Source organism: Bidens hawaiensis, unplaced genomic scaffold (genome assembly GCF_021521415.1).
Source record: "Bidens hawaiensis isolate Kalapana, Puna unplaced genomic scaffold, B.hawaiensis_p1.1 tig00010199_1, whole genome shotgun sequence".
Taxonomy (NCBI): Eukaryota; Viridiplantae; Streptophyta; class Magnoliopsida; order Asterales; family Asteraceae; genus Bidens; species Bidens hawaiensis.
In genome coordinates this window covers 39,157-111,245 of record NW_027491774.1, presented here as the reverse complement: position 1 = coordinate 111,245, position 72,089 = coordinate 39,157, and the positions used below count along the sequence as shown (strand labels likewise).

The following is a 72,089-nucleotide window of genomic DNA, read 5'->3' as shown; positions in this document are numbered from 1 at the left end:
CACCCTAATTTATGAAATCTTTTACACTTATTAAGTCTGGCCAGTTCAAGAGTTTTTGTCCAAACTTCGCCACTGAAATACCGATGATAGGTAATTATTCGATGGACATATTATCGGAATTATGGTTTCCCTTTGGTGTATAAGATATAGCATCTCACCTAAGTGAAGCTCAGGCCCGGGCTCGTTTAAGCTCGGCTCGATCGATCGATCGAGCTTTTTCACAAGCCGATCTCGAGTAGCTCGGCTCGTTTGCACCCCTAATTGCCAGAACTTTCCGCCTAGACCGAGTATTTGGGCAGTCTCCGAAAATCGTGAAAAGTTTTGGGGTGTCGGGCTAGGGATACTCTTGACTAGACTGAGTACTCGCAACTTCGTAGTCGTCTGACTTGATAAATTATGTCTTATTTCATTACTGCGTTCTCAAGACTAACATGTACACACGATTTAATATTCTTTTTTTTGTTATCTTATTACAGGATTGATCAACACCCATCTCCGTCGTCGGTTAATCACGCCGAAGAGGAGGTGGAGCTTGTACGGACAGCGATGAGGAAGAATAAATATAGAAACGATAATATTAATATTAATAATAATGATGATAATGTAAATAGTGAGAAATGGGTTTATTATTCGGAAGTGGTGGAGAGGAAGAATGAGATCAAAGGGATGTCGTCGTCATCGTTGTCGACGACAAGATCATCGAATTATCCTAGTCATCATCATCGGAGTAAGTTGGTGTTGAAGCTAGACTATGAGAAGATTATGAAGTCGTGGGTTAACAAGGGTCCGCTTTATGTTCGTGATGGTGATTCGGGTCTGGATACTCCACAAACCGTACCCGATCTTCAAGATGATGACTTCTTTTTCCCGTCTTCTGTTAATGTATGATCATTTCTTCCTTTGCGTGGTTTACATGTTGAATAACATGATATGAGGCGTGTGGTCTGGGTAAACGGTTTTCCTTATAGAGAGATTATGAGTTCGAATCTCTAGAACGTTAAACTAATAATATGGTGATTAGTAGGCCTAGTGACTTACCGGAGTCAAAACGCTGTTAAAAGAAAAGGTAAATGACTATAATTTTAAAATTAAGAGAATAACCATTTTGATCATTTTCTTTTTGGAAATATATTATTTTAGCCGTTATAAATTATTTTATTGACGGTTTAATCAGTTTTATACCCTTGGACATTTGTGTAAAATTAGTCATTTTTGCACAATTTAAGATTAGATATATGTACGAATTAAAAAACTAAAGTAATGATAATAATTAATAAATGTTTTCAGTGTGTTTTACACTTATAGATCTCTCTTTTTATGGGCATCACCATAGAGATATGGATAATGCGGTACAATAAATTATAGCTATCAAAATCTATAAAGTTTCTTAACTAACGTAGTAATAAGATAACTATTTTAACTAAGTTATAGGAGTTTTTAAACTAAAAAAAAGGAGCAATAACGCCCTCTTGATAAAACAAGAGGGAGATACGAATATAAATATAGTACATATATATTTCTAAACTTTATTGTAAAATACTTTGCGTCACAAGTTGCAAAATACTATCGTTTTGTAATGGTCAAAAACGTGTTAGTACTTTATGGTCGTGACACAAATGTGGAGGTGCATCATTAGCATATGCATGTAACATTTATATTGGTAAGTTTAAACGAGTCAGTAACTTTTTAATGAACACATTAGATCAAATGTTTACCATGGAATATTTAATTTACTGATTTTTTAATAGTTAAATATGTAAAAAAAATATATTAGAAATCTCTTGTATGGGTATTGTCACAAGGGTAATCGCTATTACACACTTTAATGGATGGGCCTACTCTCTGGGGTGATATGGTTGTCGGTGGTATTTTGTAGACTTCTATTTTTCACTTTTTTAGTTTGTACAATTATGGACCACCAACATTTGTATTTAATACATTAAAAATGGAAAGTCACAATTATATAAAAATCAAAACCCAATCACAATTAGTCGGCGACTAGTTGGTTTGGGATGTGGTGATGTGGAATAGCGATTAGTCGGGAATTCATATAGGCGGGATTTTTACTATCATGATATTTTAAAAGGCAATTGTGTAGCACACGAGATAATTTTTTTGAATTGTTAGTTAGCAGAGTATTGATGTGTTATCGTAAATATTTCGATAAAAAGTTTTTATCATGTTTTCATTATTCACGAGTTGAAGCATATTATACAAGTCCAAGGTGAAATGTTGACATATTGTCCTCTTGTGCTGGCTCTAAAAATGTGAGCTACAAAAGGGGCCAAATTCAACAGTTATGGGCCTGTTACTATGACCTGCTGATGACCTTTTGAGTCTGACACAATAATATTTGCACTTTAATGCTTAATAAACTTGTACAGTACAAGCAAAAATAAACAATTGAGTTGTTCAAATTGACACCATCAATTTTTCACTCTTGGCAATATTGCACCCCACAAGTTTGGAAAGTTGAATTGTTATTCTATTTAGGGGTATGTGCGGTGCGATTTGTTACGGTTTTGGCTAAAGCCAAACCGAAAACCAAAACTTTGGTTTTTGGAATTTTTTGAAACCGTTCGGTTCGATTTTCGGTTTTCGTTTTGGTTTCGGTTCGGTTTTTGTCATTTAAGCTTGAAAATTGCAAAATATTAAAAAAAACAAATTAAATTTAGGTATAAATAATTACCAAAACATGCTTAAAATTTGAAAACTGAAAATTTTAGGTCGATAAAAAAGTTGGCAAAAGATAATAAATTTTGGTATAAATAATTTTGTTAATTATAAAATAATAGACTAATGTACATTTGATCAAAAATATTTGATTTACATATTTATTAAATTCTTATACATTACTTAATATAAAATATAAAAACAAAAAATTAGGAATTCAGTTTGATTTTTTTGGTTTTTATCACATGCAAAACCAAAACCGAACCGTCAGTTTGATTTTTACAAAATCATAAAACGAAACCGTTGGTTTTTGTTTAAGTTTGGTTTTTTTTCGGTTTGGATCTTTCAGTTTTTTATTGCCCACCCCTAACTCAATTCACCTTTAAGTTACCTAGAAATATTATCAGTTTTTGGTTTCAAAACATTTAAGATGGTGTTTCTCATTATTGTTATCAAATCTATAGGGCATAGGCCGTGACGAGCAAGACAATGGCGGATCATGGACAGTTCTTGAAATGACACATACTGAGAATAATGGCGTAAGCGGAGGAGATGACACATTGCTCACGGGGGAGTTGAGTGCAATGATTCATAATAGAGAAGCAAGTGTACAAAGGTATAAGGAGAAAAGAAGTAACCGCCTATTTGCTAAAACCATTCGTTATGAAGTAAGAAAGCTCAATGCCGAGAAACGCCCTCGTATTAGGGTAATGTGTCATTTTTCACATTATGTTTTCAGATTATTTAACGGGTTTATGTTATTAATGTATTTTTTTTTAACATTTTTTTTTATATTTCTTGTGTTAATTTGCAGGGAAGGTTTGTAAAAAGAAATTGAGTGCATTGGACATATGATATTTTTCATGAATGACTTTAAATTAAGAATTTAGAACCCGTATGTAGAGGTTACCTATTTTAGACAATATACATGTGTATATGTGTATCTTGTTCTTGTCTTGCAAAATTAAGATGATAAAGGTAATATCATTAAATTTAAATCTTTATGAATAAATGCGTAGGAAATGATTTTTGATGAACGTATTTGAGGAATTTCTATATGATAAATGCGTAGCAAACTGCAATTTTCTAAACATCTGTAACGAAAAAGTGTGTTGTAATCTAAAGTGATTTCTAATTGTGTATGTTTTGAAGGTACGGTTTTGATCAATATTCAATCCTTCACGTTTTTAAAACAATGACAATAAACTACAACCTTTTTACTTCTAAAGTCATAAAATTTTCCTTTAGAACAAGAAACCATTTTTTTTTATTTTGAAGAGTATTGCTATCCTTTATACCTTTATATAAGGGCATATGTTATTCCCACGTTATATAGGTTATTTGAACATCAGGTGCGCCTATATGGGCATACGACTTGTTTATGGGCTATACGAGCCTATAGTGTATATTTTGTCATTTTGTGTCGGAAAGTGTCAGGTATTTGAGGCCTATACGGCTCGTATAGGGGCTATACGGCCCCTATAGATTGAAAAAGTTGTCATTGTGTCCCATTACGTACATTAGTCAGTCACGAACCGTATAGATTTGTTAACACATCAGGGGGTGATGTTTGATTATAACGACCCTTATACCATTATAGAAATGATCCAACTTATAAAGTGTTGTAAGAATCGTTACTTTTTAAATTAATTTTTATGTGAGGAGACAGTGGTAGAGGTGCACACGGGTTTTCTCAAATACCCGGCTCCGGATATGACCGGGTATTGGAAAATCGGGTATTGGTAATACCCGGGTCGGGTTCGGGTCCAGGTCCGGGTATTATCTCTAAAAATCATACCCTATACATTGGGTTCTGGTCGGGTATAAAACCGGGTATTTGAATACCCTATTTTCGGGTATTGAAAAACCCCAAATAGTTTTTTTTCGGCTTTTTTCTGGGTATGGATTGGATTTTTTAAAATGTTGCACTTTTTAGGAGTATTTTTCGGATATTTTTAAGGTATATTTCGAGTATATATCATACTAGTTTGAGGCCCGTGTACTACACGAATAATTCTTGAAAATACAATATTTAATAAATAATCAGTATACAAGTAGAGCTGTCCAATGGTTCAGAACCGTGAGAACCGAACCGGACGGAACCTATTATAGTAAACCGGTTCGGTTCTAGAACCTCTAAAGCCGGTTCTCGCTAATCAGTTCTGGCTAGAACTGGTTCGATCATTTATCTATCAAATGAGTTATGCAAACTTTGCAAATTGCAATTTTTTGTTTATACAATTGCATGTCTTCTTTCACGGTAAAACGAATTTAGATTACAACATGAACATCCGTTATGTTTTTTTATTAAAACCTAAGTGTTGAAGTTAAATAAATCATTAGCAACGATAGATTAAAGGAAGATCATATCATTTATATTAAATTACCTTGATAGCTTAAATCAAAATTGATCATGGTTGCTAGTTCTTGAACGTAAAGAAAAAATATTTGAATTAGAAAATGATTGAATGGATGCCGGTTAATAAGCTACTCTATAAAAAATGAGGATTGGTAAATTTATTTAAAACGTTTTGAATATTCCGGTTCTTCGGTTCCAAGTCTAGAACCGCCGGTTTTACCCAGAACCGAACCGAGAACCGTTTAATGCAAATTCTAAGAACTGAGAACCGAACCGGTACACACATTACCAGTTCTGAGGCACCGGTTCGGTTCCGATTCCTCGGTTCTGACGGTTCCGAATCGTTTTTTGCTCACCCCTATATACAAGAAACAATAAACTCGTTAAACACTATTAATACATTCGTTGTACAATAATATTTAAAACAATTTTAAAGTAAAAGATAATTATAAATATCAAATGTTTGAAAAAAAATATGAAGTAAATATTAAATTAACAAATTTTGAAGCATAAATTTTAAGAATTATAACTATTATTTTACTATTATATATTTGTTAAAATTGTTAAAAAGAGTGAGGTTTAATATAGAAGTGACAAGTGGCAAAACTTGTAGCCTTTTATTAGAGAGTATAGATATTTGAAATACCTGGTTTCGAGTATTGGAAAAATTCGGTTCCTGGTATCGAACTAGTTCAGGTTTTGGGTATTACTGAGTACAAATCGGGTTTGGGTTTTAGTATCGAAATGCATACCCTATCCGTACCCTAAGGGTAGGGTCGGGTACGGGTTCAGCTATTAAAAACCCGGGTATAAAAAACCGGTTCCGAGTTTTATTTCGGGTCCGATTCCGGGTCGGGTGTTTTTTTCACCTCTAGACATAGGTGAATAAATGTAGTATCTCTTGAACGTGTGAGCCCATGCACATACAAGGATAAACACAAAGTTCTAAGTTCTAACCGGGCTGATGGGCCTAATAATTATAAACACCGATACAATATTTAATTATTAATTACAATATTTATTACACCAATGCAAATTGAACGACAAACACTCAAACTGTTGCTAAAACTAATACAAAGAGAGAATGACAAAATGAATATCAATATCAATATGCTTAACGTGTTGATACTTGATACTGAATCAGGATATTGGATGGATACAAAACACTGATAAAGTTACAGTTGAACAATAGAGATCGATGTGAGGTGAGTGATAAGAAGTTAATGTCTCAGACATGTTTTGGTAACAACATTAGCAACGCTGTGATATTTAATCACATGACTAAACTCAATCCCATCAGGGCCGTCTCCGAAAATTTAAATACCTCGGCCGAGTTAAAACAAAAAGGCTAGTAGGCCTTAACAAAAACTTTTTAATCGCTAATGTATATAGATAAAACTTTTATCGACCGATTTACCATAGGTATAAACCAATATAAGCATGTAATTATCTCATAAACAATTACAAATAACCTTATTTTTAACACCAAAAAACATATATATGTAATATGTATATAAAAGTTTGTGCCTCCGTGCCCCGGCCGATGGTGCGGCTCGCACACCCTGCGAGCCTCCCATGGATCCCACCCCTCGGATCCCTACGCACGACCATAAACAACCTTTTTTAAAAAATTAGTAACTTACTAGTTACTATTTTTTTTTTTGAACGGCCAACTAAGTAACGCCGGGAGCCCCTAGCGGTCCACCTGTTGAGGGGTACCGGATAAAACCCGACCCCTACGCCCGCCAAACGGCACGACAGCGAGAAAGCCGGTAAAACCGGGTGAGATTAGGACTCGAAGCCAGGGTCATCCCTCATATCTCCCATATAAGTTGATGGTAGTAAGGTTTAATTCCCCTACCTCTCACTTATAAAGTAAGTACTCTACCATTGAGCAATGCCAACTTTACTACTTACTAATTAAGTAGTCCCTTCACAAACTTGAAATTGGTGCCAAGAATTTTTTTTTTCAAATAAAAAAGCCCACAAGTCTATGAAGAAGGTTTTCTCATTTCTGGCTACTACATATATTTAGTTTCAAGCTGTATCACCCTATGTTTAGGGATTTTTGTTGTTTATGTTTTCGGATTATTCGGTTTGAGATCTTATTCGGTTGTAATATATACCCGTTCAAACTCAATTCAGTAAGTCCAAACCGAATACTGGATTCTTAACCCGCAAAGTCTATGAAATTCGTTTACCACCCGAATTTTATATGAACTAAATAAATTATACGTTTATTCAACAAAAAGAAATAACTATTTAAATATTAATAGTGTTTATGAATTTTAATTAGATGTAATAACAATTATAAGTTGATACATAAATAGGCCACTTAAGATTATTTGAAAAAAGTGTGCATACGTTTAATGAAATATAAAAAACTAATTTTAATGTACCTTGACTTATTTTGTTCAACCAAAAAATATAGAAAACAAACAAAACCCATTAGATAATAGAAAACAACATAATACACTTGTACACCATAAAATAAAATATGTACATAGTCTTGGGCTCTTGGCTTTAAGCACCTCAAATCTAGAAAGGTAGCATACAAAGTCTCTAGGATTAATGGCTAAGTAATATGAAACAAAACACTAGTCAATCAATATATACTATCTCAAATCTTTTAGTTAAGCAGCCAAATTAAGACTTTTAAGATGAGTAGTCTACTAGTCTTATCATTCAAGGCCACATAACTATTATTAGTTATACAATAATCGTACGATAAGAAGCTATTATCGTACTCGTGGCAAGTTTCTTCTCCTTAGTGGCCGGATCTTGAAACATTAACACCTTGTCTTTGTCTCTAACCCCGACCATGTGTAGATAATCCTCGTCTTCTCTCTCTTTCCCTTTGAACAATAGTCTTTGCTCTTTTGGCTCCAACCCAGTCACCATTGTTAATATCATTTTCAGTTCACCTGTACAAATGATCAAGGTGATTAAAATTAATGAAGAAAAGACGTACACTATCTTAAATAATCAACTAATAAACCCAGTGTTTTAAAACAGGTTCATATCGGCCGGTTGAACCGTTTAACCGGATTTCGCATAACAGACCGGTATATTGATGCCGTTATTTTTGGCCGGTTTGCTAAAACATCGTACTGCCGTTTTTTTTTTCTAAAAATATCGATTTTTACCGGCAACATGATTTTAATTCCGAGAAATTTTTTATATTTGCGGCCCATAATTTTTCAAAATTACTTTTAACCCAACAATTAGAATTCAAACGTGTAAACTTTATAACTATTTTCTAAAAAATTGAGTGCCTTTGTATTTTTTTTAATACGGATTAACTTTTAGATTATTTTGGTTATCAAATAATTTACTTTTGGTTATTTTTGGATTGAAGTAGTATTTATAGGAAATTATGAGGTATTACTCAACCGGTTGAACCTCCCGGTATAACCCTATTCAACCGGTTGTACTATTTTTTACCCAATCCGGTATAAGTAAAATACCAGTTTTTAAAACATTGAATAAACCTCATGATCGATCACAAGTATTACTTTTTATTCGCACAAATATATAAAATAAAACTCGATATGGTGATTGATGACATACCAAAAGTAGAGGTAGGGTGAATGGATGTGTCATGCCATCGCGAACCAGTTACGACTCTAACTGTCATAACTTCTTCTTTAACGCCTTTCTCTCCAATCTCTCTCTTTTGAACTAGCATTCCACCGGGTCGTAATTCCCATTTGACTTCAACATCCATGGTCATGTCACAACTTTGTGGACTAACTTTGTTGCATTCGCTAACGCTATTCTTCGCCTTGCCGCAACGTAACTTGGAAAAAGTTCTAGACAATTTCGACCTAAACTTCATGATCATCATGTTTGGTTTGTTGTTTTTCTTTTGTTATATGTTTTGTGATAGGGAAAGGTGTGTATGTTGGTAGTTAAATACTAGTCTTGAAGGTTAATGTAATTAAAAAAATAAAAGTTTGGGTACCTAACTTAAATTAAAATATTTAAAGGATGTAAGTTGTCCTTTTGTATATATATATTTTAATGTCAAGGCACATGGGCTGGGCTGTGGAAGGTTTGCTTAATTGGCGGGACCAAACATCCTAATTATAATATTATATATATACTCCACGTAAATAATAGATTTTAAGTTTTTTTATTATATTTACAATGACATCAGGTATAATACAACTTTACCTCAACATATATTCGATTCTAACCAGGTTTTATCGTAGTTGGTCTTCAGATGATGGGTTTTTATGGAACAGATGATTGTGGGTTTAAACAATCTAGCATTGTCTACAATCGCAGGAGTTTGGGTTGCCTTTTGCCATTGGGTTACTCCGAGTAACCAGACTTTATTCGTTGGTCGTTCAAAATATTTATAATACAATATTATGAATGGTGTTGTAAAAGTTGATCAATTCGGTCGAGTAGTGACTACTCGACATCTTTTCGAAACCTTTTCTACAACTTGGTCCATATTCCTTAGACTCGAATCTAGGTAGTTAATGCAGAGCTACTCGACAATTACTTGGATCTAAGTAGTTGTCTGTCAACTCGGAACCACTCAACAACTCGGAGCTACTCGGCGATTACTCGAATTTAGACAATTTTGAACATGTGTTTGTTTGATTAATATTGAATATAATGTATTTTGTTATAAATATTAGTGAGCTTATAATACTTGACACATATATAATTTCCAGAAAATTAATTTCTTTATAATTTACCTTGTCTGTGTACTCCCTCGTCTAGGCTAAGTACTCACAAGTCACAACTCTATAGTTGACCGACCTGACAGCGCCCAACAATTTATGTAACCATCATTATAAACAACTAATTTATCACCATTATTAAAACTATACTCTCTAAATAACCATAGTTATTTGTGTTTATCTTCAGAAAAAAAGCCAAAATAGGAAAACAAAAGTTGGAATATTTATGATTATGGTAAAAAAAACATAATAAGAAATTGTATAGTAAAAGAAAGAAAGAAAATACCTATTGGTCATAGGTGGTAGATGACAGTTTGAAAATGGAAATGGTGAAGCATGTGGAAGAGAATAGCTTGGGTTGACGACAATGATAGTGTAGGTCGATGGATCAATCATTTGAAGAGATTGATGATGACCTTAGGATTAGGTGTTTATAAACAATTAAAACTCTATGAACCGCACAAGCTAAAGCAAGTCGACCGGTTTGACAGTTTATTCAGACGTTCGTTTTAATAGTTTATTGTTTTATCAATGGTTTAGGACTTTGAATCGATAGCCTAAACTGAACCGACATTTTACCTTTATATCTGTTTTATATAATCTTATATTCATAAATCATCTTTATCATTTTAAAATCTTATTACAAATTAGCAGTTTGAACAAAATAAGTAATAGTTTAAGTGTTCAACCCGTCAAACCACAAAAACCAACCCATTAGCCTGCCTAACCGCCCAGCCGATCTAACCAATTTGATTTCTAATTTTACAAAGTTGTTAACTTTTTGGTCCAGAGTTTTGTTAGTGTAAATTGCGGTTTTCGTTTATATGGTTTGTTTAAATATGGAGTTTTAGTCCAATAGTTTCAAATTTGTGTTTTTCGTCCATGTGGTTTCATTCGCTTGCAGTTAAACCCGAACCCACCAAAACCTTTATATCTAGTCGCTAAACCCATCAGCGTGCACCTCACATGAGGGGCGGTTTTGTCATTTTTCTCCCCAAACAAAACCCAACCTTAATTCGCAAGACTCTCACGTGAGGGGCTGGAGTTTATTTGGGGAGAAAAATAACAAAATTGCCCCTTATGTGAGGTGCACGTAGATGAGTTTTACGACCAGACTTAACGATGTTAGTGGGTTCGTGTTTAACTGCAAGTGAAATGAAACCACGGGGACAAAAATCACAAATTTGAAACTATTGGACTACAAGCACATAATTGGACGAACTACATGGACGAAAACCGCAGTTTACTCGTTTCATTAGTTAGGGTGGGTTAATGACTTAACGTATAAACACTAGGGTAGATCAACGAATGACAGTCTCAACAATAACTGTCTATGTACAAACATTAAACGTGAGTTATTTTATTGTTTAGGAAAAAAACAAACATCTCCTTGAAACAATGTTGTTTATCAAATAGGGCATGGTATGGTCCAAAAGACATTTGCATATGGTTTCGTAATTTGAGGTAAAAGTGCCCATATCTTAAGGTCTTGAGACCACCTTTTGTCCGCCTTCAGCATATGTCGGACCATTTTATTATGCAAGTTTATAGGATACATTAACATAAGACTATAACCAAATGATACGCTTAGTGACAAACAGATCATATTTGAAAGAAAATTAACACGTACTACGATGAACCTGCACATCTTTTCATGTAGCTAGTAGTATTTCTATATATAAAGTTACTATAATCCAACGTGGGACTAGCTCATTTGCCTCTTAGACGAGATGTCTGGGTTTAAATCTGAACAAATGCGTAGTTTAGTATTATTGGTGTAAAGTAAGAGTAGGTAAAATATTTGTTGTTTAATAAAAATAAATAAAATAAAGTTACTATAAACAAGGCTAATATGTGTAAGCAACACGGGTAAATATGTTTTACGTTAAACAATCCGATAATATGCTATTGGATTTGAGTCTAGTAATTAGGTAATGTACATGTAAATATAACCTAATAATATGTTTCATTGAGCTATTTGGGGCAGTTGCGTAGCCTTAAAATTTTCCCTCCAGGTTCGAAAAATTTCGAGGGACGGACGACCGACTGTTTATCACTTATATTTGGGCTTTCTACGGGTTCGATATTGAAATTTTAACGGGTGCGATGTCAAAATACACTAATATATAACACTAAGACAAAATTTTGTACGAGTTCGGACGAACCCGTTCCCCTAAGGCTGTCTACGCCCTATTTGAAGGATAAAATAATTATACAATGTCTTTTTAATTACTCGTATTGGGCACTTAAAATTTCAGAGCCAACATAAGGTTTGTTGAGTACTTATATCATAATCTAACAATAACAAATATTAAAATAAAAATGTATTACTTTTTTTTGAACAATTAAGTTGAATCACTGACGTGCTACTAACCCTCCCGCTCATCTCCGTTACCTGAGTACCATAGAGTCACCCTTGCTAGGAAATCCATCATAGATGAAAAACACCTATAACGTAACATGAAGCCTTCTATTTTTTTTATCACCATTGAGACTTGAACTAAATAGTTCTGTTTTTAAATTGCTTGAATAAAATATAATGATAAAATAAAAAGATGCTTAAATGATTAAACAAAAACCAAGATCCATGCTCACACAGCCCACAAAATTTGTCGCTTATTGACTCACATATTTATGCATGTGCCCGAATATTTTTCAACCTAGCTATTTGGATTTAGAGAAGAATAAAATCCATGCTCATAATTCAATAAATTTGGAACATATAGTTTGGTATCTACTTTGAGATCTTATAAATTTATAATCTACACAAAATCATCTCAAATAATTATTTTTTTCATGTTTTTGTGTTTTTGTTTTTTTTTTAATATATATTTTATGTTGACATATGCCAGAAAAAATGATGATTAATACATTACTATACTGATTTAAGTGGAATATTTTTGGTTCATGTATAATTTAAGGTGCGTGATTGTATTTTTATATATTTTCTAAAAGATATTCAAATAACAATACATATTACATTGTACTTTATATTATCTTGATGGTGTTAAATATTATTAGTTATCGTTTTAAATATTTTCTTTCTTTTACGTGGTACAATGCTAATAATAACATAGTCAAGTTCTTGTGGCAAACTAAATGGAATCAAAGTGATTTAAAAAAAAAAGTAAACATCTTTATATGCTTGTTTTTTTCTTAACAGATTATCGACTAGGCTAATCTTTCAAATAAAGGGTTAGTTGTTCTGTGACTGTTATATATGTCTGCTTTATTCAAAAGATATTGAAGCAACTCATCATTTTTTTACATTTTGTGAATGACATTTTTGGCTTGGAAATCGGTTCTACTGGCTTCAATTAGTCGGGCCGAACACAATGGAACCAAAAAAATCTAAACCTATATGGATCAAAATCATTTAACAAAGAAAAAGAAACTATTTGTGGAAGGAATTATCCTTACTACTTGGTGTGTGATTTGGAAGGTTAGAAACGAAACGATTTTTAAAGCCAACGACTTGAAGACGAAGCTAATATTTAATTTTACATTTCTCGTTTCTTTGAATTGTAACTAGAAATAAAGAGGCTAACATATTTTGGACCGGGTAGCTTCAAAAGCCCCCTACTTTCCATGTAATCCTGTTATTTGATTGCTTGGTTAGCTTTTTATAAATTCTAACCACCAACATTTTTAGTTAATACAATTTTGTTGTTAAAAAAAAACTTAGTGACTAACATTTTTAGTTAATACATTTTTGTTTTTAGTTAATACAATTTGTCTAATTTAGTTTGTAGTTAGTAAGATTACCATTGACGAATATCTTGTGTATAATAAATACATCAACATCAAGATAGAGGGTTGTAACACGTAGGCTATAATGTATATCAACATCATGATAGTTTGACACAGTTAAAACAGGCCAGATATGTTGGGTTTCAACGGTGGTTCGGAACAAAATCGGTCAATTTATTTTAACCCGTTTTAGTTAATTATTTTCGTTTCAATAAATATTAATCAATATTAATATTCAAATATATATAAACGAACTTATAAAAACGCAGCGGACGATTAAAAGATTAAACGAATCAAAACCGAAACCCAAGACCCGGATCCGATTACAACTATTATACGAGCACGATAAACAAGAATAAATCAACCATAGATTGGTTTTCAATATACCTCGGTTATCGAAACCGGGAAGACACCGAGGGCTAACGAGATAAGCTAGATTTGACACAATCAAGAAACCCAAACGACCTCCGGTGGTGACAGTTGCTGACGGACGGCGACAACACGGCTGAAATTGCGGTGGCACGGCGTCGGTACAGTAACAACCTTGAACATAAGCAACAGCAGACTCCGGCAGGTGCAACGGCAGCAGCTGAGGCCGCGCGGACCGGAAACTGTTTTGGTGGCCGGAGTTCCGGTGACCGGAAGTTGCAGGGGGCGGAGGTGGTAGTGCCGGCTGGTGTAGGGGTTGTGGTTAAGGTGGTACAGCAACAGTAGCAACCAAACAACACAACAACTACAGCTACCGGAAAAACGGGCTTGCCGGAATTTCCCAAGGTCACCGGAAAACGTTTGACAGCTTGCGGTTGAAGCTTTCTACAACACCGTTGCTTATATGGAACAGTGGTGGTGGTTGCGGTGACCAAGGAACAACCGGTGTGGTAGGTGGGTGGCGGCCGGTGGTCCGGTGGCTGGAGGTGGCGGCTGCCGGAAGTTATGGTGGCTAGGGTTTTTGGTGAATAAGATGGATCATCTAATAATATTATCTTATTATATATATAGTAAATATAATTAGGGTTTAAACATTTTAAACCCAATGGGCTTAAAGCCCAACCACCAAATTAAAGCCTAGTCCATCAACTTATCATATTATGTGATTGTGTCGGGCCCAGTTAGCGTAAACATTTAAGTGGGTTTATATATCGTTACCCCCGGTGTAACTCATACCGGGTCACATTCGGGTCGGTCGCGTTGACTTGACCCGAACCGACCATTAAATCCAACAGTCTCCCACTTGGACGGATTTGGGTCAAGTATCACAACGCCAACAGCTAGAGGCGTTCTAGCTACACATAACTGTCCCCAACCAAATGTGACATTTTTTAATCCATAACCAAAGTATCTTGGAATACCTTATTGCAAGATAACAAATTTATATAGTAATCATTGTCATCTATCCTTTCTGTATAAGACATCAATTGAACAATGAGACATGGATCAAATCAATCTCATATAGTGTTCAATTATTGTAGTTCTTGATATAGAGTCAAAGTGGTCCAATCAAACACACAGTTAGTTTGGGTGAGGCCTCACACTTTACCAGTTTGAATCAACGAGGGCGCCAATATGTCTAACTTTTACATTTTAATGTAAGAGTACATAATCCCATCTTGACTACATACAACTCCCACTGAACTTCAGAACATTCCCAATCAATGCCTTTATGGCTGGCAGTTACACAACAGCGGTTGACATGATCAAAGAATATTCCTCGATAAACGAAAGTTCTAATATGTATCTCAGGTCTTAGGATATTAAATGAGCATACTATTATCAAAACATCTCATGATCAAGATCCATTAAGATGATTTGATGCGAGTTACATCCAACGTCATTCATAATGAGGTCTGTGAGTTTGGAAGTCAACTGCTTGAGTCCAAAGTCAGAATAGTCTTAATTCAGAATCGTTCCCATGAGTCTGACCGACTACGGATAATTTAGAATGCAATATTCATGGATTAAACGTATTAAAATGAACACAGTTGTATCATTCAACGTTTGCATTTAACCATTAAATCAAATGTGAACTGAAAAGTACAACTGTTTAAATGTTCATACATCCAAATACTAAATCAAAATAAATCACTAGCATGTCTAAGCCCGATAGCATCTCTATGCTGATCTTGCTTGTCCTGAGTCATCGGCTTAGTGAACGGGTCAGCTAGATTTTGATATGTGTCTACTTTGCTTATCATGATGTCACATCGTTCCAGTATTACTCGTACATAGTGGAACTAAAAAAGTGCTTGGCTATGTGATAATAATTGGGCTCTTTGGCTTGAGCAATAGCACATGTGTTATCACATATTACGTCGATCATTTTCCTAAACTTGGAATTAGATTGAGGTTGGCTATGAATTTCTTCATCCAAGCAGATTATGAGCGAGAAGGATCTCGGTCATTTTGGAAGTTAGCGTCAGTGTAACATCTTACAATGAGCTCCTCTTCCACTCCTCCAAACACGCTTACGAGACGTCAAGTCTAGTGCATAATATAGCATGCATGACAGAGCCAATCGCTGAAGCATATGGAATTGCTTGCATGTGCATTGTCTCAATGTCCGTTGCCGGAGATTGCGATTTGCTAAAACGGTTCCTTTAGCAATTGAACAGCTACTATCTTGGAGTTGTCCATTGAGAAGCGTGTCATGACCTTGCTTATGTATGTACTTTGACTTAGCCTTATAAGCCACTTAGATCTATCTCGGTAGATCTCGATTCCTAGAATATAAGCAGCTTCTCCAAGATCTTTCATTATAAAACAAGATTCCAAACAGTGCTTAACTCCCTTAAGCATAGGAATGTTGTTTCCAATTATCAGTATATCATACACATACAAGATGAGGAATGATATAGTGCTCCCACTAGCCTTTCTGTAAACACAAGGCTCATCTTCATTGTTGATAAAACCAAACTCTTTGATTTTCTCATCAAGTGAAGATTCCAGCTTCGAGATGCTTGCTTAGAATTCACTTGCTCCCTGTTTCCCGACCTTCGGGGGGTAGCTCAATCAAGTTCTAGACTTGATTATCATTAATAGATTTCATCTCGGCGTTCATGGCATCTCGCCGTTTCTCAGATTCTGGATCCAAGATTGAAGATATGTAGTTAGTAGCTTCGTCACCAGACTCGACTACTAATAAGACTTCTGGACCATCCAGATGCCATAGGTATCTAGGATTGGGTGCGGGAGTCCTACTATTTCTGCGAACGCTCGTGTTCAAGTCTGATGTATCCGCAACAACAACTTGTTGATCAGTCGCTCCAACTTCCTCAGCGGTTGTTTGTGGTTCTTGAATTTCTTCAAGATCGACAAAATAATCTCCAGTTCCACGATCGAGAAATTCTTTCTCGAGGAAGTGGTCTTTCCTCTTGATAGAAATCATATTTGTATCATGATGAATGAAGTGATAACCGCTTTGGTTGTAGTATTTGACGAATGCGGGAGGCGGTCATAAGGGCGAAACTCCAAAAGGAGTGAGGCAAGTTACTTCTACACATCATTGATCGAACCATGTTTAGCAAAGTTCGATTCCTCCTCTCGCTCACGCCATTATGTTGGGGTGTGCCAGGTGGAGTGAGCTGTGAAACAATTCCACGCTCTTTTATATGAGTGATGAACTCTGGGCTGAGATACTTTCCACCTCGATCTGATCGAAGTATCTTATGGTTTTACCAAGTCGGTTTTCCACTTCGTTTTGAAACTCTTTGAACATTTCAAAAGTTTCATGCTTGTGTTTCATATGATACCCATAAGCATATCGACTATAATCGTCGATAAAAGAAACGAAGTATTTTTCATGGTTTCTAGGCGTGGTTCTGAAAGGTCCACATACATCAGTATGTATGAGTCCTAACAGATCTCTTTCTTATTCACTTTTATGAGTGAAGGAGTCTTTGGTGAGTTTGCCAGCTAAGCAAGACTCACAATTGTCAAAAGAGTCCGGTCCTGTGGATTCAAGAATCCCTTCGGATTGGAGTCTTTTAACTCTTGCCTGCTTATGTGTCCAAGTCGGCAATGCCATAGAAAAGTATCATTGATGCTAGTATTGATACGTTTTGAAAGATTATATATACGTTATTATTAGTTTGAACATCAATCTTATATATATCATTTCAAGGTTTAGCCTTGAAATAAAAGATGTCATTTAAGTAAGCAGAAATAGCTATGCCATTAAAACACGTACTTAAAACCTTGTTCAAACAGTAAAGAAACTGAAACGATGTTGCTGGTCCAACCAGGAGCATACAAATAATTATTCAAAGGAAAAACTAGGCTAGATGGACCAGTAAAATGAAATACTCCAGTTGCCAGAACTGGTACTCTCTTCTCATCTCCAACGATGAGTTCCATGCTGCCTTTATTCAGTTTCCTCCACTTCTCAGGCTCCTGCAAGACATTAACGATGTGGAAGCCACATCCGGTATCAAATACCCATGTGTTGCTAGAGACAATGAAAAGTTTAATAACGTATATGAAAATACCTTGAGAAGAGCCTTCACCATTGGCTCTCTTCATCTTGATCTCAGCAAGGTATTCGGGACAGTTTCGCATCCAGTGTCCCATTTGGTTGCATCGGTAGCACTTGCGCTCCTCAGGGGGCGGCGGTGGTATCCTTGGAACCCCTTTGTTAGCATTGGTGGCACGATGGGCAGCAATGGTAACATTCTTCTTGACTTTACCCTTATAACCCCGGTTCTTGGGATTAGGCTTCATGACACCAGCAGATCGGATCATTAGAACTTGATTGGTCCTAGAAGGAATGTTCATCTCAGCCGTCTTGAGCATGTTATGAAGCTCCGGCACTGTCTTCACCCAACCATTCATGTTGAAATTCATTACGAACTGGTCGTATGATTTTGGGAGAGAGTTGAGGATGAAATCAGCTGCCATCTCATCGGGCAGGGGATAATCAAGTTTCTTAAGCTGATCGATGTGCCCCTTCATCTTAAGAACATGTGCACCGACGGGAGACCCCTCTGCCATCTTGCAACTGATGAGTTGTTTCATGGTGTCGAAACGTTCTTGACGGGCTTGTTTCTGGAACATGCCCTTGATTTGCTCAAGCATCTCATAGGCACCAAAGTCTTCCAAGCCTTTAGCAAGCTCAGAAGTCATGGTGGCTAGCATAATACAAGAGACCTCAGCCGAGTCATCCTTATGCTTGTCAAGAACTTTTCGTGCAGCGGCTGTGTTGTTTTCAGGCTCGGTTGGAACTGGTCTATCGAGAACATACAGGCGCTTTGCCATGGTCAGAACAAGTCTCAAGTTGCGGTGCCATTCGATGAAGTTGGTACCGTTCAGTTTATCCTTCTCAAGGATAGTCTTAAGGGCATAGGGTGAGTATTCGTTTGACGACATCTGATTAATTAAGCAAAAGTAAATTTAATTAGTATTTTCGACGTTGTAGTCCTATTATTAATGACCCAATAACATTAATAAAATAGGAGTATGAGAATCTGGCTTCCAGTTATAGAAGGCAGCTGTAGCACACAACATTAATAAGTGGTTAGGCAGACTGACAACAATTGCCAATTGTGAATAGAGTACAACTCTCGGTTATGAGGCCTATAGAGACAACGATTGTCTGTATAGATACGTTTAGCCTCATCTTTGCCCACTTTAAGTCTCCAGACAGCTTTAGCACGTAACATGAGAGTAAAGTAATAGTTGTACTAGTACCGTGACTTGTAAAAGCGCCGGATGTGTCAACGAAACGCTTTCACCTTGATGGGATAGGATAGAAAACAAGTGCGGTGCTGTAGCTCCAAACACTCGAAATTTCGCATTATGCCTCAAGTGTGACTTGTAGTAGGATTGGCATAAACTATTGGTTTTACAATTGGGATTAATTTTAAAATTACCAAATAGAGTAAAAGTCAAATTTTACTGTATTTATTATCGGGACGAATAGATGAACCCTTTCATCTCTCAGGACACTTAGTTTTAGATAACTTATTAAAAACTAAGTTTGTCGCGATATGACTAACCAATTTTAAGTTAATAGAAATCTATTAAGTTATTAGTTTTTGAAATCAAAACGCTTTTAATTTGCAAAACATAATCGGTTAATAAAATGTTTATTTTCAAATTTATTTGATATTAGGTCGGTGATATTATAATCCTATTATAAACAATCCAAGCAACCACAATAGCAAATAATATGTAAATCCTTATGGCCAAAAGGTGATCGGTCTCTCTAGAGCCAATTAGGGAGACCGATCGGATCAAGGGGTTCACAACACAAACAACCACAAGGATGGACTTCTTCGTGCATCTGGTCATCTTGTCCGAACTCACACTAACTCCAAGAAGTCTCGAGCTCGTCCTCGGTTATCTTCGCGTCTTCTTAATTACAAATTTATAAACTAACAATAATATGTCCTATTACAAATTTGAACCATCTTTATGGCCAAAAGAAAACCGAAAATTAAATAATAACCTTTTTACAACTTTTGAACCAACCATATGGCCAAAACAAGCTCAAACACCAAACAAACACATAGGTCGGGGCCGGATTTACATATTCAAAATAAATAAAATTTCGGGTCGTTTTGACTTGGTCAAATAAAATAAACAAAACTTTGACCAACTCAAAATCACCCGAAAACAAATCTAGATCTATAAACTTTAAACGATTTAAAGTTTAAGATGTAGATCCTGTTTAAAGCGAACCGGGATCGATTCGTACGTTGTAACCGCGGCTCTGATACCACAATTGGGTTTCAACGGTGGTTCGGAACGAAAACGGTCAAGTTATTTTAACCCGTTTTAGTTAATTATTTCGTTTCAATAAATATTAATCAATATTAATATTCAAATATATATAAACGAACTTATAAAAACGCAGCGGACGATTAAAAGATTAAACGAACCAAAACCGAAACCCAAGACCCGGATCCGATTACAACTATTATACGAGCACGATAAACAAGAATAAATCAACCAAAGATTGGTTTTCGATATACCTCGGTTATCGAAACCGGGAAGACACCGAGGGCTAACGAGATGAGCTACATTTGACACAATCAAGAAACCCAAACGACCTCCGGTGGTGACAGTTGCTGACGGACGGCGACAACAAGGCTGAAATTGCAGTGGCACGGCGTCGGTACAGTAACAACCTTGAACAGAAGCAACAGCAGACTCCGGCAGGTGCAACGGCAGCAGCTGAGGCCGCGCGGACCGGAAACTGTGTTGGTGGCCGGAGTTCCGGTGACCGGAAGTTGCAGGGGGCGGAGGTGGTAGTGCCGGCTGGTGTAGGGGTTGTTGTTAAGGTGGTACAGCAACAGTAGCAACCAAACAACACAACAACTACGGCTGCCGGAAAAACGGGCTTGCCGGAATTTCCCAAGGTCGCCGGAAAAACGTTTGACAGCTTGCGGTTGAAGCTTTTTTGCCTTATAGGCCAGTTTTAGAGTTATAAAAAAAACCCTTATCCTATCTATCTATTCTATTAAAGATACAAATAGATAAAGAATTTTTTTATAGTTGATTGTTTTTTTATAGTTGATTGTATAGTGTATACACGTAAATATACGACACAAAAAATGGGCGGCTATTCTATTTTCATCATACAATGATTCTTTTTCTTCTTTGTATCTACAACACCGTTTCTTATATGGAACAATGGTGGTGGTTGCGGTGACCAAGGGACAACCGGTGTGGTAGGTGGGTGGCGGCCGGTGGTCCGGTGGCCGGAGGTGGCGGCTGCCGGAAGTTATGGTGGCTAGGGTTTTTGGTGAATAAGATGGATCATCTAATAATATTATCTTATTATATATATAGTAAATATAATTAGGGTTTAAACATTTTAAACCCAATGGGCTTAAAGCCCAACCACCAAATTAAATCCTAGTCCATCAACTTATCCTATTATGTGATTGTGTCGGGCCCAGTTAGCGTAAACTTTTAAGTGGGTTTATATCTCGTTACCCCCGGTGTAACTCATACCGGGTCACATTCGGGTCGGTCGCGTTGACTTGACCCGAACCGACCATTAAATCCAACAAGATAAAGATAAATGGAATCAAGGTAGTTGATAAGAGCACATGGAGCAAATCCGAGGAAATGCGAATAGGGAAAAATGGGAGTTAAGGAGGAGGTGGAAGGAGATGAGGTAGAGGGTGTAAGTGGGAAAACCGGGGCGTATTCGTGGAAGACGGAAGTCACCAAAGTGCAAGAACAAAATGTTGGATCCTGAAAAGAAATTGGGTAAAATAGGAACGCCGCCTTTTAAGAAGGGTTTAATGTAACTAACGGATACCAGACTTATGCAACAACAATAGACGTTTTCATTAATAGATATGTCTTAAAGTACAAAGCTTAAATAGAATTTAGCAGTCTATTTAGTTCTAGTACAGAGAGTAAATAGACTGTCTCATAATAACAATAATAAGTCTTGAAGAATTAATCCTCAAACGATCCTATATCATGATCTTTGTTTCGTAACGATTAACTGAAAGACATGCTTAAAAGAACAAGCCAACTTTCGAGGGTAAATACTATTGTGATCAAACCAATTGATTATGAAAGAGCAAATCATGTTTGGTCAATATATTGGAGTGATTGTCTCCACATAATTAGTTTGCATATAATATGTATTTAATAGTATCCTTAGATATTAGTTATTGTATTGTATTTATATCTCTAATTGTAATTGAGCAATTTGTGGTTTTATGATATATTCAAACTCTAATATGGTATCACAGCTGTGATACCATATTAGAGTTTGAATATATCATAAAACCACACTTTGAATAGGATGTTACAATGGTTATAAATAGAAGATATAAGAGCTTAACTTTAAAAATACAATAAATACAAATATATAAAATGCATAAGTTATGAAGATAATTTCTCCATCTTTAAGTAGCCATGATTCTTGGGATTGGTATGATTATTATCCTTAATAAATACTTAATAAATACAATTAACAAACACATTTAAATAAAAGAGATATAATTATATAAGCTTATATTGACCGTATAGTTTGCAGTAGTTTATGCATTTAATCAACTAGCCAACTATAGCAGTTTATACACAGTATACACACAAATTGTTAGATGTAATTATGTATGCCTATGACTAAGCGTATATATAATAATAATAATAATAACTAGGGTATAGCCCGTGTTACACACGGGTGGAAAAACATGTCAACAAACATAATAAATTTAAACAACAAATTCAAGCAACACAAAACTTCTTCAAACTTTCGGACCAAAACGTTAACCATTTACATGTTCAAGATATTAAAAGTTAAGAGTTACAATATGTTAATGTACATCGAACAACCAAAAAAATCAACAAAAGACATAAACATGCTCTTTCATATTAAACCACCATCAACTTCTTCAAACATTCTACCAAAAGAAACTCATTTTGATTCACCACCTGAAAATATAATAAAACATTAGCATCCAAATTATATATATGTAATAATGAGTAACATTTGAACATTAATAAAGTTGTTTTTATTAAAACAAAATAACATACAACAACAAACAAAGTAAAATGACAACATAAAACATCTTTATAACTTAAACCATTAAACCAAAAAGATATATCAATAAAAACATTTTTTGGCCGTAATTTTATACATAACAAATTTGATACTCTTTTAAAGTAGCCCGTTTTAAAATATTTTCAAAATAGTTACAAAATATAAAAAAATTGGAATTAGTCAACTTCAAAAAATTATGATTTTTTTTTTATTTTTGACCAATCTTGCAACAAACTTTTAAATCAATGACATTAATATTTTGTTAAACTTGCAAAGCATAAAAACGTTTTACAATAAATGAATTTTCAAATAACTTTAGAAAGATTAAAAAAATTTATGTTGACTTTGAAAATATTTAAAAGTGAAAAAATATGATACAAAAATATATATACCATATATACATATATTTTAATAAAAAAAATATTAAAAACGTGGAAATTAATTGTTATATTTAAATGACAATATTATTAAAGATATTACTAACGAACATATATGTATATCCCGTACAAATAGAAAATGTAATAGACACGCATTTAAGATATTGACATTTTATGTTGTATATATATTAGGAAAATTAATTAAATTAGAATATATTAAATGGTTATTTAAGTTATAAATCTGTTTACCAAAATTTCTGGAACTATCAAAACTAATAGTCGGTCAACAATATTAAAGAAAGTAATTAACTTTAAAAATTTTAGAAAACACGACCCACATTATAGTCAATTCCAAAAATAAATAAATAAATTATACTCAACTTATTTATTTGAAATTCGAATTATTAATTTGAATACACGTAAAAAATAATAATTATACATAATGACTTTCAACTTTATTATATGATTTGATTAAATTAGAATATAATAAATTGTTATTTAAGTTATTTTATCTATTACCAAAATTGTTAAACGAAATTTGTTATAATCAAAGATCCTAAATACAAAAAAGATTACAAAAATCATGGCATAATGTAATCTTGAAATTATTATTTTTTTAGTTGATCCATAATTAATATTATTCTATTACAAGTCAATGAAATATGCATTAAATTTTCATTATCATTAATTGTGACATTTATGTCAAATTATAAATTGGTCAAACATATAAGATAGGAAGATTGTGGAGATTGGAAACTAATAAACATAGTAATATTAACAATGGAAACAAAAATTTTCCATAAAAAACTGTAATATATCTTTTTTTAGAATTCAAATTCAAATAATATTTCGTATTATTATAGTGCATTAATTGTTACAGTTTCCATAACCAAATGATGACACACATTAGCATTAATTGTGACATTTATGCCTCATTATACATTGGTCAAACAAAAAAGATGGAAATGTGTAAGTGTTAGAAAATATAATGTATCTTAGAATATAATAACAGAATAATGTTTTAAGTTAAAGATATTGAAATATAAAAATGGTAAGTTGTAAATGTTATTATTTCTGTCAAAATAAAATGTTACAACAAATTAGAAAAGGAAATAAATTAATAATAACAAAATTACTAAACTTATAATAATTATTATAAATTATAAAGATTATCATTAATATATAGATAAATATAAGATGCAAACAATTTTTTTTAATACATCGGTTTTGATTAAAATATAATAAATGGACAAACCAACCACTATATATGATTGATTATATAAAAATCAAATAATTTACATGAATTGTGAAAAATACATAAATACATGAATAATAACAAAAATATACATCAATATTAAACCAAAAAATAAGATATCTTATCAACAAATCTTCAACCTATGAAATTAGCTATATCAAGTTGGGAACATAACCTGAAATGAGAAAATTAAATATTAATATTTGTTTTGCAAATAATAAATTTTAACCGTGGTAATGTTACATGTTATGAAATGTTTGACCAGTAATATATAAAATTCAACGTTAATTTAAATTTGAAAATTTATAAATTTTAAATTACGTCATTTTAGAATAATAAATTTTAGTGATGGTAATTATAGACATTATGAATGTTTGTTTAATCAGTCATTTAAAAAGTTCAACCTAAACTTAAATTCAACTTTAATGTTTGACCAGGAAATTTAAAAATGTTTGATCAACTTAAACGTTTGACCAGCAATTAAAGAAAAAAATCAACTTTAATTTAAATTTGGAAATTTAAACTTTTTAAATCAAATCTTTTTAGAAAATAATAAATGTTAATGATGGTAAGTTTAGACGTTATGTAATATTGACCTACCATTTACAAATTTCAACTTTAACTTAAATTGTAATCAAATTTCAAATCATTATTATTATTATTATTGACCATTAATTATAAATTAATGGTTAATCAATTGGCTGACTTAATTTTGCAAACAAAATCAAAAAAATACTTAAATGATTTGAAATTATAACCGAAAATATTAATGTTTATGCTATGAAACATTTGATATTTAATTTATAACCGAAAAATTTTAATGTCTTACCGGAAAATAACAAATAATGATAATAACCATGGTATCTTCGTTTTTTATTAAGAAACAAAAATCCAATTTTCCGTAAATCAATCGGGTAAATTACCTGAAATAATAAAGTTTTGTTATAACATGGATATTTTAGAATATTAGAATTATAATTTATAACCAAATAATTTAAATGTGTCTTACCGGAAAAACGAAATAATGATACTGAATATGGATGAAGCTGATTTATATTTAGAACCTAGAAGAAAAACATGTATAACAAAAAAAACAGGAAAAATATTAAACTTCAAATAAATAAAACACCCATTGTTATAGGTATAACACATAAACGGAAAACTTACCGGAATAACTTACCGGAATAACGTAAATACGTAGAAATATTAGCTTCATCGCCATTTTTGATTTAGAACCTAAAATGATTTTAAAAAAATCAGTTAACAATGAAAATAAAGATAAAAATGTTAGATCTACAATAACCGGAAGAAAATATGATGTTGCCGGAAAAAGATATTACCTTGCCGGAATATCATATAACATTGTTGGTCATTAAAGTATAATATATAACCTTACCGGAAAACGATTAATCTCGATCTACATCACCGGAATATAGAAGATGGTGGATGGTGGAGTTAGTAAGCCGAGAGAGAGAGAGAGAGAGAGATATTAAAATGATTATGGTGGAAAATTATAAGGTTTAAATGGTGTGTGAGATGACACATGGCAGAATATTAGAGCACATGAGAATGGAAACATGCTGACTGGATTGCACATGTGGACAGCCTAGAAAAAGGCCATGTGTCCACATTGTATTGATTTAATAGTATTTAAAGATGTACAAAGTCAGAATACGTTACATGTGTGTACATATAGCATGAATGTATTTATAATTTAATGTAAACATGATGTATGCATCAAGTAGTTTTGTTTCATAAATGTTTTAAAACATGTACACCTCTATTGAGTTTTGGAGTTTCGTATCTCAATTCCACGCTAGCCGATTTCATGTTTCTTAGTTCCCTAAATCCTTAAAAAAATAACCTTTCATGTTCTTAGGTTCAGAAAAATTTCGCTTAAGCTTTCATTTCCTTACGAAAGAAAAACATTTTTAAGGGTAAAATAATGATGAGCAAATGGTATTGGCCCAACCTGGTGTAAGGCCCCGTTACCGGTAGCCCTACTTTCATGTTGGATTTACTCATAAACGCAGTTCTAAATATCAGAGTTAATTAAAAATTTCACGGAACATTAAAAACTTTCATAAAACATTTCGTAACAATCCAAAACTTGTCTTAAACAAACTACTTGTCTTTCAAAAAACAAAGTAATTAAAACATATCACGTCTTGAGCCTTCTGATGCCAGCCTCTTATTCAATGCCATGTGTCTCCTCAAGCGAGCTGCCTCATTCTACTCACCTGCGTGCATACTAAAAAGTCAGCTACGCTGAGTGAGTTCTAGTTAATCATACATTATACACTACACACAAACTTATATTCTTTCATTCATACTTTCATACTTTCTTTTGTACTAACTTGCTTTCATATCTTACGTTATAAAGAGCATTACGCCCTACATTCCTCGAGTATTATTAGGGCTTGGTACCCTCCTTCCTCGAGTATTATTAGGGCTCGGTACCCTCCTTCCTCGAGTATTATTAGGGCTCGGTACCCTCCTTCCTCGAGTATTATTAGGGCTCGGTACCCTCCTTCCTCGAGTATTATTAGGGCTCGGTACCCTCCTTCCTCGAGTATTATTAGGGCTCGGTACCCTCCTTCCTCGATTATTATTAGGGCTCGGTACCCTTTTTCCTCGAATATTAGTAGGGTTCGGTTCCCTAGTTCTCGAATATTAGTAGGGTTCGATTCCCTCTTCATTACCATACAACCATACATCATACCTCGAGTATTATTAGGGCTCAGTACCCTTTTCGTAACCATACAACCATACAACCATCCTTTCCTTCTTTTATTAACTTTATCACGTTCATACACATAAGCATACGTATCATACTTACCTTATACATAGCGTTACAACCTGACAGTACGTGCAATATCCGAAGATCGTTCACGTACCATCAAGCAATCATTCATACATTTCACATTATTCACATAAGGCATACACTTATCTCTTAGGATAAGCGTATTAACATATTGAGTATGCACACAACCCCGAAAACATAACACATAAATGGGGCTAGAAACTCACCTGAATGCGGTTACGTTCACCGTTAATCGTAATCCCTTTCTTCAGTTGTGCACGGCTGACTGTATAATAAGTACACGTATCAATTAACTATCACTACTCATATCATCTTTCTAGTCTTAGCTACTACCCACAACGAACGGGGGTCCGGGGGCAGCGCCCCTGGCAGCGGGGTCTAGGGGCGGCAGCCCCTAGCAGGGTCCAAGGGGCAGAGCCCCTGGCTGGGATCGAGCTGCCAGGTCAGCTTGAAAAAATTTTATTTTCATTAACTGTCTTAACGCATCTCCTATTAGGATTTTAAGTTACTATTTTATTCACCTACTCATTCGTTAGCCCGATTCGTTACCTTAAAATGCATGTTAAGCGAACTTAACTTAAGCGAACTTAAGGTTCGGCGAACTTAAGACTCGGCGAACTTAGAGTCCAGCGAACATATGGTTCAGCGAAGTTGATAAGGTAGGCGAACTTGCTTGTAGCGAACTTAACATCAAGCGAAGTTAGGTTTGGCGAAGTTAACCTTAAGCGAACATATGCCAGGCGAAGTTGTTGCTAAGCGAAGTTATAACCACAACATAGTATCTGGCGAACTTAACTAGCTGCGAACTTATTGGCGAAGTTGTCAGGGGCGAACATGGCTGGCGAACTTGCTTGCAAGCGAACTTGCTTGCAAGCGAACTTGCTTGAAGGCGAAGTTGTCTTGCAGGCGAAGTTATTCAGCATTGGCCTCTGTTCATTCGTAATCACCAGAATCACCCTCGTTTCATCGAGAAATTCTTGGATATGACGTTAACAAGTCCCGCGATCATTCCCATGGCCTTGTTCGGGTAAAACTTAGCCCGGAATGACGTAAAGTTTGGACCTTTATGGTAAAAACGTTCAATAAAACGTAAACTTTAAAGGTCAAGAACATACCTTTTGTGCTCGTTCGATCTTGGTAAGCTTGTTTAGGAACTCTAGATCTCGTGTAGGACTCGAATAACAAGAATCTAATCACAACTAACGTTCACTCTCTCTCGGATTTTGTTCGTTCTCTCTCTCGGCCGCCGACCGTATATGGTGGTGTGGTGTATGTGTTTTTGGAGTGTGTTAGAGAATAAGATGGTAAGAATGAGGATTTAGGGTTTTAGGTTGGTTTAGGGGATATTTATATCCCTTAAAGCCCATGGACCTAAGGCCCATTCCCTTTAATCCATCTTAATTAGTTCAAGTCCATGTTCTTTATTAATACTAATTAATTATTCAGGCCCGATAACTAAACACAACTTTCTTTTATTAAATACGAAATTTTAGGATGTTACACCTGGATATGGAACCTACATGCTGACACTCACAATTTCGATAACCATACCAGTGTTTTGGAGGGAGATCTCTCGAAAAGTCTTTAATGCGCATTTCAGGTAACTCTCCATCATCTTTCTTTGCATGAGCGGCATGCATTTTCATGATGCACGTTTTTCCAATTATGAAGCATGTCTAAGCGATCCGACTCACATTGGCTAGGTGGTTTGGCCAGGTATTTTCAGTACAAATTCGGTATCCACTTTTAAGGTTTTTGGGATTGGTATTTGCCTTCGGCAACGATAACGTACTGATATTTTGACGAATTTCAGAATCAGTAATTTTGTTTACCAGTAACGGTTTGGTACCTAATCTTTAAACAAAACTACTATGGTGCCACGTATCTTAGCACTTAATATAATATATAAAATAAAACCAAAAGCCAATTAATTAATTTGTTTAGTTTTTAAAGCAGTGGTCCAAACTAGTGCAGCATGAAAAAGAATGAACAATCATGCACTTTTCCTGTAACGCCTACTTTAACCTTTTCCATTTGCATTTGAAATTCAAATTATTGCAGCAAAAGTAATTAATATAACCAACTTGTGACAAAAACCATATCTTTTCCATATATATAAACTAACTACTTCTAGTTTGTTTGTTTTCTACTGTATAGATTTTGTCATTTGTACTAGTCATGGGACAACCATCCTATCTCATACGTTCTTTCTCCTACAACGACACTCGCATACCTCGTCAACCCGACGATAAGGTAAGTCTCATTAATGTTTATGAATCTCGAGCACCATTCAATGAAATGCTCTAATGAGTTCAAGTTTCACATATAACTCGAAACCATATATTTTTTTATTTTCTCTAGGGGGTGTGAATTTCTGACACGACATGAATTAGCAGGTCTGGGTCAGTTTCTGGTCGAACCTGTGAGCCCGTTTGACTAAACGGGCCGGGTTTGGATCAATATGACGGGTTCTTGGGTTGACCCGTTTAACCCATTTTTTTATTTTGATTTTTTTTAATTTAAAAATGTGTTTTATGTAATAAGTTAAATTGGTTGGGTGTGTTATGTAATAATTTAAAACTAAAAAGAAAATTGACATAATATATTATGAATTAAAATGTAGTAGTTTTATATAAACTTTATATTTGTAGTTATTAAAATGTGAATTTAAAATATTAATATGTCAAAACAATAAAAGACATAAATAGTTTTCGGGTCAAACTGTCCGTTTTCAGGTTCATGTGTCTTACATGATTTTTGGCTTCATGTAGGAATGGACCCGCCAACCCGCGAACATGACCGTTTAGTTGATATTAAATGTACAAAAGTCTAAACCTTTTTTAATATTTCAATCTCTTCAGATTAAGTTGATGTCAGATTCATTAGGCTCCGAAAAATGGTCAAATGTTTCTAAAAAATGTTATGTTGAAGAAGCCAAGAGTTACACGCAGCCCGGATCTGTTGCTGAGAAGAAAGTTTCTTTGATGCTTATTACAAGAACCTTGCGGCCCAAAAAGCCGCTGCAGCCGCCTTACTAGAGCAGGAAAAGGCGGCTGCAGCCGTCGCTCACCAAGTTGCTAGTAAGGTTGCTGATTTATCACTTAAAATTAGCATAGTAGATGAAGATATTAATAATATTAAGGTGTCTCTAATGAAGAGACCTTTGTTAAAGGTACTACTTTTATTGCAATAACTGTTTTTTTTTTTTTGTTATTCTAACCATATTTGGTAATATTTGAAAATTTTATTGTGTTACAGTCGAAAACTGTGCATTACCGAAATGACAATATTACAACTCCGAAAACCAAAAACGTTACAACAAACGGTTACACTGATAAAAGGAGTTTGGCGCCAAAATCATTGAAGGTGTTAATGAATTCTAGTTTTGTAAAAGAATCTTGCCGAAAAACGCAAATGACAAAATCGACTTCAAGTGTTTATTCGACCCCTAAACGCGATGTAACGCCTATGAAAACCCCTGCTAAGGTGATGTTTTTTTATCGTATACGCTATTTATGTCATTTTGTAACTTAAGTAACTAAAGATTATATATGGTTTTGTTATAGGCATTTGTGAATGGGATAAATAATAATAAGCAGCCTTTAGCAACACTTTCAGTAAATAGAAGGTAAATAAAATTTTATAAAATTTTAATATTTTATCAAGGAATATAATCTTGATGTTTTTATTATGCATATAGAAGGATTGAAACAACTGCTCATCCTACAGTGGCTGGAACCAAATCGACTGGCCCGAAATGGCACATTTTATCAGCAGTGTAAGTTTGAATAAATATTTATACGTGTGATGTATATATTTATTGAAAATCTACAAATTTTATTGAATAGTTCGAAGTCGTTTACTGCTTACAAAAGCAAATTTGAATCCCCAACTATATCGTCTCCCTTCGTGTTGAGGACAGAGGATCGAGCTGCACGAAGAAAACAGGCAAGAATATAACTAATGCATTTTCGTATCGAATAGTTTCTATTTAAGTATTTATTAATTATATAATTATATTAATTACTCATTTTCAGAAGCTCGAGGAGAAATTTAACGAGAAGAAGCCACAAATTGCGCACCAGAAAGCTCGGTTTAAGATTTATTCAAACTAAACTTTTGTTTTAAAGCTCTAACATTTCTTGACTAGTATTATAAGTCATGAAAGCATGTCTCTATTTATTTATTTACATGTTCATTGTAGTTCAAAAATATTAATGTATCATACCGTCATATATATATAGAGAGAGATATCATATATGTCTATTAGTTTAACGGATATATGTGTACGCATTCAAATACAGAAGAATGATGAACAAATCATAGAAGATTCACCGACAAAATGATGTTAAACATTATGTGATGATATAACATTTGACTCATGGTTTACTTGATCAAGACTCGGAGATCTCTCGGCTTTCTTCCCAGGATATAACAAATAATGTTGCACGATAAACACCAAGTCGAATAATATTGACGCCTGCAAACATAGAAAAAAACAGATGCACTTTATGATATAGGTTTTTTGTTTTTTTTTCAGATGGTAACATGATATAATATGTTTTATGTATACATGATACATACCAAAGAAAGCAATGTCTTGCCTATATTTCCATAGAAATTCACCCCCGAATCTACATAACATGTCGAAACATAATCTTAGTTCATAATTCATGCAAACATAACATAAAACTAGAAAAAAAATAAAATATATAACATACGTTGGTCGATAGATTGGACCGCCATTTGACCATAATTGGTCAACCCACCGAGTAAATCAAGCAATATGTTACCAATGCTGAATCCGGTTGTGCTCTTCCTTTTAAAGTTCATAATTACCTGCGGTATATACTTGATGACGGTCATGAAAACCTGCAACATGCTGTAATAAATATATACTATGTCATTATAATTCATATTCTCATAACTAACAAATTTGTAGTTGAATAATGAATATTAGTATATTACCTAAAGCACGAGACGAGCCACAACCACCAATGTTTTGGTATGGCTATAAACACACAAATCGCAACAGCCGACCAAGCTGCTAAAACTATGGCCATAGTAATCTTCGTGACCCTTTGATTTCCACGCTGCATCATAATAAAATAAACGATTAATCTTCATCTAGAGCATATAATATATTACGGGATGTGATATTCATACACCACCCCCATGCTGACTGTACATGCCTATACGGGCCGTATAGGCCACGCATGACTGACAAGTGTACAGAGGGGGAAAACAGCTTTTTTCAGCTCGTATAGAGCCTGATACAAACTGACACAACTCGGATCCTATACGGCCCGATGTCAGGGGAGGCTTTGAGGGTGGGCAATGTGGGCGTCCGGCCGGGGCACGTGCTTTTCAGGGGCACAGACAATTTTAAAAATTCCAATATTATATATATATATTATTTAGAATACCCGAACTTTTATAAGCCTGTGATTTTATAATACCCAAAAACTTTATAATCTATGTAAGTCATAACCTCAATTAATATAATTATTTTGCTAATTGTTATGTTTATTGCTATAACTTTAATCGTCGTTCAAAAATAACCGTTTACAAAATTTAGTTCGTTAAGACTTAAAAGTTAAAAGAGCACATTTTTTCCAGCTTGGCCGGGGTACGTGAATTCTCAGGGCCGGGCCGCGTATAGGGGAAAAGTGGTGTGTGAAAATCCTACGCCTATATTAACTATTAAGATGATTATATAATACTTACTTCATAAATGGCGATCTGGAACAACGTAAATGCAGTTAGTATAACCGCGTGAGTAGAGAAAGCAACATCATTAGCAGCTACTGGTATCATCTGCCATTGATAATATATATATATATATTAATATGCAAACAACTTTCTAACAAACTCTAACAAACTTTAACAAACTATTTACATAATAACAACTAACTAAAGAAACAAATAGAACCTGATTGGATCCATATTTTTTATGATACTGTCGTTGAACCGTAGAGCTAAAGAACACGGATGCGTTGTATATGAGATACGATGAATGCTTCGTCAAATTCAACACAACAAAATCAAAATTCAGCCCCACAACGCTGCAATTCACCAATTCGATGTCAAAACTTGAAATCAACTCATGTTTAATTAATGAATAATAATAATAATAATAGTAGTAGTAGCAGCAGCAGCTGCTTTGCTATTGTTGGATTTAACGAGTACGATGAATAATAATAATAGTAGTAGTAGCAGCAGCAGTAGCAACAGCTTTGCTATTGTTGGATTTAATGAGTACGATGATGAATAAAAATAACAATAATAATAATAGTAGTAGCTTTGCTATTGTTGAATTTAATGAGTATGAATAATAATAATAATAGTAGTAGCTTTGCTATTGTTGGATTTAATGAGTATGATGAATAATAATAATAACAACAACAACAACAATAGTAGTAGTGGCAGCTTTGCTATTGGTAGAATTTACTGAGTACGATGATTAATAATAATAATGGTTACCTTTTCCGCTTGAAGTTTAAAATGACTTGGGGATAGAAGCTGATGGACCAGGCGCAAAACGCGATCCATCCGAAGACATTCGATAAGGCCTTGAGCGTGGTTGAGTTCCATGAATCCATTCTCTAGTACCAACTTGAACTGTTGATCAAAATATCAGGATGTCTTGGTATTTATGTGCACTATCATAGTGGGAATACAAGTGGTATAAGTGATGTCGTTTAGCGCCAATTTTATTATTTTATGAACCTGGTCATTTTTTGTTTTTTTGGGAAATAAGTTGCTTGGGGTGGATGTATATCTTGTAGTTAATGCGAAATAAAATAAAATACATTATGTAATGTAATTTAATATAACGTTTTAAGCGGGTTACTTTTATTTATTTATTTATTTAAAGTGAAAATATAATTTTTCATGTATGGTGATTTAAGATCCGTGTTACAAGGGTTTATTTAGGTTTTGTGCTTAATATTGTTTTGTTATTTTGTATTTTTGTAGTGATTTGTTTATTTTTTTTGAGTAATTTCGTTTTGATTGAATATGTATATATTAATTTGTTATGTTCATTATATATGACGAATTTGGTCAATTTTGTGTTGTGAGTTAAGTTGCTTGGAGTGGATGTGTACATATTGTTGTACATGTGAAATAAAATAAAGTATAAAATAATGTAATGTAAATTAAATTTTAATATAGTGTAATATGATGTAATAAAATATAATGCAATATTTTATATTATAAATTGATAATAATGATATGATGATTGATTCTAGTGGTATGTAAATGTATTGTATTGTATTTAAAGTAAAGTTTTAAGTCGTAATAAATGATTTTGTTATAAAAGGGTTAGTGAATAATTTACTTATAGACTTAGTAACACTTTGAAATGACGTTTTTAAGAATTCAGATGACGTGTCTGTATGTATGTACGATTGAATGAATATAAGGTATATGGTATGAGTGGTATAAGTAATATAAGGAATATGGTACGAGTTTAGTGGTATTTAAACGTATCTTATTAGAGTAATGATTTAAATTTGTTATAAAAGGGTTACCAAATAATTTGTTTTTGGAGTTACTAACATATTGAAATGACATGTTTAGAAGACGTGTGTGTATGTACACACGAGTCGTGTCATTGAAGGAATATGATATGAGTGTACGAGTCGTGTTATTCTTTGGTTTTAATTTTTAAATTTGAAAATTTACACATTTAATACCTATATTATAGTATTCACTCAAACGTAACAAAAGTAGTTATTGAAATGCATATATAAAGTTTTATGTACTAACTTTTTTTGAAATGAATAAAATACTTATATTAAAAATAATATACTTTTGAAATTAAAAAAAATATAGAAATGAAGCTAACCCCCCCCCCCCCCCCCCCTCTTCTCTTCTTCCTCGTCCATCTCCATGTTATATTTTTCTTTGTGGTTCAAAATTTTCGACAAGTTCTAACGCCCTCGATCGCTACATTTCACCACTATGAAACTAAAACCTTCTACACTACATTACATCTTTTTGCCATCTACTAGTTAGCAACCATCAAAAATCTTGAAAACCATTGTATAGATTCATACTATAACCAAACCAACTTTGAACCCTATACCCACTATTGTTTATCCACACCGCATGTCTACTTTCTTCGACCTCCACAACCCGATACCCACTAGTGTTTCGAGCAATACAACCAATACTCACTTTCCATATTCATTCTAGCATCCACGAAACCTTAGCGATGCATTGCTATTCGCTCTGATCGATTTGTGACGAAAACCAGAATAGGTGGGGGTTGCATGGGGGTTGCATGCTTGTTCACAGGTCTTGAGGAAAAAGGAGAACTCTATAATTAAACATGTGATGCATTAAAAACATGGTTAATAGAAACAAACCAAACAAAACCAATATAAAAAAAATTTGGTCATTTGCTCTTAGGTCATGTGTTATGGTACTATGAAACGGGCGTGACACCGGTAAAGTCAACATGGTCGGCACTATACCACAATTTCATGCACTAATATCTCCATTTCATGTATTTATAAGTACATTTTTTAGCCCAAATTTGATTTTGAGCATTAACCGAACCGAAAACCAAAAAATTAATCGAAGACCGATTAATTAATTTGTTTGAGGTTATTAACCGAACCGAGCATAACCATACGTCCATAATAACATTATAAAATCCAAAACCCACTTCCGTTGCCCCACTCTTAGGCCTGTAAACTAACCGAACATTCGGTGAACTGTTCGACGAGAAGTTTCTTTATTTAGTAAACAAACGAACATAAACAGAAAATGTCTGTACGTTTAATTAAACGAACGAACATGAACACATGCTCCGTTCATTCATTTATGTTTTAATATAAAATAATTAAATATTATCCCGATTCATCATCTACTTAAATGTTTTATATTTGTTTATCCGTGTTCATTTTTGTTTCTTTGTGTTCATTTACATTTGTTTATATATGTTCGTATATGGTTTTTTTTATATTCATTTAGATTTCAAACACACCAACATAAACAAACACGAACATGTATTTTTTTCAATAAACAAACATGAACACAATAAATTTGTTCGGTTAAACGTTCGTGTTCGGCTCATTTACCGACCCTTGTGCCCACTCTGATTTGATATGTTTTTACTCTCTAAAGTTACTGTTAAACCTTTACTACCCCGTCTACCCGTGTAAACTAATTATCAACGTAAACAAACACGGACATGTAAATTTTTAAAATAAAAAACCATGAACACAATATATTCATTCAATTAAGCGTTCGTGTTCGTGTTCGTGTTCGTGTTCGGTTCGTTTACATACCAATAAAATTATCATCATCTTTATGTTGTTTTCCATCTCCCATATCAATAATAATATCCCACCATGGCGACTGCTATTATTACTCTCAAGAAAACCCTCAATTCGTTAAACCCTAATAACTATTCACTCATCCGATCCTTATCAACCACCGCCACGTCATCCTCCTTCACCTTCTCTTCCGATCAGGCTGACGTCACCACCGGAGATGATGACATATACATCAAGGCACGTAAACCTGCACCGTCCACGTCAGTTACCATGCCTATGTCATTCATGACTGGTTCAATTGTCGGCAAGAGGTTCTATAAACAAGTTACTACTAGACCTGCTGATGACGGAGTTGGCTGGTCCGTTATGCTTGATTACCGGACACTTAAAACGCCGTCCAAAAGGCCTCTTAAGTGTCCGACTCTCCCACTCGCTTACGCGATCGCAGCCGAGTGGGATTATCAGGTGAATTGAACATTTCTCCTAATTTTATTGCTTAGAATGCATATAGGAGCCCTAATTAGATCATTTCTTAAGTTGATTGGTTACTGAATTTATTATTATTATTATTATTATTATTGTTGTTGTTGTTGTTGTTGAATGATCTTAATTATTGCTTGATTAATGTTGTATTTCATGAATTATACCTGTAAAATGACAGTCGGATCAATAAACAGCTCGAAATGAGCTGAGCCTTTTTGAGCCCGAGCTTCAATAAAGCTCGTTTAGTTATCGAGTCTGAGCTCAAGCATTGCATTGGGAGCTAGTTTACTTAATTTCAGTACTCAGTTTTACTTAAATTGAAATTTAGAATGCACATGGAAGCCCTAATTAGATCAACTCTTATATTGATTGTTTACTGAATTTACTATTATTATTATTATTATTATTATTATTATCTGTTGTTGAATGATCATAATTTTGTTTAGTGTTGTATTTCATGAATTATACCTGTAAAATGACAATCGGATCGATAAACAGCTCGAAACAAACTGAGCTTTTTTACTTAATGACAATCGGTTCAATTCACGTTTCTCCTAATTTTATTGCTTCATTTTACTTAATTTTGGTTAATATGAATTTAGCCTTAGAATGCACATAAGAGCCCTAATTAGATCATTTCTTAAATTGATTACTGAATTTATTGTTATTATTATTATTATTGTTATTATTGCTATTATTATTATTATCTGTTGTTGAATGATCTTAATTTTGCTTGATTAATGTTGTATAATGAGTAATTATTAATGACAAAAGGCCTCTTAAGTGTCCGACTCTCCCACTCGCCTACGCGATTGCGGCTGAGTGGGATTATCAGGTTCAATTCACATTTCTCCTAATTTTATTGTTTCATTTTGCTTAATTTTGGTTAATTTGAATATAGTTGTTAGAATGAACATATGAGCCTTAATTAGATCATTTATTAAATTGATTACTGAATTTATTCGAACTCGGATTGATAAAAAGCTGGAAATGAGCTGAGTTTTTTTGTGCTCGAGTCTCAAATAAACCCATTATCCAGATGTAGCTCGGTTTGTGTTTAACATTATGTGAAAAATACTAAGTTGAACCAGAAAAAAAAAGTTATTGAGCCTTGTGGATTTTTTTAAGTTTGATCTCTTTTGGAATTTTATGTAATAGTTTTACACTACACAGCCGAGGCCGGGCAGAGTTTTGGCTCGTTTAAGGTACTACATGAGCTCCAGCGGAGCTTAGGCTCGTTTAAGGTTTTTTTTTCTATTAAAATATATAAAATAACTAAAAACCTATATAGTTTAATTAATTACTTAATTTTGCTTTATTGTTGTATTTCATGAATTACACATGTAAAATGATATAGATCATTTCTTGAATTGGTTACTGAGTTAATTCACCTCTGTTGTTGAATGATCTTAATTTTGCTTGATAAACGTTGCTTGCACGAATTAGTTTACATCTTGCGATTATTGCAACATAGCATAAAAATAGGGCTGCAAACGAGCTGAGCAGCTTGGAAGCTACTCAAGCCTGGATCGATAAAAATCTCGAAACTGGCTGAGCTTTTTTGAGTTGGAGCCTCAAATAAAGCTTGTTTAGTTATTGAGCCAATGAGCCTTGTGTATTTTTTAAGTTTATCTCTTTTGGATTTTTATGTAATAGTTTCACACTACACAGCCAAGGTTGGGCAGAGCTTTGGCTCGTTTAAGGTTCTACACGAGCTCCAGCCGAGCTCTTGGTTTAAAAAAGCGTTAGGCGAGGCGAGGCGTTTTGGTTCAAAAATCCGAAGCGCTAAGCGCTAGGCGCGAAGCGAGAGCTTCACGTATGTGAGGCACTCAATTTAAAAATTACTATAAAATTAATTATACATGACATATTTTACTTGAAAATCAATCATAAAGATAAAACATATTTGTAAAACTAAACATGAACACTTAATGCGTAGGTTGAGCATTATAAAAACATATTTAGAAGTTGCAAAACACTTAAATTCTTAGAGTAAAAAGTAAAAGGTATAGTAAAAGGTAATAATGAAGAAAAATACCTTTTGAGTCATAAACATATGTGTAATAATTAGGTGAGTTTGAACTGATTTAAAAGATGGTAGTGATAATTGAGGAGAAGATAAACTTGAAACGTCTAGAAGGTTGATATTTGGAGAAGATAAACTTTGAATATGAAAATAAAGAGTGGTTTGAATTAAATATAGAGTGATAAATATATATAATACGGTTGGGTAATGTTTTATAGATGAGCCCCAACGTTATTATTTTAAACAGATGGCCCAAACAGCTACATTTTCAATCTAAATTGAATTGAATCACATGAGGCGCTGCCTCAAGCGCCTCACGCCTCGCTAGTTAATGCGCCGCCTCAGGGCGCCTCATGTATTTTAGCGCCTTACGTAAAATAAGGCGTTTTCAAAAACGCCTCGGGCGCCTCACGCCTCAGGCGCGCCTTTTTAAACCAAGGCCGAGCTTAGGCTCGTTTAAGGGTTTTTTTTAAAAAAAATATAAAATAGCTTAAAACGTATATAATTCAATTAATTACTTAATTTTGCTTTATTGTTGTATGTTATTAATTACACATGTAAAAGGACAAAATCCTCTGCTTACTTAAAAGTTTAAATCTTGTGATTATCATGCACATATGAGCCTTAATTAGATGACCTCTTAAAATTGGTTACTGAATTTATTATTATTTGTTGAATGATCTTAATTTTGTTTTTAATGTTGTATTTCATGAATTATACTTATAAAATCCCCTTCTTAGTTTACATCTCTCGATTATAACCGAGCCGTTCATGAGTTACTTGGACTCGGATCAATAAAGACTCCAAACAAGCTGAACTTTTTCAAGCTCGAGCCTTTAGTTATTGAGCTTGAGCTCAAGCGTTGCATGGGGAGCTTGTTTAGGCTTGTCGAGCCTTAACCAATATTGTGTATTTATAAGTTTTTTCTCTTTTAGACTTTATGTGATAAACAGAACTTAAAAGTATATAAATCAATTAAAAAAAAATAAGCAAGCCAAGCCTGAGCTTCAAAAAACAACTCACGAGCTGAGCTTGAGCTCTCGTAGGTCAAAACGAGCCGGACTCGACCCTAGTTGAGCTCGGGCTTGGCTCAGCTCGTTTATGATAAACATATGATTTTATGGGTTTTAGGTTTACGCTTGTTTAGGGATAGTTTAGGATGGTTCTATGCCATTATTGGATGTTTACACCAATTTGCCTGGAATTTGTAGAATTTTACCAAAATACTCAGCAATTGGCCGGAATCTTACCAGAATCTGACCAAAATCTGGTTGGAATCTTACCCAGAGGTTGCCGGGTCGCCTGGATGGCAGCAAGGCGCTTTCCCTGTGCCTCGCCTCACCCAAAGGCCTAGGCGCTCGCCCGAAGGGCTTTTGACAACATACGCCATAACTAGATCCTCTCCCAAATTGATTACTATATTTATCATTCTATGACATTAAATGATCATATTTTTGCTTGATTGTTGTATCTCATGAATTACACCTGTAAAATCGCCTGCTTACTCTAAATATTGCGATTATCATACAAATACGAGTGATAATTAGATCCAAAATCTTACTTTAACTTAAGAAGTGACTCGCTTAACCCTAAAATGCTAGCTCCTTGTAAGTTCAGATGATAGCTCAATTCACAATCAGTTGGTTTTTTTTGTTGGTTGTAGCTTGCAGATGGAATTAGGCCATTTACAATGCCTTTAATGAAACTTGCATGTACCGCTTTGGAGAGAGTTCCCCTCACTCGTCCAAAGATTATTGATAATTTAATGTCAAGGTTTAACCAAGATTTGGTCTTTTGTCGCGCCCCTGATGATAATGTTCTGACGAGTGGCGTCTATGGTATGCAACACATTACATATTAGACATAGTTTAATATTATGTTATATTAGAGGGATTAGAGTGTAATATTGTATTCTATATATACCCATGTATATTCAGCAAATATAATCACAATTCAATAACAATTACATCCCACACTCCCTCTCATGAATCTGACACGTATGTCTCGTCCTATCCTACTCACCCACCTACACCACCCAACTCACCCACACCACCTCCACCAACCAACCCACCCCCACCACCTCCACACCCTCCTCTTGTCCACACCTATGCCCGTCGGCCTAAATCCAATACGACAAATTCCACAGAATCTGCTGATGCAGCCCCTTCAGAACCTTCTACGGCTGCTGCAGCCCCTCCTACAGCTGTTGCAGCCCCTCCTACGGCTGCTGAAACCCCTCAGGTTGCAACTCAGCAGTCTCTCTCAGACCTGCCCGACTCCCCTGCTGCATCGCAGCCCACTCCAGCCCCTATGACCCAACCATCTACCCGTTCACGACCGCATAATCTTCGCCAAAACCCCAAAACTACCAAACCTTACAATGCTGCCTCCTTTCACTCTACCACACATAATCCCGACACTGAACCTGCCTCCTTTACTGTTGCTAACTCAGACCCAAAATGGCGTCAGGCCATGGCTGATGAGTATTCGGCGCTGCTGCGAAATGGTACGTGGTCCTTGGTACCACGTGCTCCGGGTTCTAATTTGGTTGATTGCAAATGGGTTTACAAACTCAAACGAGATCAAACAGGGGCTATCACTCGCCATAAAGCACGTTTAGTCGCCAAAGGTTTTCGACAACAATTGGGCATTGATTACCGGGAGACATTTAGCCCGGTTGTCAAGTCTACCACTATTCGTGTAGTACTTTCTTTAGCAGTTGCTCAACAATGGCAACTGCGACAACTTGATGTTCAGAATGCGTTTCTACACGGTGACTTAAACGAAACTGTCTATTTACAGCAACCACCAGGTTTTGTTAACCCCCTGAAACCGGATCATGTGTGTCTTTTACATAAGTCCCTTTATGGTTTGAAGCAAGCCCCTAGAGCCTGGTTTCACAAGTTGTCTATGGCTCTTCAGAGGCTTGGTTTTCAAGGCTCCAAGACAGATTCTTCTCTCTTTGTTTACTCATCAGGGGGCACATTACTGTATCTACTTGTCTACGTTGATGATATTATCCTCACAGGTAACAATTCATGGGCTATTGTTCGGGTGGTTCGCAATCTTAGCATGTCATTTGCTGTCCAGGACATGGGCAGACTCTCCTATTTTTTGGGCATTGAGATTCTGTACAGTGGCCAGGACATACTATTGTCCCAACAGAAGTATATTAACGAGCTCTTACAATGTGCCAGTTTGTCCAATGCTCACCCGGTTGACTCGCCTATTACACCGAGTGCGAAGCTGGCCTTGGGTGACAGCTCCCCATTTGAGAACCTGGTTAAATATAGGCAGGTTGTGGGTGCCCTTCAATATGTCACGCTTTCTCGTCCGGACATTACCTATGCAGTCAATAAGGTTTGTCAATTTATGCACTCGCCAACAGAGAATCAATGGTTAGCTGTTAAGCGCATTCTACGGTACTTGAAGGGTACTGCCACACATGGTCTTCTAATTAAACAGCAATCTCCTTCGGTTCTTCATGCCTACACGGATGCTTCTTTCAACAACTTGAGTGCCTTTTCTGATGCTGATTGGGCTGGGTGCTCAGATGACCGTCGATCCACCGGGGGGTATGCTATCTATCTTGGGTCTAATCTTGTGTCTTGGTCAGCCCGTAAACAAAAGACTGTCTCTAGGTCATCTACAGAATCAGAGTATAAAGCCCTTGCAGACACGGTTGCTGAATTAACTTGGTTACGGGCACTCTTGCATGAACTGCATGTTCCAGCACGATCAACCCCAACATTATGGTGCGACAATCTTGGTGCAACATACCTGGCAGCGAATCCTGTCTTTCATGCACGTACAAAGCACGTTGAGGTAGACTTTCATTTTGTCCGAGAACAAGTTGCTCAACGAAAACTCTCGGTGCAGTTTATCTCCACAGAAGATCAGATTTCAGATGTTTTTACCAAAGCTCTACCCTCTCCAAGATTCTTGTTCTTACGATCCAAGCTAAGAGTTGCTTCCCGGGCTTAGCTTGCCGGGGGATATTAGACATAGTTTAATATTATGTTATATTAGAGGGATTAGAGTGTAATATTGTATTCTATATATACCCATGTATATTCAGCAAATATAATCACAATTCAATAACAATTACATCTTTACCAAGTTTATCTTTACATAAACTCATTAAGTTTTTTAAAATTAACTTTTAGAATATATTTGAATTTGTAGAATTGCAAGTGAAGAAGATTGATCCTCTGCTTAAATGGGTAGAATCAGAGTTTGGTTTTAAACCGGTTGTATATTCCAGCTTTTTTGGCGGGAAGCAAGAAGACGGCCTCGTAACTGCCATTGAAAGCGTTCTTAAGAAGACGAATGATAATGAACTTGCAGCCATTGATGCACTTGCTTCTGCATCACACTCGTTAGTAATTTCAATTGCATTATTTAGCGGAAGACTCCAAATTGAGGAAGTGATTGAGATAATTAGACTTGAAGAAGACATGCAGGTTTGTGTTTCATTTAGACCCGTTAGAGATAAAACATATTCTGAATTTATTTTTATTAAAAATCTTTTGCAGGTGGAAAAGTGGGGTCTGGTAGAAGGCGGTCACGATCTTGATGTTGCAGACCTTAAAGTGCAAATATCATCTGCTGCGGTTTTTCTTGGTCTCACGAAAAAGTTTTGAAGTGGCGTGTAGAATTACCATTTTGCCCTTGGCTCGGCTTTATCAATGTTGTTTTGCCATTATCGTTTCTTCATAGGCGTTAAAAGTTAATACTAAGCATCGACTAATAAGAGGTAAACAATCGTATCATTAATTACACATTTGTATCCTCATCTATAAGTTCAATCTTTTACAGTTTTGCTTAGTAGATTATGTCTTCTGTATGTGTTAAATTTCTAGAATAATCAACACAATGAATATTTAGAAACTTTTGGTTTTTTAGATACTAAACCGCAGTTTAAGGTTCTTCATCCTCACAACATTGTATGCAAATAGGTGGTTGTTTCTTGATGTCACAGTAGCAACAAGATATATCACAGTCACTGCTGCATCCTACGAAAACCGATGATTTAGTGAATACTGCATATAGCAAGTTTTGGAATTTAAGCATTACCTGTGACTAGAATGTAGTCTAAGGGTTGGATTGGTTGAAGATTGATAAGAATCGGTGAATCTGTTATTGCTCCGACTTGAAAACATACCAAGAACCATACCGATGCTACTAGTGACAACTTCATGGCATAGATTTGATGGAAAGGTTCGAGTGTTGGTGGCGTAGAGTATATAAAATGTTTGGTTGGATTTGCAGTTGAGAGTTAGGAGTGCTAAGAATCTATATAAACTCAAATGACATGATTGCCCATAACTACCACACTTGTCTTTAGTATAATCCTTAGGAGTCATACATTGATGATGCCTATTTATGGAATAACACATATCTTTATCAAAGTCACAATGCCAACACCATGATTCCAATTTTATGCATGGTAACATCACAACATAGATATGCTGACGTGTTAGTATTACCGAACATATTACAAACATTACTTTATTAACTATTTAACACGTAAGTATTTGAAACATATACATTGTCTTAATGACTTACCGTTATATTTAAAGTATTATCACTTTCCCAGTTTCCCTAAAACTCTTCGTAACCCTCTCGTGTAGCCTTGATAGCATTGTGTATTAGACAGTAACGACGTATGTCTAGGTATATTGCCTTATGAGCGGATAGCAAAAACAACAGTGATAGTAGAATCGAAAATCAGAAACATGAACTTAGGAATGGAACAACATGTACCATATGAAAAATACCCATTGAACTAACCTTAGTTGACGGTGTTGGTGACAATGTTAAAACAATGTCACAACAATATCAGAGTACTATCGTAACAGTTATACGATATTGAAAATCAATGCCAGTAACGGTATTGGTACCTGTATGCTCGGGTATGAGTCCAAATGAAAAGTATTAACAATAAAGTCGAGTAACACATAAACTTGTAAACTTATAAAACTTGTAAAACTCATAAACTCACGATCTTGTTAACACGAAATATTGTAAATATATAAACCGGGGAAGCTTGTAAATGCGCAAAACTTGTAAAACAATATGGCTAAACTGACAAAATATCAAGATATACAGTGGTCTATTAGTCTCAAAAACATATAATGAAAGCTCAAACAAACATATAATGTGGTTTTTGGGTAATATTTAGACTTATTCAACTATTTGAGCAAGTTTGATGCATTATATCCGAAAACACATGACCACGAACATAATGCATTGAGCATTCCTCATGTTGTCAAGGAATTCAACATATACGAAAAGCAGTAGACATCATAATAATGACCACTGATATAGATAGTAATTACTTATGATAAAATCTATCAATTAGATATAAAAATTGCTGTAAGAAACCGTCATAACAAAAGCGTCACAATAAGTTTTTATCATTTATAGAACTTTTCGTTGAATGATAGTATTTGCAACCATGACGAACTTGCAACGACACACTACTTTTCCTTGTGGCACACGATATAATATGTACTATGTTAGCTTCTTTAAGTATTACGTATGCAAATTGTACATTAATGACTATAGGCAGATGCACAAGATACAAAGAAACAAAATATAAATCAAAGTTTGTAAGCCATAAAGAATTTGAATACATACCAGTCTCGACGGCAGGACATCAATCAGAGTTACCTTTGAAATTAATTGGAGACGGCAACACAATACTTTGTGGTAACTGGTAACTCACCATGATTCTTTCTTATTAATATATAAATCCCGAAAACAAGAACTCACTAAGAAATAATGTAACATCCTAAAATGATTCTAGTATTAAATAAAGAAAGTTGCGTTTAGTTATCGAGTGTTAATAATTAATTTATGCTAAATAAAGAAAAGATCATGGATTGGGATTAAATAAGATGGATTAAAGGGTAATGGGCTTTAGGTCCATGGGCCTTGAGGAATATAAATATCCTCCTAAACCACCATAAAACCCTAAACCTCATTTCATTCCATCTTAATCTCTACACACTCCAAACACACACACGCCGTACGCGGCCGAGCGAGAGAGAGGTGAAGTCTGAGCAAGAAAACGTGATTCAAGATTTATACAAGATCCAAAGTTAATAAGCTAGCTAACCGAGAACAAAACGAAAACATAAAGGTATGATTTCGATCTTAAAGTTCATATTTTAATAGACGGTTAGCCATGAAACTTGAAACTATAATAGATCGGGTCTAAACAAAACGTAAAGTAACGAACTTGATGCTAGGGCGAATCCAATGAACCCATAAACAGATACGGTTCGTATAGGATAAACCGTAAATCTTGTATTGAACGTTTTTGAACTTAAAGGTCCAAACTTTACGTGTTTTCGGGTCAAACCTTATCCAAAAACGACCATAGGAATGATCGCGGGTTAGTCAAATACCATACCCATGGATTTCTCGGTAAAACGATGAAGATTTTGGGGATTAAAGATGAACAGCGGCGGCTGCTGACAACTTCGCCTACAAGCGAACTTCGCCTGCAAGCAAGTTCGCTTGCAAGCAAGTTCGCCTAGCTGATAACTTCGCCTAAGGCCAAGTTCGCCTAACTGATAACTTCGCCTGGTGATAAGTTCGCCCATGATAACTTCGCCTGGCATATGTTCGCCTAGGGTTAACTTCGCCGATCACTAACTTCGCCTATGCTTAAGTTCGCTTAATGTTAAGTTCGCTTAATGATAAGTTCGCTGGAGTTAGCAAATTAGAAAATAAATTAAAAACCTAATGAAAAATATGTTAAGACAGTTAATGGAAATAGGAATGATCGCGGGTTAGTCAAATACCATACCCATGGATTTCTCGGTAAAACAATGAGGATTTTGTGGATTAAAGATGAACAGCCAGGGGCTCTGCCCCTTGGACCCTGCTAGGGGCTGCCGCCCCTAGACCCTGCTGCCAGGGGCGCTGCCCCCGGACCCCCGTTCGTTGTGGGTAGTAGCTAAGACTAGAAAGATGATATGAGTAGTAGTAGTTAATTGATACATGTAAATATTATACAGTTAGCCGTGCACAGCTCAAGAAGGGAATAACGATTAACGGAGAGCGTAACAGGATTCAGGTGAGTTTCTAGCCCCATTTATGTGTTATGTTTCCGGGGCTGTGAGCATACTCAATATGTTTGTTAATACGCTTATCTTAAGAGATAAGTGTATGCCTTATGTGAATAATGTGAAATGTATGAATGATTGCCTGATGGTACGTGAACGATCTTCGGATATTGCACGTACTGTCAGGTTGTAACGCTATGTATAAGGTAAGTATGATATGTATGCTTATGTGTATGAATGTGATAAAGTTAATAAAAGAAGGAAAGGATGGTTGTATGGTTACGAAGAGGGTACCGGGCCCTAATAATATTCGAGGTATGATGTATGGTTGTATGATAACGAAGAGGGAATCGAACCCTACTAATATTCGAGAACTAGGGAACCGAGCCCTAATAATACTCGAGGAAGGAGGGTACCGAGCCCTAATAATACTCGAGGAAGGAGGGTACCAAGCCCTAATAATACTCGAGGAATGTAGGGCGTAATGCTCTTTATAACGTAAGATATGAAAGCAAGTTAATACAAAAGAAAGTATGAATGAAAGAATATAAGTTTGTGTGTATTGTATAATGTATGATTAACTAGAACTCACTCAGCGTAGCTGACTTTTAGTATGCACGCATGTGAGTAGGATGAGGCAGTTGAGGAGACACGTGGCACTGAATAAGAGGCTGGCTTCGGAAGACTCAAGACGTTTAAGTTTAACGTTTTGTTTATTTTGAAAGACACGATGACGTTTTAAGACAAGATGTGTTTTGTTATGAGATGTTTTATGAAAGTTTTTATATTCCGCGAATGTTTTAATTAACTATGATATTTAGAACTGTGTTTATGAGTAAATCCAACACGAAAGTAGGGCTACCGGCAACGGGGCTTTACAAATAAAATGACCTACACCGTCTATTAGTTATACTTACCTTAACTTATTTCCTACTCGAACTCTAATTCCTAGTAATACTCAAACACATAATTAATGAACTCTATCTCTAAAATAAATAAACCAGTTAATTTTGTAAAATAACTTACTTCTCTTCACCGCAATCGCAATGGAAGAACACATAATGTAAAAAGAACAAATACACACACACTCTTTAATACAAATAACTATATTTAACCATATGATTTCTAGATTCATGGACATTAAATTCTACTAATTCTGTTAGACTTAAAAAGGCAATGCAAATCATTTTTCTTCTTTACTAGGAAAAGCCGGATCGCTCAGATGACGAAAAACACGACCTCAACAACCAATAATAGAACAAGTACCATCGAAAATTAGTTTAAATCCTATTGTAGTGATTTTGTTGCATTGGTTTCTTTTGGAGTGTCTGGTTCGCCCGGCAACAATCTTTTTTGCATTTGTGTAAAGCGTATAACACAGTGCTTCGAACGTCTTATATCATTTAAATAATTTTGGTTAATCAAGAAAATTAATTAACGCAGGACGAACGACAAGCAACAATCTTTAACCTTCAACTTAGAACATCGTCGGCCGAGTTATTCCAACTGGAAATTCATAATCTCATGATCTCATCACCTGTATTAGTAATGTGTTACTCTTTGACATACACACATCTAACCGAAAATATAACATAAAAATCTAAAAATGACATCAATAGATACACAACCATATTCCATAAATTCATATCAGTTAAACTATCCATTCGGTTTTACCGAGAATCAACGACAACCATTATCCAAATCAAACATAATCCACATCAGTAGATACAAGTCTATAACATAAGCTCTACAATAGAACTTAAACTTATTCTCGAAATTATTCTTGTTGTCGATGATACTGTTCGGCTTTCAAGGCTGCTTCATAGGATGATTAAACTTACATCCACGCCCGTATCTGCAACGACCAGTACCTTCATAGTTGCGGCATAGGTTCTTCTCCTGTGACACAAAAGAAACATACACGTACACTATGTTAAGTTTTTTGTATTTTATGTTAGGGGTGTGCACAAAATCGAAAAAACCAAAAAAACCGAACCGAAAAAACCAAACCGTATTAGAAACCGGCGGTTCGGTTTAGAATTTTGCAAAAACCGAAATATTGGTTTTGGTTCGGTTTTGTATTTTGTTAAGAACCGAAAAAACCAAACCAAACCGAACCGAACCGAACCGAAATAATCAAAAAATGAAATAACCATAATATGTTAACCGTAAGTCTGTAACCATTAAAGCAAAATCTGCCGATAACTATTTGTTTAGTTTTAACATATGGTTTTAATAACTAATAGAACTATGTTAGATTTTGATTTTGAATTTTGATTTTAAATGTATCTTTTATTAGCTTTTAATATTTGAAGTCCAAATATTCAATATTCTATTAATCATTAGTTTTTTTTAAAAAATATCATGCCCAATTTCAATATCTTGGGTTTTTTGCCCAAAAAGTTTTGGCTCGATTAGCAAACCGAAAAAACCGCATCCAAAACCGAACCGAACCCAATAACCAAAAACCGAAATCGAATGGTTTTAAAAAATAATAAAACCGAAAGTTTGGTTTTTGGTTCGGTTTTAGTCAAAAACCGCACCGAACTGCACCATGCACACCCTTATTTTATGTGCAAAGTATAATGATTTTGGGATAAATCACTTGCAAATCAAATTTAAGAAGCTACAAAGGATTTAGAAACATACTGGTCTCAACGGCAAGCCAATGTCGTTGAGAGTTATTTCCGGCTCCCTGATGCTTATAAACGTTACACGTTGATTCCAACCATTATCAATTCGCGTGTATCCGTTTTGATACTGAACAGCTTCACCACCAACATATGGACCATACCCGTGATACGGATAATACAATACAGGCTCGGGGTGGTGAAATCTACAGGCTGTTCCATAACCACAAACTCCGGTACGCATATAGAAATAGCAATCCGGCTTTCCCTGGTTAAGAAGACAATTAATAGAATTTAATACGTCCATGAATCTAGTAATCATATGTTTACAATATGCGTTCTTCGAGTTTGATCGTGGTAAGAAGAATAATAAGTTGTATTTCAAAAAGATATGCATATGAAGTAGTAAGTTACCCATCGTTTTGGAAATCCCAGGGCGTTGAAATGCAGCGAGAAATTAAGTGCAGGCTGCGGTAAGCGATGATCATACATGCAAGATGACCCTCTCTTGCATATCCCCGCAAGAAAGAACTGCAACAAGAACGAACAACATAAGAACAACATAATGAAGACGAGACTCGCTTATAAATTACACAAAGAAATATTAGTCAAGAACATCCCTAGCAAATCTAGATTAACACTACTAATTTATAGTTATCCTATTAGTTAATGTTGGTTAATCATCAATCTCGTTAAAGTTTCGTTAAATATTTCGTTAGTTATTATAGAATAAATAAACTTTGTTAGAAAGTTCAGTTAACAAAGTTAGGGTACAAAGTGTAATTAGTAGATAGTTTGTGTATATTATTGTAATTAGTAAGAATATAAATGAAACATTGCGTAGTATGTACGAACCGTCGTGACGGTAAAATGTAAATGCCGGCAAGGGTATAAATACCTCCGGCCACCACCATTGTAAATCAATTCGTTTTTAGTTTCAATCAATATGCAAGATTTCTAGATTTTATGTTAGCATAAAAATAGTAGAAACTTTTCATGTTAGCATAAATATAGTATCCTACATTTCTAGATTTTATTAATCAGTTGATTAAACAAAACACCTCTAAAGCTTTAAATAATTACTGAACTTAACTGGTGCACATACTTGGAATTAAGAGTACTCATAAAACCAAGAATTAAAAAAAATTATATATTAACTTCTCGCGACATGGAATGAGTCCATTTACGTAGGCAGATGCACATTTCACGTACTTTGCCACGTTCATGCCATTTACCTTAGTCGCCCTAGCCTTTATGTTATTGCAACAACAATAGTTGTTCTTCTAACATCTAAGCAATAGATTGCATTGACATCAAATTTTACTTATTAGTTGATATGATAAGTCACAAGTATATTTTTCAAGGTGACATGAGGTTAATCATACATGGTCTTACAAGAGTGTTTATATTTTTTATGAATAGCTTTGAGAGTGTTGTTAATATTAGATTATTATAAGCATTACTAGGGTTATATATGTATTCATGAATTTATATATTGCTGGTTAGATAAAACAATAATGTCTGGTAACACATTTTTAGCGTTAACACATGAATTATTTTGATGATTGTTAACCGGCTCATTCTTAATCGTTGCAATGGTTATAGGTTGGAAGAGTTACCCACCATTTTTATGTTTATATAGTTATATACACTATTATGTAATCCGTGTTAATCACCTAGATTGATCTAATAAATTTGATTAATCCAATTTTCTCTTTATCATTCAAATCATCATTGTGTTTGTGTAATTGTGTTCTTGATATCAAATATACCGGTATCATAGCAATATTCGTTTCACGAATGCATTTCACTCTCACACAATTACGAAGACGATGGAAAGAACTTGCACAATCAGAAATCGAAAGAACGATGGTTATAAGTTATAACAGGCGTAGAGAGTCTGGAATTTGATCTAGTAATGCAAACTCAAGGAACAAGACGAGGCGACACTGTTGATTCGTCAAGCAATTAACATCGGAATTCAAGACTAATAATCTGATACAAATCATGCCGATGAACATATAGCGTCTGGAACAGATCAAGGGTTATGGGCCGAAATATGGTATGTTAATTAATACTCATTGTCGTAATCATCTTGCCCAAAATTTAACAAGATTAAGAAATCTTTTGGGATCGATACTCGCACAGAGAAACATGAAGTTGTGCTTATTCTTTGGTGGCAAGTTATGTTGAGTTTAAATGGAAAGTCTTTAAAATTTCAAAACTATACCAAGTCTGGAACAATTATGAATGCAAGGTTTTTAATTTAAGTTTGAGGGAAACAAATGCGAAATTAGTCCGATGTTTGAGGATGATAAGGAAATCATAAATAAATGGATTCTTGAAACAAACTCGGACATATTATCAGAAAACAAGATTGCTTTGCGAGGTGATCGCGAATATAAGGATCTTAAGAATTCATCTCTCTTGATTCTTATTTTCACAAATTATCCATACACGAATCCGCTTCAAAGACACAAGATTGGTTGTATTTTATAATCGATGCAGTTGTAATCGTTTCAATGATTGCATACTCTATTGGATATCGATGATTTCACAAATATAGAGAGAAATAAGGGTTAAGTTTCTACATATATTGGATTGATTTTTTATTTTTACTCGAAAGTTGAAATGTTTGATCTATATATTACTATGAAAAGAGATGAGAGGGTGGAATGTTGCGGGTAAATGAGTATAATCTGTGAACAGTCATTGCCAAAGATCTTGGCCTTGAGTATGAAGATAATATGTTGATAAAAGAACTCTATGCAAATTATCTGGACGTGACCGAGTGTAATTATGGAACAATGGTTGCTACAAGGGATCGTCGAAACAAGTTGGCAACGGTGAAGGATAATCAAGATATAGCTAGAAAGTCCAGCAGAACTCAAGATGAACAAGGATCTTCCCTAACCGAAGACCAGGAACGGATCCTTTTGCTTGTAATGACTGAGGTCAAATGACACATTAGGGGGTAGCCATTCAAAAAATCAAGAAACGATGCCCTAGTTCGATACCTGATGGCTTGCCCTACTTTTTGTCTAAACTGGTTGATTGAATGTCCTAAGGTAGGGCCTTCTTTGCCAAAGTAACGGGGCCCTCCCAATAGGATGAAGGACGCTAAGACAAGGAACTTCACTTCAACACTGGGTAACACTTCCTCCATCTTTGGAATTGAATCACTAGTAGCAGAAGGAGGCAAGTAACTAATTAAGGAAAGACATGAGTTTCCCTTTTCCAAGTAAGTTATGGAAAAAAAAAGTTATTAGCTTTCACCCTTTCTTCGCTTCAAAAGGAGCCGAAAATCTTTAAAGAACTTAATACTTTTTAGACGGCCTTAAGGAAAGAAGAACATGAGCTGAAGTCGATTCGCCAACAGAGAAGGGGGTCGGTCATGAATACAATTCATGGACATGAAACATAATCAAGGACACTTCCTCCATCTTTGGGATTGAATCACTAGTAGCAGAAGGAGGCAAGTAACTGATTAAGGAAATGCATGAGTTTCCATTTTCCAAGTAAGTTATGGAAAAAAGTTATTATTAGCTTACACCCTTTCTCCGCTTCTAAAGGAGCCGAAGATCTTTAAAGAACTTAATACTTTTCAGATGGCCTTAAGGAAAGAAGTACAGGAGCTGAAGTCGATTCGCCAACAGGGAAGGGGGTCTGACATGAATACGATTCGCGGACATGAAACGTAATCAAGAACACTTTTTCCATCTTTGGAATTGAATCACTAGTAGCAGAAGAGACGAGTAATTGATTAAGGAAAGGCATGAGTTTCCAATTTCCAAGTAAGTTATGGAAAAAAATTATTATTAGTTTTCACCCTTTTTCCGATTCAAAAGGAGCAGAAGATCTGTAAAGAACTTAATACTTTTTAGACGGCTTTAAGGAAGAAGTACATGAGCTGAAGTCGATTCGCCAACATAGAAGGGGTCGGACATGAATACGATTCGCGGACATGAAACATAACAAAGGCAGATGCCAAGAAGTTGCACAAGGAACTTCCTTAGGGACTTGTAGTCTTTACTTCTTTTGGAGGCTCAGCGGAGATAATAAGAGCTTTAGTTGTTGAAGAAAATGTCCCGATGAACCTTTATTCACACTTTATGTCGCTAACCCGTGGCAGACAAAGCTAGCAGGTGACGGTAAACTCGCACTGTTCAAACAAGCGCGCCCACCATCAATCTAATTAATTGACACACCCTCCACCAAATAAACACACCCGCCTCGCCCACCATCGCTCCAACTTCTTTTACCTGCAACCGGCCACCATTGGGGCGCAACTGCAACTCGGCAGCAACTTCAGCTCCAGCTCCAAACGTGCACTTGAAACTTCGGCGGCAACTTTAGTTTTTATCTCGTGTATATTGTACAATTGTGGATGGTGTCTTTCTAGCTAGAGCTCTGGTCACTTGTGCATCTTGTGTTTGTGGAATTTTGTATGGAAATTTTGTATAATTTTAGACCGATTTAATGAGAAATTAATGGTGTTTTGTTTCATTTTCAAGTTCAAACTCTCGTGCAAATTAATCGTGTTTTTATTGCTTAAGAAAATTTGGAAATATGCCTTTGAAAGGTTTTCCAGCGAATCTCCGGTGTAGGAATTTATAAAAAAGGTCTAGGCAGTAGCAGCGAATAATTAGTGGCGACACATTAGTGGCGTCATCTAGGGGCACTGACAGCGACAATTGTTGCCCCTAAAGAATCTATTCTTTGTAGTGTATAGGTAGATAATACAATAATATCGGGGTAATGGATTTATAGCTCGTTAACGCATGAATAATTTTGATGAATGTTAACGACACATTCTTAACCGTTGCAACGGTTATAGGTTGTCAGTTGCCTTCCATTTTTATGTATGTATACACTGTTATGTAGTCGGTGTTAATCACCAAGATTGATCTAGTAAATTCGATTAACCCAATATGTTCTTTTTTAAACAAATAATCATTTTGTTTGTGTAATTGTGTTCTTGATATCCAATAGTTAATATTAGCTTTAGGAAACTTTAAACTATTACTCTTCTCCATTTTCTAGATCCTATACCATTCTGTAACCCCTAATTTCAAGTTCTTTATTGTTAATAACACTTTGAAATCTCTAAAAAGAAGTTACTTCATTAATCCAACAAATTTACACCATTTAGATTTTTTTATTATTAAATATACAAGATTTTTTATTATCAAATATAAATAATAAAAAAATACTTTAAATCTCCCATCATGATTAGAGAGAATGCATTAAATAAACCAAGAATGTTTTAATAAACCTAAATGCAATAAACATATCTTATATTTATTTATTTATATTTACTTTTGAAAAACAACCTTTTATATTTTCAATAACTTGATACCATTAGACCAAATGCTCTTTAATTTTAAAAATATTATTACATAATTATATAACAATCAAAATACAATTATATTACGTTCTATTTATATCTCATACCAACTTTTGAAGTAAACCATGAGTTATAAATAAAAATAGTTAAATACACACATTTATGCCTTGAAATGAGTTGTCACATTTTGTAATGTTATAACAAAATAAAAAAGTAACACATTCTTATGAAAACCCAAGATCCGTCTGCAGTCATTGTGAATAATCCTTTTTACAAATTTTAATTGCTTGCATTGGATTGATTTATCACCAAATTCTATTGAGATCTCAAATCATAAACGTCGTAGACATACACAAAAAAAAAAAAAAATCCCTGAGTATGTCATTGACGTTTATTTAAAAAAATATTAGCCGCGCGTTATAAAAAAATTGCCGTTCGAAAAATAAAAAATCTTAAAAAGTATTTAGTCAATAATACCTTGCATGGGTTATGTGAATACATTGGATGCATATTATCCACCATTGCCTGCCGATGATCAGCCTTCACATGAAGAACACAAATAAACATCAATTTACAACATAAAAAAACAACCATGTAATGGTATGTATATAGTAAGTATATTCAAACTATGAAAACCTAAAATTAATTAATGTAACAAGACCTTTTTAATAAAATGCATATCACAAATTTAAAGTGAAATTCTAAAATACGATTATCATACCGAATGATGCCCACGAGCGGGGTGATTAAACTGGCAATGGTCACCAAAGCCACAAGTTCCATAAAACACAAAAAAGAAGCAATCAATTGCTACAGATGGATAGCGCTGACTGGGCCTGACTCTTACACGGGTTCTGGAATTTGCCATAATTTTCAGGTAGGATGAGTTAGCGGATCAAAGTTCTTGCAATGATGGGATGAGCAAGGTACGTTGGTAAAGATTAGAGAGCAAGAGGAGGTGTGTAAAAAGCCTGATATTCTTATGCTTTTATTATAGTGAATGGGAGAGAATGACAAAACTCATTAATTACTACAACAAATATATTTTTTTCTTGAATTTCTTTCGATTAAAAAAACAAACTGATTACAATAAGATAATAAGATGACAGGTAAACGAGCAACAATATTATGTAAGCAAAATTTAATTATACATGAATATTATTTGATTTTATTATTTTTATTTTTATAAACATAAGGTTTTAATTAAATGTGATATCTTGCAAGGTGCATATTGATGGTTAATACAACCATTGATCCTTGTTATCGCTATAACAAAGAACAAAGAGCACACGGTAATTACAAAACTTTGCATGGTACCATTGGTTTGTAGACTACAAGTATTAAATTCTACTAATTCTGTTGTACATAAAAAGGCAATGCAAATCATTTTTCTTCTTTACCAGGAAAAACCGGATTGCTCAGATGACGAAAAACACGTATTATATACATTGGCGGAGCTACCTTTTGAAGTGTCTGGTTCGCCTTGCAACAATCTTTTTTGCATTTGTGTAGAGCGTATAACACAGTATCTTCGAAATTTGGTTTAAATCCTATTGTAGTGATTTTGTTACATTGGTTTCTTATAGCAGCTAGTCCTATATCTAAACATACATTGCTAACCTTTTGGAGTGTCTGCTTCGTCCGACATCAATCTTTTTTGCATTTGTGTAGAGCGTATAACACAGTATTTTCGTACGAGTTATTCCAGCTGGAAATTCATAATCTCATCACCTGTTTTAGTAATGTGTTACTCTTTGACATACACACACCTAATTAAACTATAAAAATAAAAATCTAAAAATGACATCAATAGATACACAGCCATAATCCATAATTCTATATCAAATATAACATCCATTCGATTTTACCGTGAATCAGACAACCATGATCCATATATCAAACATAATCAACATTAACAGTTATAAGAAATATCCATGACAAAAGCTCTATAATAGAACTTAAACTTATTCTCGATATTATTTAGTTCCTGGCTGTCGATGATACTGTTCGGCTTTCAAGGCTGCTTCATAGGATGATTAAACTTACATCCACGCCCATATCTGCAACGACCGGTGCTCTCATAATTACGGCACAGGTTCTTCTCCTGTGACACAAAGAAACATACACGTACACTATGTTAAGTTTTTTGTATTTTATGTTAGGGGTGCGCACAAAATCGAAAAAACCAAAAAAAACCGAACTGAAAAAACCAAACCGTATTAGAAACCAGCGGTTCGGTTTAGAACTTTTGCAAAAACCGAAATATTGGTTATGATTCGGTTTTGTATTTTGTTAAGAACTGAAAAAACCGAACCGAACCGAAATAATCAAAAATTGAAATAACCATAATATTTTAACCGTAAGTCCGTAACCATTAAAGCAAAATCTACCGATGACTATTTGTTTAGTTTTAACATTTGAATATATGATTAATAACACATGTATTTGGTTTACTAGATATGGTTAATAACTAATAGAACCATGTTAGGTTTTGATTTTGAATTTTGATTTTAAATGTATCTTTTATTAGCTTTTAATATTTGAAGTCCAAATATTCAATATTCTATTAATAATTAGTTTTTTTTTAAAAATATCATGCCCAATTAATATCTTGGGTTTTTTGCCCAAAAAGTTTTGGCTCGATTAGCAAACCGAAAAAACCGCATCCAAAACCAAACCGAACCCAAAAACCGAAATCGAATGGTTTTAAAAAATCATAAAACCGAAAGTTTGATTTTGGTTCGGTTTTAGTCAAAAACTGCACCGAACAGCACCACGCACACCCCTATTTATGTGCAAAGTATAATGATATTGGGATAAATCACATGCAAATCAAATTTAAGAAGCTATAAAGGATTTAGAAACATACTGGTCTCAACGGCAGACCAATGTCACTGAGAGGTACGGCCGGCTCCTTGATGGATATAAACGTTACACGTTGATTCCAACCATTATCAATTCGCGTGTATCCGTTTTGATACTGAACAGCTTCACCACCAACATATGGACCATACCCTTGATAAGGATAATACAATACAGGCTCGGGGTGGTGAAATCGACAGGCTGTTCCATAACCACAAACTCCGGTACGCATGTAGAAATAGCAATCCGGCTTTCCCTGGTTAAGAAGAGAATTAATAGAATTTAATACGTCCATGAATCTAGTAATCATATGTTTACAACGTGTGTTGTTTGACTTTAATAAGTTGTATTTCAAAAAGACATGTGAAGTAGTAAGTTACCCATCGTTTTGGAAATCCCAGGGCGTTGAAATGCAGCGAGAAATTAAGTAATGGCAACGGTAAGCGATGATCATACATGCAGGATGACCCATACTTGCATATCCCGGCAAGAAAGAACTGCAACAAGAAAGAACAACATAAGAACAACATAATGAAGACGAGACTCGCTTATAAATTAAGCAAAGAAATATTAGTCAAGAACATCTTTAGCAAATCTAGATTAACACTACTAATTTATAGTTATCCTATTAGTTAATGCTGGTTAATCGATCTCGTTAAATTTTCGTTAAATAGAATAGATAAACTTTGTTAGAAAGTTCAGTTAACAAAGTTAGGGTACAAAGTGTAATTAGTAGATATATAGTTTGTGTATATTATTGTAACTAATAAGAATATAAACGAAACATTGTGTCGTATGTACGAACCGTCATGACGGTAAAATGTAACTGCTGGCAAGGGTATAAATACCTCCGGCCACCACCATTGTAAATCAATCCGTTTTTAGTTTCAATCAATAATACAAGATTTGTTCATTATAATTGTTATTACTTACGTATTATTGTTCGTTTAATAGATCCCGAGGCCTTCAGTTAATAGTTACTTAGCATGCTATGTGTTAATCATACCATCCAAAGATGCATAATTTGTTATTATAAGTAGAAACTTTTCATGTTAGCATAAAAATAGTATCCTACATTTCTAGATTTTACTAATCAGTTGATTAAACAAAACATCTCTAAAGCTTTAAATAATTACTGAACTTAACTGGCCGGTGCACATACTTGGAATTAATAGTACTCATAAAACTGAGAATTAAAAAAAATTATATATTAACTTCTCGCGACATGGAATGAGCCATTTACGTAGGCGGATGCACATTTCACGTACTTTGCCACGTTCATGCCTTTCACCTTAATCGCCCTAGCCGACTAGCCGTTATGTTATTGCAACAACAATAGCGGTCCTTCTAACATCTAAGCAATAGATCGCATTGACATCAAATTTTACTTATTGGTTGATTTGATAAGTCACAAGTATATTTTTCAAGGTTACATGAGGTTAATCATGCTGGTTCTTACATGAATGTTGTTAATATTTTTTATGAATGGCTTTGAGAGTGTTGTTAATATTTGATTAATATAAACTTATTAGGGTTATATTTGTATTTATGAATTTATATATTACTGGTTAGATAAAACATAATTCGGGCAACACATTTTTAGCGTTAACACACGAATTATATTGATGACTGTTAAACCGGCTCATTCTTAATTGTTGCAATGGTTATAGGTGGGCAGTTACCCGCCATTTTTATGTTTATATAATTATATACACTATTATGTAATCCGTGTTAATCACAAAGATTGATCTAATAAATTCGATTAATCCAATTGCTCTTTATCATTTAAATCATCATTGTGTTTGTGTAATTGTGTGCTTGATATCAAATATATACCGGTATCAGAGCAATATACGTTTCACGAATGCATTCCACTCTCACACAATTACGAAGACGATGGAAAGAACTTGCAGAGTCAGAAATCGAAAGAACGGTGGTTTGGTTTTAACAGGCGTAGAGAGCCTGGAATTTGATCTAATAATGCAAACTCAAGGAACAAGATGAGGCGACACTGTTGATTCGTCAAGCAATTAACATGGGAATTCAAGAATAATAATCTGTTACATATTATGCCGATGAACATATAGCGCCTGGAACAGATCAAGGGTTATGGTCCGAAATATGGTATGCTTATTAATACTCATTGTCGTAATTGTCTTGCCGACAATTTAACAAGATGTAGAAATCTTTTTTGATCGATACACGCAAAGAGGAACATGAAATTGTGTTTATTCTTTGGTGGAAAGTTATGTTGGGTTTAAATGGAAAGTCTTTTAAGATTTCAAAGTGTATTCTATGTACTAGACGTTGACAAAAATATACCAAGTCTGGAACAATTAAGAATGCAAGGTTTCAGGGAAATAAATGCGATATTAGTCCGATGTTTGAGGATGATAATGAAATCATGAATGAATGGATTCTTGAAACATACTAGGACATGTTATCTGAAAACAAGATTGCTTTGCGAAGTGATAGCGAATATAAGGATCTTAAGAATTCATATCTTGTATCATATTTTACGAATTATCCATACACGAATCTGCTTCAAACACACGATTGGTTGCATTTAATAATCGATGCAGTTGTAAACGTTTCAATGATTGCATACTCTATTGGATCGATCTTATCAAAAGTATCGATGAACTTCACAAATATAGAGTGAAAATAAGGGTTAAGTTTCTACATATATTGGATTGATTTTTTTATTTTTACTCGAAAGTTGAAATGTTTGATCTATATATTACTGTGAAAAGAGAGGAGAGGGTGGAATGTAGCGGGTAAATGAATATTATCTGTGAATAGTCATTGCCAAAGATCTTGGCCTTGAGTATGAAGATAATATGTTGATAAAAGAACTTTATGCAAATTATATTGACGTGATCGAGTGTAATTATGGAACAATGGATGCTACAAGGGATCGTCGAAACAAGTTGACAACGGTGAAGGATAATCAAGATATAGTTGGAAAGTCCAGCAAAACTCAAGATGAACACGGATTTTCCCTAACCGAAGTCCAGGAACGAATTCTTTTGCCTGGAATGAGGAACGGATCCTTTTGCCTGGAATGACTGAGGTCAAATGACACGTTAGGCGGTAGCCATTCAAAAGCCCAATAGACGATGCCTTAGTTCGATACATGATAACTTGCCCTACTTTTTGTCTAAACCAGTTGATTGAATGTCAGAGGTAGGGCCTTCTTTGCCAAAGTAATGGGGTCATTCCAATAGGACGAAGAACGCTGAGACAAGGAACTTCACTTCGACGTTGGGTAACACTTTCTCCATCTTTGGAATTAAATCACTAGTAGCACACTAGCAGAAGGAGGCAAGTAAGTGATTACATAAAGACATGAGTTTCCATTTTCCAAGTAATTTATGGAAAAAAAGTTATTATTAGCTTTCACCCTTTCTCCGCTTCAAAGGAAGACGTAAATCTTTAAAGAACTTAATGCTTTTTAGATAGCCTTAAGGAAAGAAGTACAGGAGCTGAAGTCGATTCGCCAACAGAGAAGGGGTCAGACACGAATACAATTCGCGGACATGAAACATAATCAAGGACACTTCCTTCATCTTTGGAATTGAATCACTAATAGTAGAAGGAGGCAAATAACTGATTAAGGAAAGGCATGAGTTTCCATTTTCCCAGTAAGTTATGGAAAAAAATAATTAGCTTTCACCCTTTCTCCACTTCAAAAGAAGCCGAAGATCTTAAAGAACTTAATACTTTTTAGACGGCCTTAAGGAAAGAAGTACAGGAGTTGAAGTCGATTCGCCAACAGAGAAGGGGGTCGGATATGAATACGTTTAGCGGACATGAAACGTAATCAATTCCTCCATCTTTGGAATTGAATCACTAGTAGCAGGAGACAAGTAACTGATTAAGGAAAGGCATGAGTTTCCATTTTCCAAGTAAGTTATGGAAAAAAAATTATTATTAGTTTTCACCCTTTTTCCGATTCAAAAGGAGTCGAAGATCTTTAAAGAACTTAATACTTTTTAGACGGCCTTAAGGAAGAAGTACAGGAGTTGAAGTTGATTCGCCAATAGAGAAGGGGTCGGGCATGAATACGATTCGCGGACATGAAACATAACCAAGGTAGATGCCAAGAGGTGGGCAAGGAACTTCCTTAGGGACTTGTAGTCTTTACTTCCTTTGGAGGCTCTACGGGGATAATAAGGGCTTTAGTTGTTGAAGAAAATGTCCCGACGAACCTTTATTCGCACTTTATGTCACTAACCCGTGGCAGACAGAGCTAGCGGGTGACGGTAAAGGTGCCTCCACATTTCAAACCTCGGGAGAGAAGGATGTTGATCGAGCTTTCACATGCTTAGTCCTAGTTTTGGTTAAAGACCCAGAACGGGCTACAGATCTATACTAATGAAGTTTGTATGTGAGAAAGTCAGACTTGAATGCGGCTAAACGCACTAGGGACGAAAGTTGTACTTTCACATAGGCTGCAATGGTTGTGGAAAACGCAGACCAAAGCTTGTTGAAGATTCTTCTAACCCTAATCATGTTTAGGGTTATGTATTTGATTATTATAAACATTATTAGGGATATATATATATATATTGTGTGTTTATGAATTTATGTATTATCACTACTAGATATCCACTTTTACGGCGACGCCAGGCATTGCGGTGACAGCCTAGTCTGTAGCTGCTAATGCCCGACGTCGCCGGTAAAGTCCTATCCGTTTGCATCATCTGCAAATGTTCCTTACCGTTGATAAGCTCATGATCTAATAGTCACCATCTTAAATTTGCACCGTTCCAAACAAACACACCCACCATCAATCTAATTAATTAACACACCCCTCCACCAAATAAACACACCCGCCTCACCCACCATCGCTCCAACTTCTTCCACCTGCAACTGGCCACCACTGGGGGGCAAATGCAACTCGGTGGCAACTTCAGCTCCAGCTCTGGTGCACTCGCAACTTCGGCAGCAACCCTAGTTTTTATCTCGTGTATATTGTGCAAATTGTGGAAATTTTGTATAATTTTAGACCGATATAGTGAGAAATTAATGGTGTTTTGTTTCTTTTTCAAGTTCAAACTCTCGCTTACCCATTATCCAGATGTAGTTCAGTTTGTGTTATATATAAAAGGATTTACGGGATTATTTTTCAAATTGTGTATTTATTGCTTAAGAAATTTAAAATATGTCTCTGAAAGGTTTTCCAACGAAATCTCCGGGGCATTGGCGGCAACAATTAGTGGTGACACAATAGAGACGTCATCTAGGGGCACTGGTGGCGACAATTGTTGCCCTTAAAAGAATCTATTCTTTGTAGTGTATAGGTAGATAATACAATAATGTCGGGTCACACATTTATAGCTCGTTAACGCATGAATCGTTCTGATGACTGTTAACCGACACATTCTTAACCGTTGCAACGATTATAGGTTGGCAGTTACCTTCCATTTTTATGTATGTATACACTATTATGTAGTCGGTGTTAGTCACCAAGATTGATCTGATAAATTCGATTAATCCACTATGTTCGTTATTAGACAAATCATCATTGTGTTTGTGTAATTGTGTTCTTGATATCCAATAGTTAATATTAGCTTTAGAAAACTTCAAACTATTAGCCTTCTCCATTTTCTAGTAATTTGATTCTATATTAACCTCTAATTTCAAGTTACAGATCCCTTTATTGTTTTGTAATCTCTTAAAAAAGTTATTTCATTAATCCAACTCCCACCTCAATGCTTTTAAATTATACTCTTTAATTTTTAATACAACAAATTGACACCATTTTGATTTTTTTTATTATCGAAATAAATAAAGAGTGTTTAAAAAAAATACACAACATGATTAGAGATAATGCATTAAATAAACCAAGAATGTTTTAATAAACTTAAATGCAATAAATATACCTTATATTTATTTATTTACTTTTGAAAAAACAACCTTTTATATTTTCAATTACTTGATACCATTAGGCAAAAGGGGATGATGGTTCATGCGAGAAGTGACATTACAGTGAGAAGTACGAGAAGTGAATCTGAACCATCGATTACATCTTATCAATGGTTTAAAATACAAAATGGCATCTTTGTAATTATCTTGATATTCTACATTCAGATTTTATTATTAAAAGGGTAAAAGTGTCTTTAAATGTGTAGGCCTAGAAGAGTAAACGTACTAAAGTTATGAAATCCCCCTTTTTAAGCCCTAATAGACTCATGTCATTCTCTCCCCGTGAAATACATCTGGCCAAAAGAAATTGATACACAAAATCATTGAAATGAACGAGATTGATTCTTATTGGTAGTGTATATAGAAGAATCGCCTGGCACTTCTAATCATCGTGTTCTTTTCAAGCTTAATTACGGATTTCTATTTGCAATGGTGACTGGACCTTTATCATACGCAATGAATCAAGGTAGGTATGTTGACTAATATGTGTTTTTTTTTCAATCAAATTATCGAACTATCATAGAAGCTAAAAATGCCTACATATGAGTTTTTTTTAATTATTTCATCAACAAGGTATAAGAAGGCCTTATTCTGTGTTGAAAAAAAATGAGTTGGTGTATGGTGAAGTTACCTACATTACATAATCAATTTTTTAAATTATTTATTTGGTACATAGTATGTGGATTTTGTAGGTGTTAATACCATGGTGAGTGACTTACTTTGATTTGTGTGTATCTATCATGATATTCTATATGTTTTTGTTATTTTGTGTAGGGATGCTTATTAATTGTGAATGATAAAATTATAATATGTGTATCTACTCTTTCTAGGATGATTCAGACAAGGTTTTGAGTACTAATTAACAATGTGTATGTAACTAAGGTGCTTATGCAAGATGATATGTTTTTAGTATAATTCGCAGAATGTAACAATGCATATAACTTATATGTTCATTTAGATAGCTATATTTACTTGTGTATGAAATAAGATAGGCGTGTAGCTTATATTTTTTTTAAATGTGTAGGGATTATGTAGTGTGTAGGAAATATTATATTATGCTGACTGGGTACTGTGTATGTGAAGTAGTTAGTATGTTTCTTGTTTTATGTGTAGGGCTAATGGTCCCTTGTGTAAGTAATTTGTTTATTGTGCAGGGTGACTGTGGTTGTTGTTTATGAAGGTTGTTTATTGTGTAGGTTAATTGAGATTCTTGTGTATGTGGTTTGTTTATTATGTATGCTTATTTAGATGATGTGTAGATTGTATTCTGTGTAAGGGGTGACTGTGGTTGTGTATGCAAGTTGTTTACTATGTTGCTTTACTTAGCTTATTGAGTATGTAGTTAGTATGTTTCTTGTTTTATGTGTAGGGCTAATGGGTCCGTTGTGTAAGTAATTTGTTTATTGTTAGGGGTGACTGCGGTTGTCATGTATGCAGGTTGTTTATTGTATAGGTTAACTGAGCTTCTTGTGTATGTGGTTTGTTTATTATGTATGCTTATTTAGGTGATGTGTAGATTGTATTATGTGAAGGGGTGACTGTGGTTGTGTATGCAAGCTGTTTACTATGTTGGTTTAGTGAGCTTTTTGAGTATGTAGTTTGTTTGTTGTGTATGTTTATTTAAGTAATGTCTAGATTGTATTTTGTTGCTTGGGCTTGTGGTCTGTTTAGGCTTTTATTGGCTTTGGAGTTAGATGTTAAGTTGTTGCGTGATGTTAGAATGTAAAGATTTTTAGTATGGTTTGTGTACACTTATTTAAAGGTTTTTGGTTTTGGTGTATGATGTTAAGGTAGCTATGTTGTTATGAAATGGTGAATTGTTGTGTATGTGTTTTGTTTAGTGTGGATGATTAAACTTATATGTAAGTGACAATGTAGGTTGTTATTTGCGCGCCATCAGTTTCAAAACCGGTGATATCCCTAAATTTACATAAGTGTAAGCAGTTTATTTTGTTTGCTATACAATTGATTTGCAAAAAAAAAAAAAAGATTGTATTTTGTGCAGAGGGACTATTTTATGAGTTATGAAGAAATGTTGGTCATTTGGCAAGATGATATGTTTTTAGTATAATTCGCAGAATGTAACAATGCATATAACTTATATGTTCATTTAGATAGCTATATTTACTTGTGTATGAAATAAGATAGGCGTGTAGCTTATATTTTTTTTAAATGTGTAGGGATTATGTAGTGTGTAGGAAATATTATATTATGCTGACTGGGTACTGTGTATGTGAAGTAGTTAGTATGTTTCTTGTTTTATGTGTAGGGCTAATGGTCCCTTGTGTAAGTAATTTGTTTATTGTGCAGGGTGACTGTGGTTGTTGTTTATGAAGGTTGTTTATTGTGTAGGTTAATTGAGATTCTTGTGTATGTGGTTTGTTTATTATGTATGCTTATTTAGATGATGTGTAGATTGTATTCTGTGTAAGGGGTGACTGTGGTTGTGTATGCAAGTTGTTTACTATGTTGCTTTACTTAGCTTATTGAGTATGTAGTTAGTATGTTTCTTGTTTTATGTGTAGGGCTAATGGGTCCGTTGTGTAAGTAATTTGTTTATTGTTAGGGGTGACTGCGGTTGTCATGTATGCAGGTTGTTTATTGTATAGGTTAACTGAGCTTCTTGTGTATGTGGTTTGTTTATTATGTATGCTTATTTAGGTGATGTGTAGATTGTATTATGTGAAGGGGTGACTGTGGTTGTGTATGCAAGCTGTTTACTATGTTGGTTTAGTGAGCTTTTTGAGTATGTAGTTTGTTTGTTGTGTATGTTTATTTAAGTAATGTCTAGATTGTATTTTGTTGCTTGGGCTTGTGGTCTGTTTAGGCTTTTATTGGCTTTGGAGTTAGATGTTAAGTTGTTGCGTGATGTTAGAATGTAAAGATTTTTAGTATGGTTTGTGTACACTTATTTAAAGGTTTTTGGTTTTGGTGTATGATGTTAAGGTAGCTATGTTGTTATGAAATGGTGAATTGTTGTGTATGTGTTTTGTTTAGTGTGGATGATTAAACTTATATGTAAGTGACAATGTAGGTTGTTATTTGCGCGCCATCAGTTTCAAAACCGGTGATATCCCTAAATTTACATAAGTGTAAGCAGTTTATTTTGTTTGCTATACAATTGATTTGCAAAAAAAAAAAAAAGATTGTATTTTGTGCAGAGGGACTATTTTATGAGTTATGAAGAAATGTTGGTCATTTGGCAAGATGATATGTTTTTAGTATAATTCGCAGAATGTAACAATGCATATAACTTATATGTTCATTTAGATAGCTATATTTACTTGTGTATGAAATAAGATAGGCGTGTAGCTTATATTTTTTTTAAATGTGTAGGGATTATGTAGTGTGTAGGAAATATTATATTATGCTGACTGGGTACTGTGTATGTGAAGTAGTTAGTATGTTTCTTGTTTTATGTGTAGGGCTAATGGTCCCTTGTGTAAGTAATTTGTTTATTGTGCAGGGTGACTGTGGTTGTTGTTTATGAAGGTTGTTTATTGTGTAGGTTAATTGAGATTCTTGTGTATGTGGTTTGTTTATTATGTATGCTTATTTAGATGATGTGTAGATTGTATTCTGTGTAAGGGGTGACTGTGGTTGTGTATGCAAGTTGTTTACTATGTTGCTTTACTTAGCTTATTGAGTATGTAGTTAGTATGTTTCTTGTTTTATGTGTAGGGCTAATGGGTCCGTTGTGTAAGTAATTTGTTTATTGTTAGGGGTGACTGCGGTTGTCATGTATGCAGGTTGTTTATTGTATAGGTTAACTGAGCTTCTTGTGTATGTGGTTTGTTTATTATGTATGCTTATTTAGGTGATGTGTAGATTGTATTATGTGAAGGGGTGACTGTGGTTGTGTATGCAAGCTGTTTACTATGTTGGTTTAGTGAGCTTTTTGAGTATGTAGTTTGTTTGTTGTGTATGTTTATTTAAGTAATGTCTAGATTGTATTTTGTTGCTTGGGCTTGTGGTCTGTTTAGGCTTTTATTGGCTTTGGAGTTAGATGTTAAGTTGTTGCGTGATGTTAGAATGTAAAGATTTTTAGTATGGTTTGTGTACACTTATTTAAAGGTTTTTGGTTTTGGTGTATGATGTTAAGGTAGCTATGTTGTTATGAAATGGTGAATTGTTGTGTATGTGTTTTGTTTAATGTGGATGATTAAACTTATATGTAAGTGACAATGTAGGTTGTTATTTGCGCGCCATCAGTTTCAAAACCGGTGATATCCCTAAATTTACATAAGTGTAAGCAGTTTATTTTGTTTGCTATACAATTGATTTGCAAAAAAAAAAAAAAGATTGTATTTTGTGCAGAGGGACTATTTTATGAGTTATGAAGAAATGTTGGTCATTTGGCAGATTCATGCATTGGGTTTATTAACAGAAGATAATTATGCAGTCCAGAATGATAAATTGGGATTGTGGTCTAGGAGACTTTCATGGGGAAGATAATTTGTGATTATGGTCAAGGAGAGATGCTGTAATAACAGGAAACCATACATATCAGTTTAAGGACTAATACATAACGAAGAGTTTGCTAAATGAAATGAACATTAAAAGATCAAGCATTATGGATGCTCTAAGTTCAGAATGAGAACTTGGTTATCAAAGACTAAAAATCATCTTAAATGACATTATGTTTTGGTGTTTTTAAACATTATTTTATGGGGTTGAACCCTTGTGTTTTGAAGTTTGAATATACCTACATGGATCTAGGTTAAGTGTTTAACACCTTTTTATCTATATGGTATTATATTTGCGAATGTCTACATGGATATAGATTTTTGTGAGTAGGTATTGTGTAATAGATAATCTATTGAAGATTGGTTTCTTGTGGGTAAGAAGAAACGGAGATTGTTAACTCATGTAAGACAAAATTCACATGTATGTATACATTGTATGTTTTGTTTAAAACAATATGTGTACGTAACACAAAACATGGTCTTATATGATATATAATAATGATGTATCACATATAAAAAAATTGTTCTAGTAGACCTAGTACATTGATTTTTTTAGTGAATAATATTATTACTTTTTGAAGTTTAATAATTTTCGGTGATTTGACTTGAATATCGAATTAGTGATGATGGTGCTAGAAATCTTTGATCGTGAATAGGGACGATATTTGTGTTCTTGAATGGATGAAATCGGATAAACATAAAATACTTATTAAAGAAATATAAAAATATTTGAAACCTCCAATAATTAATAGTTGCCAAATGTAAGATTAAAATAGATTACCAATATACCCTTATATGCAATTTAAATGTAAAATAAAAGAAAAATTATGATTGGTTGTAACTACTTCTCGCCGTAAGAATACTTCTGAAATGAACCCAATCCTTAGGCAAAATGCTCTTTAATTTTAAAAATATTATTACAGCCGTTACATATAATTATATAACAATCAAAATGCAATTATATTACATTCTATTTATATCTCATACCAATTGTTTGAAGTAAACCATGAGTTATAAATAAAAATAGTTAAATACACGCATTAAAAGCCTTGAAATGAGTTGTAACATTTTGTAATTTTATAACAAAATAAAAAAGTAACACATTCTTATGAAAACCCAAGATCCGTGAATAATCCTTTTTACAAATTTTAATTGATTGCATTAGATTGATTTATGATTTATCACCAAATTCTATTAAGATCTCAAATCATAAACGTCGTAGACATACTCAAAAATCTAAAAATAAAAATAAAAATTCCTGAGTATGTCATTGACGTTTATTTAAAAAAATATTAGTCGCGCGCTTATAAAAAATTGCCGTTAACAAATAACATATCTTAAAAGTATTCAATCAATAATACCTTGCATGGGATTCGCGCATACCATTCATACATATTATTTGCCATTGCTTGCTGATGATCAGCCTTCACATGAAGAAAACAAATAAACATCAATTTACAACATAAAAAAACAACAATGTAATGGTATGTATATAGTAAGTAAATTCAAACTATGAAAACCTAAATTTAATTAATGTAACAAAACCATTTTTATAAAATACATATCACAAATTTAAAGTGAAAACAAAATACGATTATTATACCGAATGATGCCCACGAACGGGGTGATTGAACTTGCAGTTGTCACCAAAACTGCAAGTACCAAAGAACACAAAAAAGAAACAATCTATAGTAACAGATGGATGATATCGAGTGGGCATGTTGGTTCGGATACGATCTCTGGAACCTGCCATGATTTTAGGTTGGATGAGTTAACGGATCAAAGCTCTTGCGAAGGTGGTAAAGATTAGAGAGCAAGAGGAGGTGTGTAAAAAGCCTGATTTTCATATGCTTTTATTTTAGTGAATGGGAGAGAATGACAAAACTCATTAATTGCTACAACAAATCTTTTTTTTTTCTTGAATTTCTTTAGTAAAAAAACAATATGGATTACAATAAGGGGACATGCAGTGTTTTAAAAACCGGTTCAAACCGTCTAGTTAAACTGGTTAAACCGAATTTCGTAAAGTAGACTGGTATTTTGAGCCCGATATTTTTAGCCGGGTTGCTAGAACATCGTACTGACGGTTTTTTCTAAAATATCGGTCTTTTCTAGCAAACCGGTTTTATGTCCAAGAATTTTTTGATATTTGCGGCCCATATATTTGCAAAATTTCTTTTAACCTAACAATTAACATTCAAACGTGTAAATTTTAAGACTATTTTTTTAAAAATTGAGTGCATTTGTATTATTTTTTAATATGAATTAACTTTTTGATTATTTTTTGTTATGAAATCATTTATGTTAGGGTTATTTTTGGAGTTGAAGTTGCATTTATATAAAACTATAATGTAAATTATTCAACCGGTTGAACCTCCCGGTATAACCCTGTTCAACCGGTTGTATTATTTTTTAACTCAATCCGGTACGAGTCAAAAACCAGTTTTTAAAACATTGGTGACAGGTAAACGAGCAACAATATTATGTAAGCAAAACTTAATTATACATGAATATTATTTGATTTTATCATTTTAATTTTTAAAAACATAAGGTTTTAATTAATTGTGATATCTTGCAAGGTGCATATTGAATTATTGATGGTTAATACGACCATTGATCCTTGTTATCACTATAACAAAGAATAAAGAGCACACGGTAATTACAAAACTTTGTATGGTACCATTGGTTTGTAGTTTACGGGTATTAAAGCATTTAGTAAATATGTTTTTTTTAAGTGGTTGAGCCTTCTAATATTTATAATAGACATTTATTGTTTTATGTGGTCGTAATTAAATCGTTTGTGAAGTACTTAATACATAAAATTTGATATATTTAGTTTATTTCTTATTAATTTTAGAGAGTAGAATTAAATGAAGTATATGTTTATTATTTACAGCCATTAACTTTTTTTTAAGGGAAAACGATACTGAGAACGTCCGGGTTTTATTACCAGTGGGCCTTCGGGTGGGTGGGTTTTCCTCATAACTGGAGATAACTTGGAGGCGCTTAAGGGCTTCGTGCGGCTTGGTTGGGCTAGCTGGCGGTGACCTTTTGCCATTGGGTCACCCCGTACGAAATATCTAGGCAATTCTGTTTGTTGGCCGTTCTAAAAAAAATTAAAATCTAAATTGCATCAGTTTATAATAGAACACTAAAAATTAGTCCAAATCAGTCTGTTATTGTTATCATTTTTATGTTTGAAGGGCATGGTTTCATTATTGTTACAACCTTAAGCATATAACAAGCAAATTAAAAACAAACCCACAACACAACAAACTCTTAAAAGTAAACCATGGGTTAATTGTATGTGGTGTTAATACATAAATACATAACTATTAAAAAGAACATACGTCCGTTACCTCTTGGTCTATTGCCACCTGATGTTTATTCCTATTAAGTCAGTATGGGTCCGAGTTTCACAAAATGCGTAATATATGTAATTTAGTAGTAGATTTTAAGGGGTGTGTATTTGCCGCTAAAAAAGCTAAACTCATACACACAACTCTCTCTCTCTCTCTCTCTCACATACATTTAAATTT

The 72,089-nt window shown here is 34.3% G+C and overlaps 5 protein-coding genes and 1 long non-coding RNA gene across 6 annotated transcripts in view; 4 read left to right on the top strand and 2 right to left on the bottom strand.

Moving 5' to 3' along the window:
- The window catches only part of LOC143534540 (uncharacterized), a 1,453-nt gene extending 555 nt beyond the window's left edge, over positions 1-898 (top strand). Inside the window, exon 2 of the mRNA XM_077029002.1 lies at positions 477-898. Within this exon, the coding sequence (XP_076885117.1) occupies positions 477-888 (412 nt within the window). The 3' untranslated portion in view covers positions 889-898. The remainder of the gene's footprint in view (positions 1-476) is intronic.
- Positions 899-29,306: 28,408 nt separating this feature from the next.
- On the top strand, positions 29,307-31,552 carry LOC143534554 (uncharacterized). Its single transcript, XM_077029016.1, has 7 exons — positions 29,307-29,690; positions 30,299-30,609; positions 30,696-30,923; positions 31,004-31,065; positions 31,141-31,215; positions 31,286-31,385; positions 31,475-31,552. Exons 2-7 carry the CDS (start codon positions 30,589-30,591, stop codon positions 31,550-31,552), a joined length of 564 nt encoding a protein of 187 aa, XP_076885131.1. The 5' UTR covers positions 29,307-29,690; positions 30,299-30,588.
- A 196-nt stretch (positions 31,553-31,748) lies between these two features.
- LOC143534539 (cystinosin homolog) lies at positions 31,749-34,207 on the bottom strand. The gene is made up of 7 exons (XM_077029001.1): positions 33,921-34,207; positions 33,370-33,502; positions 33,165-33,254; positions 32,406-32,530; positions 32,159-32,319; positions 32,022-32,071; positions 31,749-31,917 (listed from the first exon to the last, which is right to left on the bottom strand). The coding sequence occupies exons 1-7, from the start codon at positions 34,037-34,039 to the stop codon at positions 31,786-31,788; spliced, it is 810 nt and encodes a 269-aa protein (XP_076885116.1). The 5' UTR covers positions 34,040-34,207; the 3' UTR covers positions 31,749-31,785.
- Positions 34,208-36,802: 2,595 nt separating this feature from the next.
- On the top strand, positions 36,803-44,612 carry LOC143534538 (uncharacterized). Its single transcript, XM_077029000.1, has 4 exons — positions 36,803-37,192; positions 40,900-41,074; positions 43,422-43,699; positions 43,772-44,612. The coding sequence occupies exons 1-4, from the start codon at positions 36,803-36,805 to the stop codon at positions 43,877-43,879; spliced, it is 951 nt and encodes a 316-aa protein (XP_076885115.1). The 3' UTR covers positions 43,880-44,612.
- Positions 44,613-49,123: 4,511 nt separating this feature from the next.
- LOC143534553 (zinc finger CCCH domain-containing protein 37-like) lies at positions 49,124-59,842 on the bottom strand. The gene is made up of 7 exons (XM_077029015.1): positions 59,792-59,842; positions 58,534-58,650; positions 58,161-58,409; positions 55,769-55,831; positions 50,359-50,475; positions 49,964-50,212; positions 49,124-49,213 (listed from the first exon to the last, which is right to left on the bottom strand). Exons 1-7 carry the CDS (start codon positions 59,840-59,842, stop codon positions 49,124-49,126), a joined length of 936 nt encoding a protein of 311 aa, XP_076885130.1.
- Positions 59,843-65,450: 5,608 nt separating this feature from the next.
- LOC143534536 (uncharacterized) lies at positions 65,451-68,045 on the top strand. The gene is made up of 3 exons (XR_013135566.1): positions 65,451-65,678; positions 66,576-66,834; positions 67,732-68,045. It is a non-coding gene; the product is annotated as an uncharacterized LOC143534536 (long non-coding RNA).
- The last annotated feature ends 4,044 nt before the right edge of the window (positions 68,046-72,089 follow it).

Coding starts and splice junctions, on each gene's coding strand:
- LOC143534554 (XM_077029016.1), top strand. CDS start 30,589: ATGAAGAGACCTTTGTTAAAG. Junction 31,216..31,285: donor TGGCACATTTTATCAGCAGT/GTAAGTTTGAAT, acceptor TTTATTGAATAG/TTCGAAGTCGTTTACTGCTT. Junction 31,386..31,474: donor GAGCTGCACGAAGAAAACAG/GCAAGAATATAA, acceptor ACTCATTTTCAG/AAGCTCGAGGAGAAATTTAA.
- LOC143534539 (XM_077029001.1), bottom strand. CDS start 34,039: ATGGATTCATGGAACTCAACCACGCTCAAGGCCTTATCGAATGTCTTC. Junction 32,320..32,405: donor TGGCTCGTCTCGTGCTTTAG/GTAATATACTAA, acceptor TATTTATTACAG/CATGTTGCAGGTTTTCATGA. Junction 31,918..32,021: donor GCAAGACATTGCTTTCTTTG/GTATGTATCATG, acceptor CTATGTTTGCAG/GCGTCAATATTATTCGACTT.
- LOC143534538 (XM_077029000.1), top strand. CDS start 36,803: ATGGCGACTGCTATTATTACTCTCAAGAAAACCCTCAATTCGTTAAAC. Junction 37,193..40,899: donor CAGCCGAGTGGGATTATCAG/GTGAATTGAACA, acceptor TGTTGGTTGTAG/CTTGCAGATGGAATTAGGCC. Junction 43,700..43,771: donor GACTTGAAGAAGACATGCAG/GTTTGTGTTTCA, acceptor AATCTTTTGCAG/GTGGAAAAGTGGGGTCTGGT.
- LOC143534553 (XM_077029015.1), bottom strand. CDS start 59,842: ATGGCGGGTAACTGCCCACCTATAACCATTGCAACAATTAAGAATGAG. Junction 58,410..58,533: donor TGGGATTTCCAAAACGATGG/GTAACTTACTAC, acceptor CTTCTTAACCAG/GGAAAGCCGGATTGCTATTT. Junction 50,213..50,358: donor TGGGATTTCCAAAACGATGG/GTAACTTACTAC, acceptor CTTCTTAACCAG/GGAAAGCCGGATTGCTATTT.